This window comes from Ornithodoros turicata, chromosome 1, assembly GCF_037126465.1.
Source record: "Ornithodoros turicata isolate Travis chromosome 1, ASM3712646v1, whole genome shotgun sequence".
NCBI lineage: Eukaryota > Metazoa > Arthropoda > Arachnida > Ixodida > Argasidae > Ornithodoros > Ornithodoros turicata.
Window position 1 is genome coordinate 109378397 of NC_088201.1, and position 72089 is coordinate 109450485.

Here is a 72089-nt window from a genome sequence, read left to right on the forward strand (position 1 = left end):
GGGGTTTTTCCTGGGTTTTCCTCAGACGCTTTCAGACATATGTCGGCACAGTTCCCTTAGAAGTCGGCCCAGGACGCACATTCCCCCAGGGCGTCAGTCGTGACGTTGCACACCTCTGTGAGGCCGACAACGGCGAGCCCTTTCGCCATCATCACCACCACCACCACCACCACCACCACCATTCCAAGAAGAAAGAAAAGGAAGCACAGCACCTTGTTATGCCAACTAAGTAACACTTGTTTCATTTAGGGGGTTGGACCCTTCACAGGGGTGGCTTCTGTTGTTCGCCTGTCTTATTCGTCTTCCTCTGCCTTTTTCTCGTTTTTCTTTTGCGTGCATTTCAGGGAGGGTTCATGATGACTTTTGCGACATTCTGTCGTCATCACCTACTTCCATGTTTTGAGGGTCTTTTTGGAAGGGGGTTTTGACGCCTCCATCCCAAATCGACTGCACGCCATTTGCTTTAGAAAAAGCCGTGGCTGCTTCTTTTTGGCCAGTTGGACGGCTAACCTCCGTCGCAGCAGGAGACACCTCAGTGTTCCTAGCTTCCTGTTGGGGAGTGTGGGGTGGAGGCTCAATAACATGCGAGCAAGTTTGAGTCTCCACGGATTTCCTATGTGGTGCCACTCCCTTGCGCACCACTTCGGAGAAACTGCATTTCTTATGAAATTCGTACTGCTTTCTAGCATCTCTGTATGACATGTTTTGTTCTGTTTTGATTTTCGGTACTTCTTTCTCGTCTTTCCAACGCGGGCAAGATCTAGAGTATACGGGGTGATTGCCTTGGCAGTTAGCACATCGATATTCATTGCTGCAAGACTCTGCTGTGTGGTCCTTGCCAGAACACTTTGGGCATGTCAAGTGTCCGCGACAGGCAAGTGAGCTGTGCCCAAAATGCTGGCATTTGAAGCAACATGACGTCTCGGATTTGGAACGTACACCCTCGCATTACAGCTCAGGTAAGCTGCCATTATGTGAGAGGGATTGTGTGTAGTTTGAACGATAGAATAGTGTGTTTGGTGGCAATTTCCTTGCCGTCCCTCCTTATCATAATCCTTTTCGCACATACTACACCCTGTTCGCACAAACATTCTTCAATGTCAGACTCAATGAATCCGAAAACCTCGTCCTCTGAAATCACGACCTATCTTTATATTCTATGTGCGATGTGTCGTAACATTCACAGGAATATCCCCAATGTTCTTCAATGTTTGCAGTGCAGTGCTTCCTTGGTTACTTTGTACTTCAACCTGGATGTCCCCATTGTTCAGTTTTTTCGCGTTGTATGCTTTGCCAAAGACTTTTTCCAGCCCCTTCGTCACAGCGAAAGGAGAGATTTTTTTCCAGTGATTTTCCATCTTCGCTTAACTGGATGACTAGAAACTTGGGGAACCAGGGATCTGGAGTTAGATCTAGAAGATTTGGTTCAGTTCTTTCGGTGCGGCTCTTTTCGGGATTTTTCATATGCGGAAAAAGTATTATTCAGTACAGCAGGTGTGTCGCCCACCACCGAGCCCAACTGAGGGAGTGTGCCATGCACGCTAACACTTTCCTCTGCACTATACCCAGGTGCAGGTTTCAAGAGAAGGAAAAGACCACACAAGGGTGACCCTAGCCGCCAAAGAAGGCGAAAAGGCAATATGAGAAGAGAGGAGAGATGAAGGTGGGAGGTGGCGACTAGCTGAATAGTCCTGACCGGGCCAATCGGGACCACCCTTCTATGAGAAGCAGGGACCAAAGCGGTGTGTTGCTTCACCGGAGGGGCCCATAAGGGTCCAAAACAAACTCCGGATCTGTTCAACCGCCAGGGTCCCCCTTTCCCCAGAAATGGGAAAGCCACGCACAGCCAGACGTGGGGGTCTACGACTCTCACGGTGACCCAACCGCAGTGTGGGAGCGGGCTACTGCGACAGGCACGGCCTGTCGGGCGATATGGGCGCCAAGTTCCCGACGCCAGGTGAAATGTAAACGCCAGCACGCGTAAACCGATTTACTCTGGCTAGTTGAACTCCAAAGTTAACAAAGTAAACATAGCATTCTTCAGTCCATCACCTTATACCAGTGCAATAGGAACACTGCCATTTTTGCATTGCATCTGCGTGAATTTTACATATGAAAATTGTCGCTTAAGTAAGCGCACGTTGCACTTCGCCTTCGCCTGAGGTGACACATTGTGGAAAGAGCGACTCCCCCCCCCCCCCCCCTATTTTTCTAGCCCAGCTAATCGCAGTAGTTCAATTCATACGTGACTTTAGCACAATCTGCCGTAGTGAATGAAAAGGCTTTCTGAGTGTAAGTGAGTGGTGTCACATCCTTGTCTGGTGCACACTTCCTTTCTGAGTGACCCAGTTAAGTTCGAGCGCCACGAAACAGCGCCATCCAATCATATTATTATTCTAAACATACTGTTTCCGCTTTATCAGTATCAATCGGAACGGAAAGTAAAGAGCCTTTTTAGCTTTTGTAATAATCTCGGATCTCCCATGGAGTGTGCCCAATCGGGAAATTATTAAAGTGAACCCAGCAATCAGGATATTCGCGAAAGCCGAGAATTGTTGTTGGAAAATAAATAATTTCTCATGGGTTCAGAAGTGTTGACAAATAGATAAACCTCGGGCGAGCTGCAACCAGCTGCATGTCAATTTGTCGAGGCGGTTTGCCGGAATGCCAACAACGCACCTGAGTTAAAAAATACACACCTTTTAAACACGCGCCTACTCGAAAGCTGGACACACTATATCTAATATGAAGCAATCCTACGAGAGCGTTGCAAGAAACATGAAAGCAAACGAGCGCATCCGCCGTCTGCTAGCGCTGAACGTGTCTCGAAGCATTTGCACAGTTTCTCCGCCCGGGAAACGAGCAGCAGCACTCCTATAGGCGCTGCACACAGCCTATATTCACTGTCACATGGCCGTTAGTCGGGAAATGATCAGGGCACCGTCGGGGAACGATCTTATGTTCCCTTGCGCTGTACCTCCTGCTTTCCGACACGAATGGGAACCAGGTGGTCGCTATCACCCGTTCTGAAGCAGAAGCCCCGATTGTGTTCCCATTCTTTCCCTGACGGCCTGTCCTGCTGTGACTCTTTTTATTCTTTTTATCATATTTGCATGTCCCGTACTTTCCCTTGAACACCCTTCTACACTTTGTAGACGAAAAGCCAAATACAAATAGAGTACTGCGTCTTTGTTTGTCATCAACCATGCGTATGTTAAGCACACCCGTATGGGACCTATTTCAGAGCGTAAAACCGCCAGCGGGTAGAACGCAGCGGCGAAAAAGCGGTCAAACGCGGGCCAAACCGCGTGGATGAAGTGCACAGAGTGAAATTGAGAACTCGCCTAGAAAAGAGGAATCACGTGTTGCTGCCAGAAGCTGTCAAATGTGCGCTAACGCAAAGTATAATAAAACACATACCGTACACTCTCAGGAACGAAACGGATAAATTTACGCTTACGTCCAATCTTACCCTTACTAAGCGTAAAGTTCGACAAAATCGCAGACGCCGTATCCGTCAAGCTCTGTTTTATTCCTAGTACCCGTAAACGCACTCGCTGTAAGCGTAAAGGGCGGAGTTTTATGCGTAAATGGGACGGAGGACATGATTTACTCTTATATACTGACGCATACGATTTCGTCTTGACGGATAAACTGAGGCTCTGCGTTAGAGTATTAGCCAGGGCCACGAAGCTGTAGTAGAAATCTATTGTAGCTGAAAACTCACGTGACCTCCGGAGCTCGACCAATGACTGAGGACTAGCCACCCTATTTTTTTTTTCTTTTTTGATTATGTCGCGAATGACGTAAATGACGTGTCATCCGTTTCTCTCTTACTACTTTCCTCCTCTCTGCTCTGCTTCCCGTCTTCTTTTGTTGTTCCTTTTTTTCTTCCATGCACTGTTTTTTTGGTTCGCGTTTGTCGGAATCCAGTGGGAGCTACAGGAATACGACGGAGCCTAGGTTGTTTTTGTGACATGAAGTATTTTATTGTGCGACATACGGTTATACAAGCAAGACGTACACAGGATGATATTAATATTGCTCCAGAATTTGCTTGAAGAAGCCTGATAATGTCGGACTGTCTCTGGCAGGGACTGCTACTGGGAACTGGAGCTCAGTGGCTGCAAGATGAAAAAAGTTGGTATCAGATATACGGTTATGCATGTGAAAGTTGCAATGTAAATAGAAAGAATAAAGGTGCTATTGAACGCGAAAAATAAGAACGGTGGTAGGGTTGCGAGAAGCTCGCAGCCATGGGGTGTGATGGGCGACCTTAGTACAAAAAATACCTTTTATTGCGCTACTTCACAATGATATATTCAGACCGATTAGCCTGACAATCTTGGCTTTTGCTCTACGTACAGAACAGCTACTCAGTCAACGCGTCTGACGAAACTTGTCGAGCGAAATCACCAAGAATCAGACTTACAGTAGCGTCATACCTTTATGCAGTACGACGTGAACGGGTATTTAATCATAACATTTAGATGACATTGTTTCACGAAAAGAAATATAGTCTACCATCGTGTCTGCAAAGATACGCTGTCTGTCTCGGTCACCGCGTATTCCGGTAACTGTTAAGCAACTTATTCACAATACACGAAGTGAATGCGGTGTTGTACGGCAACAAGCGACGACAAATGACTTACCTCTCGGCAGTCGTTGACCAGGTATCGGGTACGAGGCGTTCGGACGCTCGAATAGTTTCTACACCAAGAAGCAGAGCACAAATGTTGCGCAGGCATCTTCCCTGGCAGCTGTGACTGTTCGAGGACACTCACATGATACAGCTTGCGTTGTTGAACAGGAAAAAACAGAATTCATAGTCCAACACAACCGCTACACAACACGAGCCGTCTGAAACGGACGCCGGCGACTCCGTGAACGCCGGTTCCAACCGGCACAGCCGCCGCGCTGTCGCCTGTTCGAGCGCTCGCGAACAAATTTGAAAACGGGCAATCATCGCTCAGAAAAACGAATTCATCCTCATGGGAACCAATCAGTAATCACTAGCCACCGGATGTCTCCATGACGTTCAATTTATGACGTTTTCTGACGTCCGATGACGTGAAACGCATGAAGCGCCTCACTTTATCCCGCAAAGGAACTGGCGAGTTTCGGGCCCTTGTATTAGCTCTTTACGCCTATATTGACGCATATTGTTTTTCAATTGTTATACGGCCCTGCCTTCTGAGAACACGTGCATGGTTCCGTGTGCAAAGCGTCTTTTCCTTCCCTTCGTTAACGGTCACTTTGGCTTCTGACGTCTCACGGTCTCACATCATGCACGGTCTAGCAAATGTAAGTTGTCACATTTTGCGCTGGGTGTCTGTAGTTTTTTAAATTTCATATTTAATTTGTGTCAAACTTATCACAGGAAGAGATGGCATCGAACGAGACAACGTCGCACGATATGTGGGCAAGGCACGCGGACGACGCTGCTTGAACAGTTGTGATTCTCCACGCTATCTCCGCGCTACAAATTCGTATGCGTACGCCCATTGTCCATCAGGTGAGACTCTCTTCGTTCTCGTTTTTCTCGGATGTGCGTTTCTCCCCGTTGAAGCATCTGTGTTAAAGGGACCGAAAAGTGAATATAAACCTATCGAAACTTTATGTTCAGCGAAAACCTTGAACCTTCAAGAGTTCGAATATCAAAGAACTCCGCTGAAGTCACTGTAGTTTTTCTGTAATCGAATTTTCCATAATTGCATGTCCAGGGACCTAGTAGGAAACCGTGCAGTCTGTCAACAATTGCATGACCCCGCGCCATCTTTCGAGGACGCATGTAATACGCGCACTTCCGGGCGCTAATCCGGCGAAAACGAAAATGGCAGTGGGCATTTGTGACCACTTTCTACGTCGAGAATGTCGAGCCTTTTGAAGATGAGTGTGCTGGAATTCCGCATTCGAGAACTGTCGCTCACACAGAACTGTTGTTCGTGCGTTAGCGTGCTGGAAAGTGTGTTCTTCGCAGCAGAAGATTCCTCGTCCAGAGATCAATCGGAGTCACATTCGTCCTCAGCAGTAGCTCACCGTGCCGTTAACATGGAGTGCTTTGTGAAATTTCCATGTATCAGGGAGAAGCACTTGTGTAAGCCGAAACAAGCGCTTTTTTTTTTCGTCGTGCAGGTGTTCATGTGTGAAATGCAAACCGACGGATACTATGGATGGCTACTACGGTTCTTGCTGCCGAGAGGTAGAGAATGCGTGTGAAAACAAGACAGACAATTGCATCTGAACTACTGAATATTTCGAAATACTGTGCCTTGACACCGAAGTACTGCAAGTGTCTTTTCTTTTACATACATCCGAGAAACCGAAGAGCATGGCAACATACACGGCAGCGCCGTGTGGTCTTTACGCGCTACTTGAACGGACAACTGGACGGAAAACCCTTATTTCTGCCGGAAATTCCGTTATACCACCTGTCGGACATTCACAAGAAGGATATGGGGTGCTCCGAGAAAATACAATAGAAAGTACTCCACTGGATCTCGATCTGCGTCAGGCATGCTATTAGGGATGCTTTCCCATCAGTGCGCTGACCTGTAGAAATGTTGTCAGCATATTTTCATTCCTTGTTTCCTGCAAGTTTTTCTCGTTGCTTTTTCTTTGCTGTCACAGCATATTATAATTACTAGTTTGTTCCTGGAGGGTTAAGTAACCTGTGGCCATAGATGTATTTGTAGGTTATCTCATGTCTCAATTGTATATGTGACGAGTAAGTAAGATAATTTACATCAGTGATCAATTCAGCTGAACTGTGTTCATAACCTTTTAGTATACTTCCTAGTGACTACGTTTCTAAATGTCAATTAATATTTGAACCAAGATTGGGATTTAACACTTAACTCTGTTTTGCTAAACGAAGTACTTGTAACTGATTCATTATCACGTCACCAACTAACATTTGTAACGGAGGACTTGAGGGCTGACTTCAAGTATTATTAACCCTTGATCTGGGTTCAAAGTTAACCATGCACCATTGTTGTGCATAGTACTCCAAAATGGCTAAATAATTTATTGCATAAGTTCTCTGTTACTGTAATTGAGATGTACTTTTGTAAAGTACTTTTGACAGCCCTGCAAATTGGCTTCAGTGTACACTACAAATGCATCGTAACATTTAATTGAAATATAATATAAGAGCAGAAGCAACATTTTGTCACAACTCAAACAATATCTTTCTTTTTTATTGTCCAGGAATTTAGGAAACAGAGTAGGACTTCCTGCCCTCTGATGTTTTGACGTACTTGATAGAGTTGTAAAACCTTCAACAAAATAAACAAGAGAAGTATAGACAGTTTTGTCTTTCCCGTTTGAATTTAACAAGCTAGTTATATTTTACCATTTGTTCACTTTTGTATTCTCTGTTGGTGAAAAGATTACAGGAACAATAATGCTGCAGATCGAACAATGACCTGTCATCTTGATGAACATCAGAACATTTCTTCAGGCATGCTAAGTGAGACAAAAGAAATGTACAATGAAGGTTGTACAAAAACACCAAATCTCTGTCGACTAAAACTTCTACATGTGGATGTTACCACATCGTGTAGTTTCCATCCAAAAGTAGGACTAGGCAAGGGTGTTTCGTAGGTTGTTGGCATGTTGATGTGCTATACCATTACAGCACATCGATATTGATAGAGGGGCAAACACAGTAGACAGCGCGATGGCTGCAAACTCAAGTGAAGATTTATTCAACAGAACAAGAAACCGAAAGCATGAGTATAGAGAAAGGCAGTGCCATGCAGTGTATGGTGAACAACATTAATCTCTGAGAAGGTAGGATCGGAAAAGCAATAAAGAGAAATGACAGTTGCGTCCTAGATAGGGGAACTCTGCAAATTTAGGACCAATATGATGTGTTAACCTTGCATGGCTCACTGCAGCTCTGACACACATTGAACAATTCCAGTTGTGGGACTTCAAAGACAACGAACGTTTGCTGTTTCACTGGGCATTCAAGTGTAGAGGATGCATCTCTAGAAAATTAATTAGCGTTCCTTAGTCATAAAGTCATAACTACATCTCAACAGGAAGTATTCTTGTACCCTTCAAACAAGCTAGTAGTTCTGATCGGTTTCTTCTCCCCTTGTTGACGTCATACTGATGTTCTGCACCTGTCCAAAGACTAAAAAAAATGTCACACTGCAACACGTGGACTTTGCCTACCTGCTTTCAGCTATTTCTGTCATGTCAACTTGAGTGCCTGGATCACACACACACACACGAAGCAGTCTTGCGCCACTTCAACACTGGAAGGCCCCTAAAATTAAATTTGTTGACGTTGACAATGTTGAGTACGGGACAAGTAGGTTAACATAAGTGAAGTGGAATACGTCGTCGCTATATTGTAATTTATACATGTGTGACGCCTGTACATACCTAAGACGTTGTGTTGAACTCGTCACCTCGGTGAAGCAAAATCACTGGGTACTGAGCATCAGTGTGCTTCGGACGTCTTCGCAATTCGCCTTCTACGGCATCTTCGTAGTCATCGGCAGCAAAACGAGAACAGCACAAACGACACGACTGCCACATCTAATCACCGAGTGTTTCGAACCACATTCGCTTTTGAGCACTCTCCTGTTGAATCTCGTGGTAGAAAACGCCCGCCGCCGATGGTGAACGAACATGATTTTTGCATCCCCGAACACCAAAACTACGAGAGAACCTACGAGTGTCGTCTTCTGTGTCCGTGTCTCTCGGTCTTCTTCATGGATCTATACCAGCTAGCCTGCACTCTTTCCCTTGTTACCAAAACTACACCAGGCATATGTAGGTCTCTCGAATAATTGACCACAACAACCACGAACATGTCATTCACTTCTCTTCGCGCGACCAACACGACCACCCACGACGTAAACAATAAACGCGATAACACAGACGGCCTTACAGATGGCGCGGCGGATCGTAGCTCGTAGCGGCGAAGTAGCTGAATGCTTTATTAACGTAAAAGCTATGGAAGTGAGCGTCATTTTTAAAATGGCGTTTAGCTGTAAGATAATATGCGTCAGCTTTGTTCTCTACAAAAATTAACTCTCACGTGGTAAGGGTTGACCAATCCCTGGGAGCCCTGGACCTGAAACCCAAGTTGCTCTTTTTCACCGTTCGCTGGCAGCACCGTCCATGTTCCGGCAATCTTCAAAATATTTATACGTAAAAATTATGCCGAATTGAGAAGTAATGCTTTCTGTATCTTATCAAACAACGATATTGTGCACGACAGTGGGCAAAAATATGGGGGTTATTTTTCACTTTTCGGTCTCTTTAACGATTCCTCAATCCGTTCTTGTAATAGGAGTTCGGAGGATTATTGCTGATTATACCGGAGCATGATGTGTTGACATGAAGCAAATCGATTTTCTGATGGTCACGATTTTCGATAACGTGGTGCAGGTGGTGGTTGTGGTGGTGCTGCAAAACACTTGTGGAACGCCACTTCTTAGACAGCTGAAATGAGTTACGCGTCTAACATTATTCAGTTAACTGTTATCTTAAAGGACTAGAGTGTTTCCAGTTGTAGTAAGTGGTTTTTGAAGTCCATGTTACGTTTATGACTATTTCATGTAAGCGGCCTCTGCGGGGATGGACTCAGGTCTGGCAAAGAGCACCTCATCGGCATGATTTATTTCGGCGTTACCATATTTACGAGATTATCTTTCCCATTTAAACGCTAGAAACAGTATCAGTTCCGCGATATACACTGCTGCACAGACACGTGCACCCATTTGAGAGTACCACAAATCACATCAATGACATGATAAAATGATATACAGGTCTAACAAAATTCAGTTGAATGGTACTTAAAGGATGAGAAAGATTTCAGAATGCTATGTTTGCCAGCCTGTGACCATTTCATGTGGGAGGTCTCTGGAGATGACCCAGGTCTGGCGAAGAAGAACTTATCTGCATCACGTATTATGACGCTAGCACATTTTCGAGATTAGCTTTCTCATTGAAATGCAATACCATATCTTTGGAATCTATTGTTGAACGAACATGCGTAGCCATTTGACAATATCAGCAAGCACATTATTTTGCGCTCATGACAATAAACTTCTATGTCCAGCATCCCAAGGAACAGGACGCGACACGCTCTTCGTAGCCATGCTGGACTGCAGAATACCACGCATGCACCCTCAGCTGCATTAGGTGGTGCTCCTAAAATTTCTACTGTGCGACACATTCTGGGAAGAAGTACACAAGACTCTTCTCTCTCACGCATGTACAACCAGTACAATCCACCTGTAAAGATGACTTGTAAGTTGTGACTGCTTCATGAGTAATCATGCCATGCTCGATAAATGCAATACACTGCATTACACTGCACTACACTGAACTATACAGGGTGTTCAAAATTAAGCTTTCACGAGTGCTACGCAATCACAGCGATAACAGGAAACCGGATGATAACTTTACGCTACTTGTGTAAGAAACAGGTGCTGCTAATTATGTAGCACCTGTTTCTTACTCAAGGAACAGAAAAATAGCAGCCAGTTTTCTTTTGTTCGCCTATTTATAAAGTGCTCGTGAAAGCTTAATTTTGAACACCCTGTATACTTCAGTTATTATACGGTGATTTCATGCCGGATCATGCACGGTGGTGAATTTTTTTTTCTTTCAAACATATATTAAAAGCTCGTCCTTAGGAGGCATATTGGCGCTGAAAGTAGCTGAAAATAATCGGTGGTTCTATTTTAATGAATTGTCATTCTGATGTGGACATTTCGACCATTGCGTTTCCTACGCAGTTTGACGCCACGTATCTTCATAACTATTTAACACTTTTTTTTTACATATTGTCTGGGGTGGGTAGCATTGCATTGTAAGTTGTGAAGATCCTAAGGTTTGCCTTAAGGAGGAGATAAAAAATCGCAAATTTGCCTCATTAGTAAAATATGCTGCGTTTTGGGAACCTCACAACTCGGCTCCCAGTTGAGATACCCGGATCTGATACCCGATATCTAAATGCCATAATTAACATTGATGTCAATTGTGAATTTATTTCGTATGCGGACGATCCAAGCGTGTTTTCCAGTGGCTCTGATAATGATGTAATAACCACTACTGCTAACGAGATGCTTTGCAACTTGGAAAAATGGGTTAATTTAAACTCTTCACGCATTAATAGTAGTAAAACTGAAGCACTCATATTTCGAACAAAAAACAGGAGCGTTAATCTAAATAAAGAGATAGTATATCTTAATAGTCCTGTTGATATTGCAAAATGCATCAAATGTTTGAGTGTCATCTTTAACGAACAGTTGCTATGGGATGAACACAGGTTGATACATGATACAGGCAGGTTGATACATGATCCTTCGATGCATCGAAACAGGAACGAGGACAAACACGAGAGACACGCTACGTTCGCATTGAATACGTTCAGAATAAACTGTGCAAAATAATAGTCATGACTGCTAGACATAGACACATGTTTCCTTTTCGAATTAAGCTACTTCTATACCGTTCACTTTTCATGTGTCACCTAAACTATTGCCATTTAGTCTGGGGTACAACAACTAAGAATAGTCATGATGAACGCTTGCGGACAAAATGAACGATGTTACGAGTAGGAATATATGGGATGCGCGGTGTCGAATTTCTGCATTTTCCGTAGATATCCCTCAGAAAAAGTCTATTGGGGGCGTTGCCCCAATTCACAATACGACATCCTCGCTATGCGAAGAAAGGGCATTTCGAGACGAACACAATGATGTAGATTACTTTCGGGTATCACAACTGGGGGACGAGTTGTGAGGTTCCCAAAACATACCATATTTTACAAATGAGGCAAATTTTCGATTTTTTATCTCCTCGAAGGCAAATCTTAGGATCTTCACAACTTAGGATTCAATGCTACCCACCCCAGACAATAAGTGAAAAAAAAAAAAGTGATAAGCTGAGTATGTCAAATAGTTTGAAGATGCGTGGCGTCAAGCAGCGTAGGAAGCTCACATCTGAATGATAAATCATTAAAAATACCCACCAATTATTTTCAACTACTTTCAGCACCAATATGCCTCCTAGGGCCAAGGCTTTAAAGGGACCGAAAAGTGAAAAATAACCCGCATACTTTTGCCCACTGTCGTGCACAACATCGTTGTTTGATAACACACAGAAAGCATTACTTCTCAATTCGGCATATTTTTTACGTATAAATATTTTGAAGATCGCCGGAACATGGACGGTGCTGCCAGCGAACGGCGAAAAAGAGCAACTTGGGTTTCGGGTCCAGGGCTCCCAGGGATTGGTCAACCCTTACCACGTGAGAGTTAATTTTGTAGAGAACAAAGTTGACGCACATTATCTTACAGCTAAACGCCATTTTAAAAATGACACTCACTTCCATAGCTTTTACGTTAATAAAGCATTCAGCTACTTCGCCGCTACGAGCTACGATCCGCCGCGCCATCTGCAAGGCCATCTGTGTTATCGCGTTTATTGTTTACGTCGTGGGTGGTCATGTTGGTCGCGCGAAGCAGAAACCAGAAAGTATAAGTGAATGACATGCTCGTGGCTGTTGTGTCAATTATTCGAGAGACCTACATATACCTGGTGTAGTTTTGGTGTTGGGGGATGCAAAAATCATGTTCGTTCACCGTGGGCGGCGGGCGTTTTCTACCACAAGATTCAACAGGAGAGTGCGCGAAAACGAATGTGGTTCGAAACACTCGGTTATTAGATGTAGCAGTCGTGTCGTGTATGCTGAGCTCATTTTGCTGCAGATGCCCAGTGATTTTGGTTCACCGAGGTGACGAGTTCAACACAACGTCTTAGGTACGTACAGGCGTCACACATGTATAAATTATAATATAGCGATGACGTGTTCCGTTTAACTTATATTATCCTACTTGTCCCGTACTCAACATTGTCAACATCAACAAATTTAAGTTTAGGGGCTTTCCAGTGTTGAAGTAGCGCAAGACTGCTTCGTGTGTGTGTGATCCAGGCACTCAAGTTGACATGACAGAAATAGCTGAAAGCAGGTATGCAAAGTCCACAGATGGAAGCACTAGATTTGTTACGTGTTGCAGACTTTGTGGCATTTTTTGGAGTCTTTGGACAGGTGCAGAACATTAGTATGACGTCAACAATAGGAGAATAAACCGATTAGTACTACTAGCTTGTTTGAAGGGTACAAGAATACTTCCTGTTGAGGTGTAGTTATGACTATATGACTAAGGAACGCTAATTAATTTTCTAGAGATGCATCCTCTACACTTGAATGCCCAATGAAACAGCGAACGTTCATTGTCTTTGAAGCCCCACTACGGAATTGTTCAATGTGTGTCAGAGCTGTAGTGAGCCATGCAAGGTTACCACATCATATTGGTCCTAAATTTGCAGAGTTCCCCTATCTCGGACGCAACTGTCACATCTTTTTATTACTCTTCCGATCCTACCTTCTCAGAGATTAGTGTGGTTCACCATACAGTGCATGGGCACTGCCTTTCTCTACTCATGCTTTCGGTTTCTTGTTCTGTTGAATAAATCTTCGCTTGAGTTTGCAGCCACTCTGTCTACTTTGTTTGCCCCTCATCGATATTGATGTGCTGCAACGGTATAGCACATCAACATGCCAACAACCTACCAACAACTACCAAAAAACCTTGCCTAGTCCTACTTTTGGATGGAAACTACACGATGTGGTAACATACACATATATAAAGTTTTAGTCGACGGAGATTTGCTGTTTTTGTACAACCTTCATTGTACATTTCTTTTGTCTCACTTAGCATGCCTGAAGAAATGTTCTCATCTTCATCAAGATGACAGGTCATTGTTTGATCTGCAGCACTATTGTTCCTGTAATCTTTTCACGAACAGAGAATACAAAAGTGAACAAATGGTAAAATATAACTGGCTTGTTAAATTCGAAAGCAAAAGACAAAACTGTTTATACGTCTCTTGTTTATTTTGTGTCAGGTTTTACAACTCTATCAAGTACGTCAAAACATCAGAAGTCATCAGAAACATCAGTAGGCAGGAAGTCCTACTATGTTTCCTAAATCCATGGACAATAAAAAATACAGATATAGTTTGAGTTGAGACAAAACGTTGCTTCTGCTCTTATATTATATTTCAATCAAATGTTACGATGCATTTGTAGTGTACACTGAAGCCAGTTTCAATTTGCAGGGATGTCAAAAGTACTTTACAAAAGTACGAGTACATCTCAATTACAGTAACAGAGATCTTGTGCAATAAATTATTTAGCCATTTTGGAGTACTATGCACACCAATGGTGCATGGTTAACTTTGAACCCAGATCAAGGGTTAATAATAATTGAAGTCAGCCCTCAAGTCCTTCTATACCAACGTTAGTTGGTGACGTGGTAATGAATCAGTTACAAGTACTCCGTTTAGCAAAACAGAGTTAATTAAGTGCTAAATCCCAAGCTTGGTTCAAATATTAATTGACATTTGGAAACGTGGTCACTAAGAAGTATACTAAAAGGTTATGAACACAGTTCAGCTGAATGACACTGATGAAAATTATCTTACTTACTCCTCACATAAACAATTGAGACATGAGAATAACCTACAAATACATCTATACCAACAAGTTACTTAACCCTCCAGGAACAAACTAGGAATTATAATATGGTGTGACAGCAAAGAAAAAGCAATGAGAAAAACTTGCAGCAAGCACGAAATGAAAATATGCTGACATCAACATTTCTACAAGTCTGCGCACTGATAGGAAAGCATCCCTAATTGCATGCATGACGCAGATCGAGATCCAGTGAAGTACTTTCAATTGTATTTTCTCGGAGCACCCCATATGACCATATCCTTCTTGTGAATGGAAGACAGGTGGTATAACGGAATTTCCTGCAGAAATAAGGGTTTTCCGTCCAGTTTGCCGTTCAAGTAGCGCGTAGAGACAACACGGCGCTGCAGTGTCTGTTGCCATGCTCTTCGGTTTCTCGAATGTATCTAAAAGACACTTGCAGTACTTCGATGTCAAGGCACAGTATTTCGAGATGTTCGTTAGTTCTGATGCAATTGTCTGTCTGCCTTCCACACGCATTCTCTACCTCTCGGCAGCAAAAGCCGTAGTATCCGTCCGTAGTATCTGTCGGTTTGCATTTCACACATGAACACCTGCACGACGAAAAAACAGCGCTTGTTTCGGCGCTTACACAAGTGCTTGTCCCTGATACATGGAAATTTCACAAACAGTCCACGTTCACGGCACGGTGAGCTACTGCTGAAGACGAATGTGACTCCAACTAATCTCTGGACGAGGAATCTTCTGCTGCGAAGAACACACTTTCCACAACGCTAACGCACGAACAACAGTTCTACGTGAGCGACAGTTCTCGAATGCGGAATTCCAGCGCACTCATGTTCAAGAGGCTCAACATTCTCGACGTAGAAGGTGGTCACAAATGCCCACTGCCATTTTCGTTTTCGCCGGATTAGCTCCCGGAAATGCGCGTATTACATGCGTCCTCGACAGATGGCGCGGGGTGATGCAATTGTTGACAGAGTGCTCGGTTTCCTACTAGGTCCCTGGACATGCAATTATGGAAAATTCGCTTACAGAAAAACTACAGCGATTACAGCGGAGTTCTTTGATATTCGAACTTTTGAAGGTTCAAGCGTTTCGCTGAACATAAAGTTTCGATATGGTTATATTCACTTTTCGGTCATTTTAATAGGTGTTTGAAACAAAAAAATTGAAGAGGTCGACCGGACCACCCTGCCTGATCCGGCGTGGAATCACCCTATATATAATTAGTTTATGACCTGTCTGCTATGGATTTCTTTTTGTATATGTCTGATACTCTGTTTACCTCGATGCCTCATCCTGTGATATAACGCTCACTAAATGTTTTTTTTTTCATTATAAACGTAATTTAATTCAATTACTAGCTCATATAGCTAGTCTACAATTTATATTTTGTTGTGTTGAAGTGTTGTGAAGATGCACAAATGTCATTTCATAATTCTCTAAAATATTGCAGGTGTTGTAAACTGTTGGTTTATGGCTAGTATGCTGTTCCCATTTTTTTAATGTTTGGTCACGTGCACCTTATGCCACATCATTTTCAGGCAGTAGGTGCAATATTCTATAAACACATGCATGTATCTATTATTCTGGGCTCTTTCCTGCAATAAAGTGGAATTATTTGGCGAATTTTTGTTGCATTACGGTTTAGATGCGTGCTACTAACGCTGTGGGAAATACTTCCATGTATTCAGATGTTCTGATTTAAATGAGATAGCGGCGTACGCGGGCTATAGTGAGACGATGAACCCGGTTCAAGTGATGCACTCGTGCTTCTTATTTTTCTTTTGACATTCGCTAGAACTCTTGTATATTGCTTGCCTTGCGCAAGAACGTGCCTCTTATATCTGTTATTCACGTGATGGATGCGTTAGTCTGTGTCATACGATTTTGCAGTGCAGTAGGCCTAGCTATTGTGGCGCACTGTCAATTGCCAAGTCTTTTGGATGAGCAACAAGCTATGCCTATACCATGGATAGCTTTTAAGCGGTAGCATATAAAAGTGAACGGGCTTCCGTCCATATACATGCTTCCTGCACCTATGTGGTACTGCTGACGAGTCTCGGATGATACGAGCTGTTTTTTCATGCCCTGTGAGGTTCATATCATCGAGATCCTGTTGTCGCAGCTGTTCTTTTTTCCTATGAAACAATTTCGCATGGTATGCCGTCTTTGCACAGAGAATTGCACGCCAGAATGCCGCACAGTACGCATCATATCTGGGAACCTTAGGCGCCGCGTGATGTCAGCGTCCCTTGGGCAGGCAATAGCTGCAATGCAAAATTGACAGGCAATCCGATTTTCCGTCTACTGCTCTGGAAACTTCTTTCTGATGCTTTTGGCAATCGGGAACCCCATACCCTTTCCCAGAACAGCCGCCGGAAAACCGCATTGCGGATCATTTCAGAATTGCAGCCGTTGCCTGTACAAGGACCGTCAGGTCACGTGACGTCTACGGTGCTCAGGTTTGACGCATACTATGTGGTATTTTTAGGTGCAGTAAGCGGTATCACAAGGGTAGCCAAACAGCGCATATAGAATAACCGGCATCGAACTCCGCTTAAAATATGGGTAAAAAATTTGACGATTTTTGACCCTTACTATCCGGTTTCTTTGTGAGAGTGTATAAAGGCGAGGGCCTTCACTCTACTTCTGTTATTATTTTTCATACTTTTAAAGCTTGATACGCCTTTTTCGGGACGTCTGCCTTCCCAACCGCACGGGACGTGGGTGCAGCGTCAAAACCAACACGCCGTTTCCCATGTGGTGCGGAACCGGAAACTCCTACCATGCTGTTGCTCGCTCGGCTGCTGCTGTCATCATGAGATATCAAGAGGCTTCTAACGCGCTCGAGCACTCTCTACAAACCGCTTCTCCGTGCAAAATTTTCCTCTCAGCGTACTATGGGGCGCTTTTCAACGTGAAATACGCCCTCCCCTCCCATGAGGTTCCAGCTTTAAGCTGTTGGGTAACACGCACGGGTACTTTTACCAACTTGCTTTATTTCGGACTTACGTGTAAAAGATGCCCATTGCCGCGGATGCATGCGGATGTCCGCAGAGTACTTGCGGTTTCGGATAAAGTATGTATCATTGGGTTGATGGACTAATGGGAGCTAAAGAAAAGGCTTGTGTTTGCATCCCACAGCTATATATAGCTGTGGGATGCAAACACAAGCCCTGAGAGTTCACGCCAGAGATGCTGCCAATTACAGCATGCTAGCACGAGCTGCATATTTCTGTTGACTAATGCCAGCAGTTGGCGAAAAGTCAGTTAAGTGAAGTAAATTGGGCGTTGTAAAGCTTGTGTTGCGTTCGTACTTCCATGTTTGATTTCTTTATCTATACTACTACGCTATGATTGCGTTATGCGGATCATGAACACGATGTATAAAGTATGTATCATTGCGTTATGGAGATCGGGTGCGGATCAGTTGTGGATATCCACGCGGGGGATCTGTAGCCTTTCTGATGCGGATGAACGAAGCCACAGCATCGAACCAGCACCCGCTATTTTGTTCGCACTGCGCATTGATATTATGTTGATGCTGTCCTCAGTCGGGTACCATCTAGCAACTTTCTCCACCGCAAAAGTGAAGAGGACAAAAGAGTAAAGGACGTGTTCCTGCATTTTTTTTTATTTGCAGTGCGCTAGTGCTTTTTTTAAACACACATCGTTACCGAAACTTCTAGCAAGAAAAAAGAAGAGAGAAAAAGAAAGAAAATAATCAGGCGGCCTTTTGGAGCAGTTTCGGAGGTTTTGGGCGTAGAATTTTCTTTAGTGTCTATTAATTGAATGAAATGCGTTAATTTGTTTTGTTAGTTTAATTATTAATTGAAGTTAATGACGCACTCCGTTTAAGTCATCCTACCCCAAACCGCTCCCCAAAAACGTTACATGGAATTTTCGAGTGTCAGCCACACAAAAATAAGATGAGGTCAAATTCGATCGCGTCTCTCCAATGTTCATCTGCGCAGTCTTACCCTGACATATCATCTGTACCTTATGTCACAGTCTGTTTACGAGTCATACGAATCGGATGCGGTCATGAAAGTCAGCCAGCGCTCCGGATGCCGATCGCAAGGCAAAGGCCTTCCCACAAGTTCTGCTTTCATAATGGACAGCAAATCCCCTGCGCCGACCCTGAAAGCACGTGAACGCCTTCCCAGAAAAAAAAAAAAGAAGAAAAAGCATGTTGAAGGCCCATGCAAGTGGTATTTAGTATGGCTCGAAACCCTGTTTCATATGTAACGCTCTGCGCCAAAAAACTCCCAATCATGATCATCATCATCTGTAACGCTGTCCACCAGGAGTCACCATGCAAAATATTTTCGCTCTGCGGTGTACGGTATTGTCACTGCGCAATAAAATACAAAAGACAGTCGGAGAAAGCAGTCGCGGACGAGAGACACGTAGAGATGTTTGCCGTGCTTCTTTTCTGTATTTTTTCCTTCTCGGCTCACGCGCCACTGATACGTGCTTGAGCTGTGCCGTTTGACGTCACTGGTCACGTGCCGCAGCCCATGATACGTCAGGACGTCTTCTCGTTCGCCGACGCGCTCTTTGCACGTGGAGAGGATTTTTTTTTAAAGGTGTGCGCCTTGCATATAACACGTGCTCTCTAACACGGAGCCTATAAAACAGCTCTGTAAAACAAAGCCTTGTGCGTGCTCTGTAGGTCACCTGCGCTCATCGTTCTTTCGCAGACGCTCATTTTATTCGTTGCGGAGGACGCCGCAGCGAAAAAAAAAAAAAAAAGATTGGGGTGTCGTCCCGGCTCCTTTAAGTTTGTCCCCGAACGCAGTACCGGAAGACCGATTCTATAGGGAAGCTAAATGAAAGGCCACAGAGAGAAGTTACGAATCTGAACATAAGCAGAGAAACAAAAAACAAACAAAAATATTTATAGTATTCACGTGAAAATAGTGAGATAAATTATTTGAAATAAAGTACGACCACATATTGAGAAACTGAGTAAGATACTGAGATGGCCAATAAAACGATTTAAAATACAAAATCTACAGTACGGCACTCAAGGTACGTAGAAGCATTCGTTTAGCAGGCGCGTTATTGCAACGAAACTGTGCACACGCCATCCCTCTGGAGCACGTAGGTAGCACTCGAGTTCGATGGTGTGTACTTAGCGTGTGTAGCATATCCCCCATCCGGGGAAAATACGGAACAGCCGGCGGACCTTCGATAGTCGTTCCCGGCGATATTCCCCTGGGGCCTCATTATTCCCACTTAGCTTCTTTCCCTGTTCCAAAGACAATCACGTTCACTCGTTTCCTGTGCACAATGAGCTCCGCATCGCAACGGCTTTACTACCGGAGTGTTGGTACAGAAATGCTATATTTTCCCCTTGGGGATTCCTGCAATGCAGTAGGAAGTCATGAGACACTAAAGAGCTTTAGGTAACCGTAAGCACGCTCCGTGTTCTTTTCCTCTTGCGGGTTTTCTTAAGGTGGTGGCAGAAAGAGAGTAAGGTAATTGGAGTAGACTTACACGTAAGGAGGTCTATTTGTGTGGCGATACGCTGCACGTGCCGCAGAGTAAGACAGCGGATAATTACGACCACCTGGGGTTCGTTTGACGTGCGCCGGAAATCTCCGACACACGGTGCTGAAAGCAATGTTTACCTCCCCCCCCCCCCATTGCTACCGTCCTCGGCCGGGTTCGAACCCACGATTTTAGCCCAGCAAGCCAATGCGTTACCGACTGAGCTATAGCGAAGCCGAGAGGCGCAGTCTTAGGTGAAACACGTTGATTCGCGCGCTCGGACACCATATCATGGATGGCAGCGTCATTTGAAAAAAAGCTTCTATAGTAGAAAAAAAGCTTATATTTTGGATTTACAGACATTGTGGCCGACGATATTTTGGCACAATTCAAAGGAATTTTCACGCAGAACCTAACGTAGAAGATATAAGTCGTCGCTGGCCGTGAATTTCTTGCTGGATGTGTCGCTCATTCTCGGAACTTGTGGCCTCTCGTTCTTAACAGCCTCCATTACACCGGAGAAGGAGTCGGGGAAAAATACATCATCTCAAGACTCAACTTTCTGGGCTCTGAGTGACAGGTGGGGTAGCAGAGTCATTCCGAGCGAGAGCGGGAGGGCACGGGCGCTCTCAGCGGGGGTGCCTGAGGACCGGGGGCTGTGGAAGCTTATAAGGATGGGTAATAAAGCGAGAAGATAACATGGACTGCCAGGTACACAAAACACAAGCGTAAAAAAAACGGGAAAGCTGTACCTAAGAGGGATGTGAGTTGGAAGACGACAATTCACGTTACGAGCGAACGCTCTTCATCAGCAACCCCCTCGCGGGACGGTACCATGTTGAACATCCTGAACACTGGTGTTCTGCTCCCTTCCTCCTACTTTTTTTTCTGATGGAGAGTCTTCTGATGAAATGTCAACTGTCGTCTTCCCACACTCTTAAAAATGAACTTCAGCACATAGCTCGATCCCAGCCAACCATCATCTCGAATGATATCGCTATCTGCAGGATTTTGTTGAAAACGGAAAGTGTACGGCTTTTTTGTGACACTTATTCTGTTCATAACTCTCGCAAAAAGGCGTACGGCTCCCGTTTCAAACATATCAGGGGCGAGTACATTGTCATTCGGGATGATGGTTGGCTAGCAGCGTGCTATGCGGTGAAGCTATGGTTTTACAGTGCACTCGCTTCCCAATTACGTACACCAGTCGCGGGTTTTTACTCCAGTAAAGCGAGAGCCCCGAAGTATTTTTCCCGAGGGCCGAGGGAGAATTCTCACTGCACAGTTTCAAATGGAATTTTTCACCATTCGTTTCATATTTCACAACTCATTTTTCATTATTTCACTTTTTTCTGTTTGAATTTTTTCTTTGAAGCGCAGGGTATCTATATAACGGAATAAACTACGGTCATCTGTGCGTAGCTTAATATGAATGAGCAAAGTAGCAAGAGGCAAGCCAGCTGGTGGTTACGTGAAGCGGAAAACATCTACTTCAATTGAAGAGAAAACAAACAAGCGACCGAGGACGCGTCAAAGTGTACAAGGAGACTCAAAGCCTCCGTGTCCATTTATGTAGCTTCCATGCCTTTTCTTTTCTCTGTGGCTAGTGTGTAACCACGGGTGTAATTTTTACCTCCACACTTACTTGGACACTGCAGGGAAATCCATACTGCATTATAAAGTGTCGCGTATTTTTTGCTTGTTGCACAGGTACCGCACATATATGACAAGGCGACTTGTCGTGCTACATTACGTATGAGTAGTAAATTTTGCGGACTACATAATTCGCGAATACGAATGGACGCACTTATGGAAAATATTTCGCGGGACGTTAATTTCGCGACAAAATAGCGTGCGGGAAAAGTTATGCGTGTGGGAGTCACCTGCAGGATAAGGCCACCCTCCCATCAATGTTCTTTCTGTTTACATAGCCTACAGTGATCAAGCACTTGCACACACGTTGCGAACATGACATCAGGGGGCTTAATCACTTCCATCGTTCGCGAGCCAACGAGGGGCGGAGCTCTCGTGAACACGAACACGTGACACGTTTCACGTGACGCGTGACGCGCTTTTTTCGTAAACGGGACAAAGGCGTAATCTCTTGCTCGCGTAACGGTGTCGTCTGCCTAACGAATGTGTTCACGTGCTCACAGGCTTCATCGCCTACATGCCTCATGATCTAACGAGGCGTGAGGCACTCGGGAGCTCGAGCACGTGGTGTATGACGCGCTCTTTTCGTTAAAGTGACAGGGGCGTAATCTCTCGGTCCAGTTACGATCAAAGTTGATCGTTTGCCTAACTAGTGGGTCTACCCACTCGTTAGAATGTGAAACATCTTCATTTGGAGATTTGCAGAAACGGAATTTCTACAGAAACGAACATGTATTGCTCCAACACTGTGTACAAAATGACATGCTCCCCCTTTCATCATATTTACACCAGTGGTTACATGAGGACAGCGAGATATTCTCGAGAAGATGCAGATGAAGACGAGAAAGTAGACGAAGTGACAACGACAAGCCATAGACAAACCATAGACAAACCATGCGAGCTATCCAAACAAAATTAAACAACCTCATTGGTCGACAAGATTACAGCCTCGTTGGCAGTTGTAGTTCGTATCTCCCGTGGCTCAGTGGTTAGCGTGCTAGCAATGTCACGTAGAGACTGGGAGGTACCCGGGATCGAATCCCGGTGCCGGCTGTGCTGTCTGGGGTTTTTCCTGGGTTTTCCTCAGACGCTTTCAGACATATGTCGGCACAGTTCCCCTAGAAGTCGGCCCAGGACGCACATTTCCCCAGGGCGTCAGTCGTGACGTTGCCCACATACGTGAGGCCGACAAAGGCAAGCCCTATCACCACCACCACCTGTAGTTCGTTCAGGGCGGTGGCATCACAACACGTAACGGCTCGTTACGAGCACAATAGCCTCAACGAAGAAGCTAAACGAGGAGCAGGGATTGTGCCACAGCAGGGCGTCGATAAGTTTCTTCGTTTCGTTATTCGTAACGACACGCTGACGTTGAAGCTGCCGAAGAAAGATGGCGGAGTGATTCTTCGGTTGGGCGATCACACAAGCAGCTAACTGCGCCCGATGGACGTGATGGCGTCAGGATGCCTTTCAACTGGACGAGACAAATTCTGTAAAGTTCTTCCGTCCGCCAAGAAATGCTTTCCGCACTGTTTGTGAGGGCTTGTGACCGTGTGCTTCACTCCGTCCTGTACTTCACTCCGTCTTCACTCCGTCTTGATAGCTACGGGTGTTGTGATGAACAACAAAGGCGAAATGGATGCATATAGTAGTGTTCGAAGTGTTTTCTTTAATAGTACATTGCGGACATAGTGTTGGTGTAGCAATGAAAGGAAGAGCAAAAGATTATGTGGATTTTCTGATGTCGATTGTCTTGAATAGTTTCATAACATTCTCTTGCTTCGCGCTGCTAACATGGAATTAAAACAGTTCACTGACGTTCTGTTCAAGCTCACTAGAAAACTGTTGCACTGCGAATTTATTTTATTTTGTGCGTGAGGATGCCTTTCAACTGGACCAGATAGATTTTGTAAAGTTGTTCCGTCCGGGAAGAAATGCTGTTCGCACTGTTTATGAAGCCTGACTGTAATGCTGCGCGTTGTACTTCCATGCTTGAAGAAAAAGTTACATAAAGTTAATGAAATAAGTGTACACGTTGAGGAGAACTGGCAGCCTCCTCCTCTTTCTTCTTTTGATACTTCTGATACCACTACGTCTTTCCTTTCTGGTCTCGGACTCCCACGTGAACTAGAACTGAGCACACACTAGTTCTCATATCATACTTAAGACCATTCTCACCCGACACCATCGTCAGGGTAGGAAAATGATTTACAATTTTTTGCGTATAGTTCGACGATTATCCTTACAGTGATGTACATGTTTGTTAGTTATTTTCACACGACTAGCGAGCCATATATTGAGACGGGAAGAAAAAGAAGATGACGAACGGGCCTGGGAACGAACATTGGAACGCAATGAACATGTATGAGAGCACGAGAATGCGAGCTATCGGAACAAATGAAACAGTCCTATTGGTCAGAGAAGATGCAGCCTCGCTGCCAGCCTGCTCTTCGCTCAGGGCGGTAACATCACAACACGTGAGCGCTCGCAACGTGCAAAATAACCACAAAGAAGAAGCTTCACGAGGAGCACAGATTGCGACCACGTAAAGCGTCGATAAAGTTGCTCGTTTCGTTAGCCTGAACGACTCGTTCAGCTGTCTCGTGCCGTTAAGTTGAACGTGTGAAACGATTAAGCCCCCAGGCTCGAAAGCGTATAAAAGACACTGCTGGAATGTCCCATCAATCAAGGAGGCTATCTTGATCGTTTCAGTTAATCACACAGATCGCACAACAGACGATAAAAAAAGCGATGGTCGATGCGGATGAAGTTATTATAAACGCAGCCACTATCGACGTCCGAACAAAGCACAACGTTCACCTGCGTGAGGATACGTACTGCTGCCTTTCAAATAACATGGGAAACGCTCTCTATGTACACTTTTTAGCGACCATATCAACCACATCTCGCAGAGCTTGTCATTAACAAAAACAGAGGCAGGCATAACCGCCGATTACCGACACCATGATCCGTAACCACCTGCAGCAGCACCAGCGCCGCCTGAACTTTTCTTCCGCTAACAACCTCATAATCGAAAAACAAACGGGAGCCTTCCTCTTCGCAGTTCTGTCGGCTGCTACTTCTCCCTACCCTCAACCATCTCATGACGATGTCAGTAGTGCGCATGCGTTGTGGTCAACCGTTTGGTCAACCGCTCTTCATAGCCGGAGAAATTACGTGATCGATTTAAACCCGACGTAACTAAACCAATGGTTCAAGTCGGCTGGTGAATACGGACTGAAATGTGTTGTCGTGACACACGTCAGCTCGGGATACATCGCCATAACATCCTCCGAGATAACGGGAAGTGGGTCCCTAACCGGAGAATCTACGTCACCTTCTGCATCCACCCTGTCGTCCCAGGCAGAGTGTGGGCAGAGTGTGTGTGTGGTTACGGTACGCCAGTTCAACTGTTGTCCAGTCCTATACCTTGCGACAAGCCCCACCATAGCTTTGTACGAAGACTGGGATATCTCATCGGGGAATTTTCGGTTGGAACGAAAGGCATATGAAACAAGCCACTGCTGTTACACATGGACGAGACACATGAATCTTTATATCTCCGCTGGACACTGTGACAGTGCATGACCGCGGTATTCAAACACTTGCACGAGCTCCACAAAAGCTTGTCTTTGACTCCTGCAGGAGGGGATTATAAAAGGAGGACAAATAGGTTGTCACAAATAGCTCTCTTTGCTGATATTACGATTCACTTTCCCGACGGTTTACCTAGAACGACAAGTTAAAGCACGGCAAAGATTTCGGGTAGATATCAGATTTTACCCGAACTCTTGAAAACTTGTTCGGGGGGAAGGGGTTCAGATTGGGTTTAACACGGAAACGAAGAACCCTATAATGAGGTAGATAGTCTCGTTACTCGTCTTCTGGCCAGACCGCGAGCCCTCTTTTATTCGTTCTTTTTTTTTTTTTTTTTAGTCGCATCGTCTGTCATAGAAGTTTCCTCAACTCTGTTTCATTGGTTTGCTGGTCGAGTCACTCTGTGTGAACCGTTCGTAGAACTTTTTGCACGTTGCCTCCAGGAAGGCATGTTCCCAAATCGGTGACCTGGAGATGGACACTGATTCGCAGTTTGTGGGACTGTTTTGAGCAGGTTCCTCAACGCAAAGTGCATTGCAGCAGTGAAGAACTTCTACATTTGTCGGACTTTTTCCTGCACTTGTCGCTGCAAATTCATTGACATTCCATGGATGACTAAGGGGACAATCGATGAATCTGTGAGACTGGAATCTGCCATCTGTAACAGTCTTCTCTTTTCGAACAAGTACTCCAGGGGGCTTCCTGATTTGTACTTGAAGCGGATAGCACGATCCCATCTGTCTACGGCGTTTTTTTTTAAATGAGTCAAAGGAGCTCTTTTTCCATAACTCCCAGGCATCTGTAGCATGGTCCGAGATCCTTAGTTCATACCACGGTTTGGCCAGCTTTTCGGCGGCAGCAGCGGCAACTTGTGTATCACGAAATCTGATGTATGTTTCCACGTTTTAACAGATACTGCTTTCCCACATTTTTGGACGGAGAGAAGAACGGGTTCACTCGCGTACACCATCACACAGTTATCTGCCCTTCACTGATTGGACGGCTGGCTCTGGCATCATCGGATGAACGTCTCAAATACAAGCGTCTTCCACTACAACGGCATTTCGGCTGCAGCAGCGGCAACTTGTGTATCACGAAATCTGATGTATGTTTCCACATTTTAACAGGTTGGTAGCGAAGCTCCTGTACTGTACTTCCTTGTATTATTTTGGCTGCTGCTGCCAGAAAAGCCCCATCACTGTTTTGTGCCAGTGTTCCAGTGTGCCATTTTAATCATGTCGGCAAAAGAAATTTCGAAAATGTTGGAGGAATTCAAGAAAGAAATGAAACAGGACCTTAGAGAAATGAAGGAATCTGTTCTTCGTGATGTGAGGAAAGACATAAGAGAGATGACATAAGAGACATAAGATGACATAAGACATAAGAGAGAGACATAAGAGAGTCGCTCGAATTTTTCAGTGCAAAATACGACGAGCTAAATGTAAAAATCAACTCTCTCGAAAAGGAAAACTCTGAATGGAGATCAAGCTACTACCAACTTGAACGAGACCACGAAGCCTTGAAAAACGCACTTGCGACAAACAAGGATCAAATAGTGCAACTGGAGCAGTACTCCAGAAACCATAATGTTGAAATCAAGGGCATTCCCAAGATAGAAAATGAGACCACAATAGACCTGGTAATGAAGATTGCTGAAGTAACGGGGGTCGATGTCAATCGATCAGACATCGAAGCCGCTTGTCATCGCTTGTACCGCTTGTCATCGCGTGCCCACGTTTCGGAGTGGTCCAGAAAACATTGTCGTAAAGTTTCAAAGACGAGCCAAAAGAGATTTATTTCTGTTGAAATCCAAAACTGCTCGCATAACTTGCTCAAATATTGGCCTTCAAGACGGTGATAATGTTTACGTTACTGAACATCTGTGTCCAACGTTGAAACGTCTTCTTCGTAAAACAATTATGAAAAAGAAGGAACGAAAATCGTTATCTGCATGGAGCCACAATGGAAAAATTTTCGTTTGTAAAAGCGAAAGTGCTCAACCTGTTCAAATAAAAAAATGAGGACAAACTCGGCAACACTTAAGGTGTCGCAATCCGCATGTGTCATCGCCCCCCTTATCTTTCCTTAAAGGTCAGCTCTGGAGGAAACTCACTGCCACAGGTTACAACAAAAACTAGCAGGCACAAAGATTGATGCCTACTGAATGTACTTCCAAAATAGTTTGGCCCAATACCCTGTATTTACTGCGAAATTTGTTTTTTGGTTTGCCGTTAGATCGTCTGCTTGAACAGCTGACGTGACGCTCAGCTTTCGCTTTGGCTCTTCTTGGCTTGTTTACTGACCCGCAGTTTCGCGATCGCCAGCAATCATCACTCGTCAGGCAGAAAGCGAAATCGAGAGTCGCTTGTACGTACGGGCACCATTCTCTGCCTCTTAATTTGATCATCTTTGTACTCCGGTTAGTCAGTACACACAACCTCGTCTAAGTTGTCACTTTGTGAGAGATACAGCGTGACTGAATTGTGAGAATGCCGTGCTTCTCGCAGTACGAGCAGGTACGCTACTAACAAAGATGTTTCGTGCCAAGTTCCCAGTTGATTTTTTGCGTGATTGAGTGGTACGAAACCAGTGGTTGAGTGCTCTGACCTTATCAAGGCAACTGCCGTGTGTGCTCGAAGCATTTTGCATCAGAATGTTACGAGGTCGTTCACCTGACGGCCGATTTGGACTGTAATAGTCGCTGAAAAGGGATCCGGCACCTGCCTCGTCCAACGACAACAAAGAGGATAGCACCAAAGGACCGAAGTGGCGGGTAAGTGTCCGCACGAACTTGCACTATGGCTTGCACACAATGTGAACATGTGAACGACAAATATGGGGCTGCTAAGCACTATAGTCCGCGGTTGTATGTAAAACTACGCGGTTTCTCAGAGAAGCTGGTTGAGAAATTACATGAGTTTGGAGAAGTCTCAGCTTGGGCACAGGGAAGACAAAACAGTCACAGCAGCTGAAATCAGCAACAACTTAGGAGTTCCTGTTTTGAGACACTCTGTGTCTGTCTGGACTTCTGTGTGATCACACTCAGCCTTTTCCCAACCATGGAACTACCCCATATCCTGCATACATGGTAGCATATTGTTGTTCCTCTTTAAAAGCCAAGCTGTGTCTGTGAGTGCTGTGTATTCAAGTTGTAATGTAAAGTTATTACGTGCCAAAAATTACATTGTGCCCTTCAATACTAATGAAGTTGACTCCAGCAAAAGAGTACCTTGACCAGCAAGGGATGACGGTCAGCATGCTCATCACAGATTGGCCGAAATAGGTGAAGTCATGAGAAACACTCATCTATCTGTGAATCATCGTTTTGACACATGGCACGTTGCAAGAGGGCCACATTTGCTTTGTAGCACACCGTCATAACACATGTGTATGCTGTCCATTGGTTGACAACATACAGCTGGGGGCAAGCTATGCTGTTAACATTGTTGGTCACATTTTGTAGCTTAAATATGCAGATGCTTTTTGCACATTTCCTAACAATATTAGTCTTAACAGGTATAATTATAATTTCTGCTTCTCCTTGCTCAGGCCCCACGAAAAGGTACATACAGCAGCGCTGGTGAACCAACGTCTGGTGCTACAATAATGGTGCCACAGTATCGTGAACATGCACATGGACAAGCAATGATAATGGAAACCTGGTTCCGGTAAAATGGCTCGTGATACTCTGGCATATCATGAATATTTGGATCATAACGTTGCTTCACATATTCATGAGCATCAAGGTCACCATGCAAGTGATCCAGTGGGCCAGGCTGCGACATCAACATGCAGTCGTCTAATCCACTGATCTTCTGTGTACAGGTTTTATCGCTGCTTGCTGCGCAAGATGCGCTAGCGTTTTTTCCGAAACTCGGGGCCGTACCTGTTCCACTGATAAACCAGACAGTGCCGTGCCACGTGTGGACTGAACCAGCTCTTTTACGCACGTGTTTTTCACAACCCATGTGGTCTTCTACGTCACCGTCAACAGCGCCAGTGCATCAGTTTAAACGGCTGTCTTTCGAAGCATCAGCCAGTGGGCCAGGCTGCGACATCAACATGCAGTCGTCTAATCCACTGATCTTCTGTGTACAGGTTTGTAAACGCCGCCTTGACTATTGTTATAGATCCATTTTTGGTGTTGCTGCCTAGCCCCAGAGTGTTGATCGCTCTTTACTGTGAGATTGTTGACACTACGATGCTTGTACTACTTCAGTCAGGGGATGGCGAACTTAACCCAGGCCCTTTCACTGATGAACAAATTAGTTCCCTGATGTCCTCACTTCAGCGCCTTGAAGCTGGTCAGTGTACTATGTTAAAAGATATGAAAGACATTAAGGCCGATCTGAGGGCAACCGAGAACGAAGTTGCTGCATTATCATGTAGAGTTGAGTCAATAGAAACCAAGATTGCTTCATTCGGAAATCTTCACGAGTCAATGAACAATGTAAAGAAAACAACAGAAATCGTATCTGCCGGCGGATCTTCTTAACCGACAAATTGACGCCTTCCAGAACAGAATGCGACGCACCAACTTGGTTTTCCACGGGATCCAAGATGATCAAAATGAATCCTGGGCGCAGTCTGAGACAAACATCATCAACGTCTGTGAGCAAAACCTCGGGAAAACCGTCCGATAATTTAACCGACCGATCATTGCCAAATTCACATCTTTCAAAAATAAAGAAGAAATTCTTAGTCAAGGTCATTTGTTCAAGAATAGTCAGTATTCCGTGAGTGGCGACTATTCGCTCAAAGTCCGAACTCCCCGTCAGCATCTTATCCAATATGCCAAAGCGCAAGGGAAACCATATAAGATTAGTTTCGACAAGCTGCTAATAGAGTGAAAGATGTTCTAGTACGACGCCGATCTTGGGACTGTTGCTGCACGTTCTAACAGATAGCCGGGCGTGCCTAACATTCCCACGGCCAAACCTTCTCCCCCCTCCATCCTGTACACTAATATTCATAGCATTCTTGGCAAGAGGGATCACCTTGAATATCTGGTCTTATCCACTTGTTCCGATATTGTTGTTCTCACCGAAACATGGTTGAAGTCCGACGTAAATAACTCCGAGATAATGCCGTCTTTGACTCATGTCACTTACTATCGTAAAGACAGAGGTGGGAGAAGGGGTGGGGGAGCGCTCATGGCCGTAAGAAAAATTTTTCTTCATATCTGATACCAGTCTTGTCTGATCTTGAGATTGTCTGGGTGTGTGTACAGTGCGGGCCCACAAATGTACTGTTGGGAGTATGTTACCGCCCGCCGTATGATGTCAACAGATTTTGTAAGTGAACTGTCTCTTCCCAAGCAGCACAATGTACTGAAAGTCGAGTGCAATAGGGGTGGGCGGTATGTGTCTTATCAATGTTTTGAGTTTCAGGAGTCTGTTCAAGGCCTTCCACCTACCCGTCCACCCCTATTGCACTCGACTTTCAGTACATTTTGCTGCTTGGGTTGTTATATCTGATATTGCTATATGCGCTTTCCTAAACACAAACTCGTGCTTCTTGGAGATTTTAACATTACTGGTGTCGACTAGAATATACCTTGTGTCATGCCCGGTTGTTCCACCCTTGCTAGAGATTTTGACAATTTGTGTTTGGATTTTCATCTTCACCAAATCATATCGCACGGCGTCGGGAAAGTGGCGTTCCCATCACCCGACGGGTGAAACCTGTCGCAATAGCCCGCTCTCACCCTTGGCTGGGTCACCGTGAGAGTTGAGACCCCTGCGTAGAACTGTGCGCGGCATTCCCGTGTCGGAGGAAAAGGGAGACCTGGTGGTTGAGTCAACGCTGAGGTTGTGTGGACCCCTTGGGGCCCCTCAGGGAAGACAACACACCCCTTTGGCCCCAGCCTCTCCTAGACGGGCGGCCCTGGAGGGTCCGTCCAGGGTCATCCAGTTCAGTTGCCACCCCGTTTTTTCCAGCCTATTCTCCCCCTTTTTTTTCCCCTCTCATCTACTTCCTCTACTCTTTTTCTTTATTCTCCTGGTGGTGGCAAGGACCAACCTAGGGGCAGTGTCTTCCATCCTTGAGACTTCACTCCACTTGGGTTCTCGCCTAAGTACTGACGTGTCGAACACGTCCCCTTGGTTGGACTCGATGGTTGGTGGTACAACGCGCGTTCTGAATATTTCTTTACACTCTTATGGGTACTCAAAATCAAAACAAAAGACATGATCGGCCCCCGAAAGGGAGCCGTACCGAGGAGATAGTGAAAATCGACTTAAAACACATAGAACGCTCCCTGACAGAGCTGCCCTTCCCGAGGTATCTAATTGTTCATTCAACAAACGACGAAAAACCCTTGAGCAAAATATCGCCATTCCTGATTGCAAAGTCCATTGACGCTGCATTAGGAAAATCGTACCCAGCAAAAAAGCTGATGTCGGGTGATTTGCAAGTAAAAATCGAAACAAAGAGACAGAGTGATGTGCTACTAGCTATGAAAGACATTGCCGGAGCGCCAGTATGTGTTACGCCCCACCGTCAGTTGAACACTGTAAAGGGCGTAATCTCAGAAGATGACCTCCTGACCAGTTCTGAAAGCGAAATCGTGGAAGGTCTGTCAACACAAGGAGTGGTTGCTGCGCAGCGAAAAAAAATTCGCAGGGATGGCAATGAAATCTTGACCAAACATATCATATTGTCTTTTTGTCTTCATACTCTACCAACGACTATAAATGCAGGATACATAGAATGTCGAGTTAGGCCATATATTCCAAACCCTCGTCGGTGTTTTAAATGTCAACGGTTCGGACATGGCTCGCAAACTTGCCGAGGTGAGGCTACATGCCTGAAATGCGCGGGAAAGGGACCACTCTTATGAAACTTGCAATAACGCAGTAAAGTGCATGAACTGTTCAGGGGACCACCTTGTATACTCGCGATCGAAGCGAAGCAGATCATTAAGCTGAAAACAGTCCAGAACATATCATACAAAGCCGCAAAGGCTCAGTTCGACTTCGGGAGAACAGGTACTTACTCGGAGGCAGTGCTCAGGGGGATGGCACTGCCCTCGACGTCCGTTGGAAATCAGACCTCGATGGGGTCTGCGTCCCAGCCTACCATCTCCCAAAACACAAGACGCGTTGCACGGACACCAAAGCTGGTGGCCGTTGCGTGCCAAACAGATTTCGGTAGTCTCGGGGGACTATCTCCGATAACTTTAGACGTTCCCTCTTCTGACGGTGGTAGCACAGTCACAGAGGGAATAAACCAGCAACCTATGGAGCTGTCGGATGCCGATGAGCGAGAGTCGCTTAAAGTGGCACGAGACGTGTCTAGCGTACCTCTCCGATCCGACGCTCCAAAAGGCAAGGGCTCTAAAGGCAGAGGAAAAACAGGTGAACCCTCCATGTAGTTAAAAGGAGTGGCGACCTTTTGTTGTAAAATTATACATTCAATTATGGTCATCTCATTTACACAATGGAATTGTCGAGGCATGCGGAGTAATCTGGAGGATATATATAAAATAACTGAAAAGAATAGTACCGTTGCTATGTGTCTTCAGGAAACCTTTCTTAGTGGGCAGAGTAAAAACCCTTTCAAGTATTTTAACCTTTTTTCAAAAACGAGGATGAATTCAATGCGACCAGCAGGAGGGTTTGCAATACTGACAAAAAAGGTTTTGCCAGCTGTGGAAATTCCTTTGGTGACAGATTTTGAAGCAGTAGCGGTGCAGATATGCGTGGACAGAGTTCTGACCCTCTGTTTATTATACATACCTCCAAACTTTGCCCTCGAACCTGAGGATTTGGAGCGCCTTGTGTCGCAGCTGCCACGTCCTTTTATAATACTGGGTGATCTCAATGCAAATAATCCTCTTTGGGGCAGCGACCGAGCTGATACGCGTGGCAAGATTATTGAGAGCATGAGGCATAACCACTCCCTATGTGTCCTAAACTCTGGAACACCCACATAGTATAACGTAACACACCGTAGTTCTTCTTGTCTAGATGTGTCGCTGTGCTCAGCGTCAGTGTACCAATATCTCGAGTGGTCAGTGGAGGATTATCCATATGGAAGTGACCATTTTCCAACCAACCTGAAATATATGTCTACCAATAGCTCACTCCCCAGACGACCACGACGATGGAAACTGTCCCAAGCAGATTGGGCAGCATTTCAGGATGCATGCAAACTAGAACCACTATCGTCCAACGACGTGGCAATCGACAAAGTAAACCAAAATATAGTAGCATCAATACTAAATGCTGCTGAGAAAAAACATTCCAAAGACGTCGACATTCTTGTCCAAGCGACCCAAACCATGGTGGACAGATGAATGCAAGATGTCATTTAGAGCGCAGACGAAAGCTTGGGGAAAATTCCGTAGATGTCCCACGCAAGACAATGTAATAGATTTTAAGCGGGAGCGTGCGGCAGCAAGACGGATTCAACGACAGGCAAAAACGAGATCTTGGCGCGAATTTCTCACGTCCGTTAACTGTAAGACATCTTCCAAAGTGGTATGGGACAGACTAAATAAAATACAGGGTGACTATCGAGGCTTCACGATACCCCTGATACATGTCAATGGGGTCCCCTGTAAAAGTCTTCAAGAACAGGCGAACGCCTTAGGAGAACATTTCGAGCACGTATCCAGCTCGGCACACTACAGCCCTAACTTTGTAAAATACAAAAATACTGAAGAACGGAAAAAAATTACTACTACATTTTCTGGTTATGAACCATACAATACAGACTACACCTGGGAAGAACTTCAGCAAGCTTTGCGTGCAGCTAAAGAAAACGGCACCAGGACCAGACTTAATACATACTGAAATGATAAAACATCTCTCAGCTGAATCACAGAGATCACTATTAAACTTCTTTAATCGGGTGTGGAGAGAGGGAGAGCTCCCAGCAGGATGGAAGGAAGCTATCATTGTTCCTATTCTTAAACCAGGGAAAGAACCGTCATCACCTAGTAGTTACAGACCAATTGCGCTGACCAGCTGTATCGCGAAGATCATGGAGCGAATGGTTAATAACCGTTTAACATACATACTAGAAAGCAAAGGTGTTCTCGACAAATATCAGTGTGGCTTTCGGAAATGCCGTTCTACAACAGACCACTTAATCCGCTTGGAAACGCAAATTCGCGAGGCGTTTTTACAGAAACAATACTGCATCTCTGTATTCTTTGACTTGAAAAGAGCTTATGACACTGTCTGGAAATATGGCATAATATGGGATCTCGAGCGGAATGGATTTCGTAGCCGCATAATCAAGTTCATACAAAGCTTTTTGCGGGATCGGGTATTTCGAGTCCGATTAGGAGATGTTTACTCTCGTCACTTTATCCAAGAGAACGGAGTTCCGCAAGGGTGTATCCTTAGTGTCACCCTTTTCATAATGAATCTATATCTGAGGTCATTCCCCACAGCATTCCGTATTCATTATACGTGGATGATATCCAACTATCATATAGCTCGGTCAATCTTCGAATGGCACAGAGAGAATTACAAGTCGCAATAAATAAACTTTGTGGTTGGGCGGACCAAAACGGTTTTCACTTTTCTACTGAAAAAAACACATGTGTCGTTTTCTCCCGAAAACGCGGGCTCTTTTCAAACCTCGAACTTTAGCTGAATGGGCATGACCTACCAGTTCGAAAGGAACACAAATTTCTTGGGTTGATTTTTGATCAAAAGCTCACGTTTATTCCACATATTAAACACCTCAAACAGAAATGCAGCAAGGCCCTCAATCTCATGAAAGTATTATCTCATAAGTCATGGAGAGCCGACAGAGAAACTCTCATAAGAATATACGAGTGTACTGTACGATCCACTCTTGACTACGCAGCTGCTGTTTATGGGTCAGCTAGCACTAGTGCGTTGAAAATTCTCGATCCCATACAAAACGAGTCACTGCGCCTGGCAACAGGAGCATACCGCACTTCGCCAGTGGAAAGCCTGTATGTGGAGACAGGCATTTGCAGCCTAAGCAAAAGAAGGCTATTTCTCTCCTTCACATACGCAGCAAAAATAAAGTGCCAAACGAATAACCCTGCGTACAGCTGTATTACAGAGGCCAGGCACAAACAACTCTTTGAAAACAAAGCCAGTGCAGTCCCACCAATAAGCATGCGTCTAGAACAGGAAGCCCACAGATTGAACTTCAGTGATTTTCAGAATCCGCTATTCAGTGTAGTGGATAGTTCCCCACCGTGGGAGAAGAAAAAGGTTCAGTGTAATCTCATGCTGAGAAAGTTCGACAAGAAGGTGATTAACCCACTGATAATAAAACAAGAATTTCTGCAGATCAAAGAGAGGTTTGACAAACATGAGGAGTTCTATACTGACGGCACAAAATGCATGTGTGGAGTTGCATGTGCTTTTGTTGGAAATACAATTAGGAAACGGCAGAAATTAAATATGCATTCTAGTATCCTTACTGCGGAGTTATACGCAATAAAAATGGTTGTTGATCACATTCAGGAGCATGGAATCCAAAACTCAGTTATATACTCAGACTCATTGAGCTCACTCCTGGCTGTAGCATCTGATGAACAAAAAAACAATTATCTAGCGCGACACATCCAAAACGCGATATCCGCGCTTTCAACGACCGGACATACTGTCCAACTCATGTGGATCCCAAGCCATAGTGGGATAGAAGGAAATGAACTTGCAGATCGTGAAGGCTGCACGAGCACTGCATAGTGAACCAACTGAACGGAGGATTTTGTTGCATGACTTCCGAACAGTAGTACGTAGGGTTATACATTCCGATTGGCAACCTAGATGGAATGAACAGAGCGGAAACAAGCTCCATATGATAAAGCCTGAGCTCATAAACAGAAATTGCGGCATAAGCGCGGACCGCAGAGAAACAGTGGTCCACTGTAGACTGCGCATTGGTCATACGCACCTCACCCATGCACACTTGCTTATGGGAGAAGACCCACCCATTTGTGAGTTCTGCGGAGAGGTCGTCACAGTTCTTCACCTTCTATCATAGCTGGGTGAACTCACTCATGAGGGCCCTCATGAGTGCCCCTCACCCTCACCTCACGCCTTTGAGGTGAGGGTGAGTGAGGGCAAGCCCGCGATCAGGCAATCCGTGAGTGCACTCATGAGGTTCTTACCCTCATGAGGTCTCCTGTGAGTGCACTCATGAGGTTTTGCCCCTCATGAGACCTCCTGTGAGTGCACTCATGAGGTCTGAGGGGCGCCAGGTCTGTGTGAGTGAAGTCACTGGTGAGGCCTGAGGGGTGTGGGGTCAGTATGAGTGCATTCAGAAATTAGGTTAAATGACGCTTACGAGACGTGGGCAAATTATGAAGGCACTAGTGATATGGTTCCAGCGATCCAGCTACCGGCAGAGTGCACTTTAAAGGTCTGGTGTTCCCGTTTTTAGCAATTTCGTCTACGTCGCGCTGGGAACACAGCCAAGCGCCCTGAACTGACGGATTAATTGGTGATATGGTTCCAGCGACCTAACTACACGCAGTGTGCACTTTGAAGGGCTGATGTGCCCGTTTTTAGCAATTTCGTCTACGTCGCGCTGGCAACACAGCAAAGCGTCCTGAGCTAACGGATTAGTTGGTGATATGGTTCCATCGACCCACCTACACGCAGTGTGCACTTTAAAGGGCTGGTGTGCCCGTTTTTAGCAGTTTCGTATATGTCGCGCTGAGAACAGAGCAAAGCGTCTTGGCTGACTGATTACTTGGCGACATGGTTCCAGCGACCCACCTACCGGCAGGGTTCACTTTAAAGGGCTGGTGTGCCCGTTTTTAGCAATTTCGTCTACGTCGCTCTGGGAACACAGCGACGCGTCCTGAGCTGACTAATTATTTGGTGATACGGTTCCAGCTACTCGACTACACGCAGGGTGCACTTTAAAGGGCTGGTGTGCACGTTTTTCCCAATTTCGTCTATGTCGCGCTGGGAACACAGCAAAGCCTCCTGAGCTGATTGATTACTTGGTGATATGGTTCCATCGACCCACCTACACGCAGTGTGCACTTTAAAGGGCTGGTGTGCCCGTTTTTAGCAGTTTCGTATATGTCGCGCTGGGAAAGAGCAAAGCGTCTTGGCTGCCTGATTACTTGGTGACATGGTTCCAGCGATCCAACTACCTGCAGGGTACACTTTAAAGGGCTGATGTGCACGTTTTTAGCAATTTCGCTGGAACCATATCGCTAAGTAATCAGTCAGCTCAGGACGCTTTGCTGTGTTCCCAGCGCGACATTAGCTAAATTTGTAAAAACGTGCACACCAGCCCTTTAAAGTGCACCCTGCCTGTAGTTGGGTCGCTGGAACCATATCGCTAAGTAATCAGTCAGCTCAGGACGCTTTGCTGTGTTCCCAGCGCAACATAGACGAAATTGGTAAAAACGTGCACACCAGCCGTTTAAAGTGCACCCTCCCGGTAGTTGGGTCGCTGGAACCATATCGCCAAGTAATCAGTCAGCTCAGGACGTTTTGCTGTGTTTCCAGCGCAACATAGACGAAATTTGTAAAAACGTGCACACCAGCCCTTTAAAGTGCACCCTGCCTGTAGTTGGGTCGCTGGAACCATATCGCCAAGTAATCAGTCAGCTCAGGACGCTGTGCTGTGTTCCCAGCGCGACAGAGACTAAATTTGTAAAAACGTGCACACCAGCCCTTTAAAGTGCACCCTGCCTGTAGTTGGGTCGCTGGAACCATATCGCCAAGTAATCAGTCAGCTCAGGACGCTTTGCTGTGTTCCCAGCGCGACATAGACTAAATTTGTAAAAACGTGCACACCAGCCCTTTAAAGTGCACCCTGCCTGTAGTTGGGTCGCTGGAACCATATCGCTAAGTAATCAGTCAGCTCAGGACGCTTTGCTGTGTTCCCAGCGCAACATAGACGAAATTGGTAAAAACGTGCACACCAGCCGTTTAAAGTGCACCCTCCCGGTAGTTGGGTCGCTGGAACCATATCGCCAAGTAATCAGTCAGCTCAGGACGTTTTGCTGTGTTTCCAGCGCGACACAGACTGAATTACTAAAAACGTGCACACCAGCCCTTTCAAGTGCACCCTGCCTGTAGTTGGGTCGCTGGAACCATATCGCCAAGTAATCAGTCAGCTCAGGACGCTGTGCTGTGTTCCCAGCGCGACAGAGACTAAATTTGTAAAAACGTGCACACCAGCCCTTTAAAGTGCACCCTGCCTGTAGTTGGGTCGCTGGAACCATATCGCCAAGTAATCAGTCAGCTCAGGACGCTTTGCTGTGTTCCCAGCGCGACATAGACTAAATTTGTAAAAACGTGCACACCAGCCCTTTAAAGTGCACCCTGCCTGTAGTTGGGTCGCTGGAACCCTATCGCCAAGTAATCAGTCAGCTCAGGACGCTTTGCTGTGTTCCCAGCGCGACGTAGACGAAATTGCTAAATACGTGCACACCAGCCCTTTAAAGTGTACACAGCCAGTGGTTGTGTCGCTGGAACGACATCATGCGTCATTTGACCTCATTTCTGAATGCCCTCATACTGACCTCACATACCTCAGGCCTCACCAGTGACTTCACTCACAGAGACCTGGCGCCCCTCAGACCTCATGAGTGCACTCACAGGAGACATTATGAGGGTAAGACCCTCAGGGCTTGCGTTTGTGAGTGCCGTGAGGGTGAGGGCGAGTGAGGGCCTGTGCTCGTGAGGGCGGTGAGGGTGAGGGCGATTGAGGTCATGTGTCTGTGAGGGCCGTGAGGGTGAGGGTGAGTGAGGGCCTGTGCTCGTGAGGGTGGTGAGGGTGAGGGCGATTGAGGGCATGTGCCCGTGAGGGCCGTGAGGGTGAGGGCGAGTGAGGTTTCACCAAAATGCCCACCTATGCCTTCTATTGGTATGTCCTGCGTATCAGCAGCTTAGACGAAGACACTTCAAAAACTTGTACGATTTGTGCATTCCGCTCCACTTGAGGTTACTTGTGGGAGATGAACCACTGGTCGCTTTTAATGCGGTGTTGGCTTTTTTGAAAGACATTAAGCTCCTGCAGTTTATTTCGCAACATAGGTTGCTGGAGCAGGGCTGTAAACCCTCGCACGAGTGTGCCCCGAAGTCCAGAAGGACAGAGGAATATAGGTGACTCCCTCGCCGGGGGCACCCTCGGAATCCCTCTGGTTAGGGTTCGGTGAGCCCCTCGCCAGATGTTCCTCCGAAGTTTCACAATGAAACAGAGGAATATTGGTGACTCCCTCGACATGTTATATTCATACACACCCATATACTTTATTAAACCACAGATCATCTTCTATGTACATTACACATCACCCCATACTAACTTTGCTGCGACCTGCCCACACGTTTGGCACCATTCGGCCGGTAGCGAGCTGGGTTGTCCTTACCCAGTGTCACAATGATGTGGGCTCTGGAGCATGATGAGAACATACACAGTCTCAGATCTGACAATGGGCATAGGAAATTCATAGTCTCTGATAATGCAAATACCTGACTGAACTGGACCTAATGTAGAGTAACTCAACAAAATTATCCGGCGCAGCATGATCTTTGATATCCTTGCGCCAGTAAACTCAAATCAAATCAAAAACCAAATCATATCGTCCCCAACCAGGGTCACAGACAGCACTGCACATATTTTAGATTTGGTGTTGTCCCCAGTACCAGATATTGTTAGTTCCGTTACATGCATGACCGGTATCAGCGACCACAATGTCATTCACTTTAATAGACGTTCTGAAACACTGAAGTGTCGTACCACCAAGAAGGTGATTCGATTATACGACTGTGCCAACTTCACTTCCATAAACGATGCTCTTTCTTCATCTCTTCAGCCAATTTCTTCTAAGCCAGCCATTTCGCTCTGTCGAAGAGAATTGGCTCTTCTATAAGTCACTGTGGTCCAGCCTCGTTGAGAGGTACGTGCCGTCTATGTCGATTATAAGTTCTTCCTGCGCCTCATGGTACAACAACTCCATCAAAACATTACTGAATAAGAAAAAAGAGTTGTTCAGAAGAGCGAAAACTAGGAATTCCGCCGTGTTGTGGGAAAGGTATATTTCATGTGCCGAGCCCTACAAGCACGCAGTCAGAGATGCGAAACGCAAGTTCTTTTCCTGCAACCTTCCGAAGCTCCTTGTTCAGAATCCCCCAAAATTTTGGTCCACTACAAATCCAGCCAGAGCTAACAATAATGGGACATTACTTCACGAGGGAAGGGGCCCTGTCCCGCCTAACCAGTGCGCAAAATTGCTTGGCTATACTTTCGCGCAGGCCTTTTCAACAGAAAGTCCGTCTGACATACTAAGCTGTCCACCTTTGTCTTGTCCCCCAATGGAGCCGATCCTCATATCTGAAAGCGGTGTCCTAAAGCTAATCGATTAGATTCGCATTTCTTCGTCATGTGGTTTCGACGGCATCAACAGTACAATTTTAAAGGGCACTAGGATCATATCTAATCATATCTTCCTATCTAACTGCTATCTTCCGGCAGTCGTTATCTTCTGCTGTCGTCCCGGAAAACTGGCGGGTGGGTAAAGTCATCCCTATCTACAAGAAAGGTGACAAGCACGACGCTAACAATGATCGTCCAATATCACTAACGAGTGTCCCATCTAAAATTCTAGAACATATAATACATTCAAACATAATGTCCTTTCTCGAGTCTAATGGCCTCATTTCGCCCTGTCAACATGGCTTCCGCAAACATTTTTCCTGCGAAACCCAACTCGCCTGGCTCATTCACGATATTCATACTAATCTGGACAACAGACTTCAGACAGACGTCATATTCCTTGATTTCTCTCGTGCCTTCGACCAGGTTCCTCATGGCCGACTAATGACCTAGCTGCTGAGCTTTAATATTGATTCCACGACGTCATCGCACGTCTTGGATTTCTGCATTCCTGAGTTCGCGTTCGTAGTTTGTTTTCGCCAATAACGCAGCCTCATATGCCCACCCAGTCTCTTCCGGTGTACCGCAAGGTACCGTGATAGGACCTCTCCTGTTTCTCCTGTTCATTAATGACCTGCCTTTGTCCATACAGTGAAACATAGGTCTCTTTGCCGATGACTGTGTCCTTTATCGCTGCATCTCCTCTCCCGACGACCATCTTATCCTTCAAGATGACCTCACCCTCATCGATCAGTGGTGCAGTAAGTGGCTAATGTCACTCAATATTGATAAATGTTGCCACGTCCCATTTTGTAGGAAAACTCCAAAATTCAGCCACTCTTACTCCCTTAATGGTTCTGTAATTTCGTCCGCTACATCATATAAGTGTCTGGGTGTTAATTTGCAAAACGATCTTTCTTGGAACATCCATGTAAGCTCAATCGTTAACAAAGCTAACCGCACCTTAGGATATTTGAAAGGGCATCTCTCGTCTGCTCCCCCTAATATTAAACACCTGGCTTACATCACATTAGTCCGGCCTCAGCTGGAGTATGCCTCTGCAGTATGGTATCCATCTCCTGCTTACCTTGTGCGCGACCTCGAAGCCGTTCAAAACCGCGCAACCAGGTTCATCACTAGTATCTACTCACCTGGCCGAACTGCACGTCCGTAGGAGGGAGGAGGAATTATCTTTTTCCTCACTTCCTGTAACCCACTCCTCCCATGTAACGCCCGTATGGGACTTTTGGGAGCTCAATAAATTGATTGATTGATGTGCACATCAAGACATTGGGAAGCAGCTTTGGCCCACGAAGGTGATTTACAGTATTTCAAGCTAGCAGCGATTACTAAGCAATTGTCATGCATTCCTCATTTACAGGAACTGGAACATTCGAAGTGTTGTAAGAGATACTGGGTGTACTTCCCCTTCTGAAAGACATCCCGCCATTGTGTGCACTAAAAGTTGCCTGGTCTCTGTGCTGTTACTCGGTCATGTATCTAAGATATCACAACACGACTTTCACCTTATCTGTGTGCCACATATTTTATCTACACATGAGGAATGTGTGTGACAAAACTACAGAAACAGAGAATTGCATTGCTTCTTTACTGCACAAGCCTAATAATGCTAATAATGCTAATTTTCATGTCTGTATGTCCAGGAGCTCACTGGCACTCTGCTCGATCTCTGTGTACGGTGGCTGTTCACGAGTCCCCGAACAGAAGGAAGAGACTACACAAGGGGGCTCACCACAAGAATTACAGTGAATGAGTCACTACAACGCTGACAACTCTGAAACTCTGCAAGGCATTAAATGCAAGTGGACAACAGAAGGGCTTCGGTGAACATGTACAAGCAGTCTCATACCTAGGATTTTTAGTTTTTGGCATTCCATTCGCCATTACTCGGTGGCTTCTGTAGAAGCGTAGGGGATGGGAAAACAAACACAAGATTTCCGCGCACACAGTAAGTGGTACTCCAGGTTCCTTAGCCATTTTTACTACATGAAGTGTCAGGGAAAAATTTAATGTGTTGGGACGCTTCCATAGATGTGGTTTGTTACATCATGGGTGCATCATGCATTGCGCTCCATAATGCTGATCAATCTTTTTTTTTTATGTGTCATACTTCGCGAGATAAAAGCTCTCTAACAGATGCCTGACTAAATCGCGGATGTCAGAGACATCAGAGATACAGCCAATTCCACTGATAGCCCTAAGGTCTGTGACATCAGAGCTGCTTGAGTTTTGCTGTTCAAGGTGCTCATTTTCTACACACCCACCTTGGTTTGTAAAACACACATTGGTACAAAGAAGCTTTTATGTTTATGTGGGATCATGGTGTTGAAACCCCTTTCACTGATTTGTGGGGAATGACCTCATTTTGTACATAAGACTCGCCACAGAACACCTCAACTGCACCTGTATTCTGTCCATCTTGCAGTGTGCTTGTTTACCTGTTGCGAGGGATTATGGGGGGGGGGGGATTCGGGTAGTTTTGTGACCTCTGTGTATTCAATAAAATTATGGTGTATTCAATGTTACGTGTAAAATGACAGTATCTGTGGAATGTGTGGAGATGTGCATTGATTCAAGAAGTTCCTGAACCCAGGCTCCTGAAACCAGCATGCAGATCCAGATGTAATACTGGTGTAGATGACGTATGGAAGCAACTCATCATTTTCATTTCTTTTTTTTTTTTAGTGGTTCATTAATGTGATTGCTCATGGCTGCACTGGACTAGTAAACCAGCCGAAATACGGTGCGAAGATATCCCTGATAATTACACTTGCACGGTGTCCTTGTACTGTGCAGTGTATTTTTTTTTCCTTTTTCCTTTTCTTCCTTTCTTTTTGTGCTACTCTTCAGCTCTCATAAGCCACATATGCCCTCATGTAAGTATATTACTTGTTCTTGTATCTGGTGCGTGCTTTCTCGACAGTGTAAAAATACGTGCAAATACGTTGCCAATACGTTCATCGCGAATCTGCACTAAGGTTGCCATTCATGCCTAATTCTTACGTACGTACCTGCAGTGTGTATACGATAACATGGCGTTGCCACACAACTCATTCACCCGATTATAGTGCCAAGAAGTGCGATTACTGTTCCTGTAACGTCAAACGCCGGGTATTCGAGAGAGTGAAAGATATGCGCAAGTGGTGCAGCAGTGGTGAGCCGTAACGATAAGAGCGTGAAGTCTTCAATTAAGCAATGAATTGACCTACTTTGTCAAAGATACCTACAATGAGAATAAAAATATATTTCGTATGTAGGCGTAGCACAGTTCGGTTGACGATATACGTGACGTTCATTGTGTTCTTAGCCAGTTTGCCGCTGGCCGGAACGCGACAGCATAATTGCACGAATCCTAACTTCACAAGTGGTATCAACAGCGTGTTTTGGCATTGGCAGATTATCCCACAAATAAAAAACGATGCGATCAAGAAGACTACGTCGATTGACCAGACGCTCCCTGCCACCATCGCCTGTCTACATTCCCGTATGCTCCGTAGAGAGGGAGGGAAGTCTTGAAGAACACTGATATCACTTGCGTCGTCGGTATAGACCGCGTGAACAGCTGCCGTCATAAAAATGGCGGCCCCCATGTCTGTTTCGAAATGGTTAATTTAAGTTTATTTAAAATATGGGGCTGTTTTGTGGAAATGAAGGGTGGTTTCAGACACAGTTCGATATGGGCTTCCAGAATATTGTTACAGTTTCAAGAAGTCAAGATACCTCCGGAGCTCACCTTTAAGATGTATACGACATCCTTTGCGTTTTCGTTTTATCTTAATACAGCCTTCAGACATCGGTTGTATTGTAACATATACGGAGCATGACGAACACGTTTATAGAGTCGGGGCTTCCTAATCAACTATGTGCTCAAGTGGAAATTTCACGTGGCATGTTGTCGTTTTTCCACTTAAACGTGAGATCAATAAGGAATAAATGTGACAACCTAGATATCCTATTAAATGTAACGTGTCATGAATTTGATGTCATTATGTTGTGTGAAACATGGTGCAAACACGAAAATGAAGGCTTCTGTATTTCTGAAAATAATACATTATATTTAAACAGAATGAATAAACATGGCGGTGGCATTTGTTTGCTAACAAAACTTGCTGGGTATGAAGTAGCCTCCGAGTTCACTATTGTGACAGATGACTATGAAGTTCTTTTGTTGCCCCCCCCCCCCAATGGTGAATGCATGTTCTCCACTCGTCCACCTAGTGGAACCATATAAAATTTCATGACCTTCATTGAGGCCTACACGCCTACACCTGGAGTACTATTTACAGTCAGAATGATGCGGATATTGTCTGTAATGTATTTTTTGAAGCGGTGAAGAAATGTTATGATAGGTGTTTTCCACTGAGAACTCTTACTCCCACTAAAAGAACTCGAAAGCCTTGGGTAACTTCGCGTCTTGTACGGATGATAAATAAAAGAAATGAACTTTACAATACGTTTTTCAGGTCAAGGGACTTAGACTATAGAAATCAAGTTACACAAGATCTAAAAGCGGCTAAGCTACGCTATACTATACGCTAGATGCCGCTGGAAAGCGGCCACAAGAAGTCTGGAGATCAATTAGTGATGTAATTAGACACAACACGCACGCGGCCACGAAAGAACTTTTCGTCGATGGGACTGTTCTAACAGGCGATGCTCTCGCAAAGAAATTCAAGTATTTCGTGTCGGCCGGTGCTCAAACGCAATCCGCGGCTATGCCAAATATGAATATTGTAAGAAACCCATATTCTATCTTTTTGGTGTCGACTGATAGATGTGAAAGTACATTTTTAGGTCTAAAAAGCAACAAAAGCAATGACGTCTATAGCATGAACATAAAACCAATCAAGTTTGTTATTGGCGTCCTTGCCTGGTTCTGGAAAACGTTTTCAATTGATCAGTATCACAAGGAAAGTTTCCAGAGCAGATGAAACACTCAAAAGTGTCTATTATCTTTAAAGGAGACGACATAAACAGTCTCGCAAATTACAGACCTATATCGGTATTACCCGTGTTTTCGAAGGGCCTCGAAAAGATAGTAGAAACGCGCCTGAGTAGTTTTTTATCTAAACATAACAATCTTACCGATGCTCAGCACGGTTTCCGTAAAGGTAGATCTACGGAAACTGCGCTACTTCGGATGAAATAATCTATAATTCGTAATTTGGAAAATAAGCTCCTTGCACTTGTCGTATATATAGACCTTTCAAAAGCTTTCGACTCCTTATGTCCCAATAATTTATTATGTAACCTTGATTATTATGGGTTTGGAGGTGTTTGTCTTTCCTTTCTCACATCATATCTGGTAAACAGGTATCAGGTTGTACAAATTGATGACAACTTATCTAGTCCCATTGAATTGTCCTTGTGTACCACAAGGTAGCATATTGTGCCCTTTATTGTTCAGTATTTTTATAAATGATGTAACAAAGATTAGTCAAATACCAACATATGTCATATATGCCTGTTGGACTGAACTTTTGTGCGTCGAGCGCAAATCGTGTTGCTCTCACTTTCGGTGTCGAGTGGACAAAATAAAATGATCCTGGCAGCGCTTGGCAAGGGAAGGTGAAGTTACCTTGCGCGCGTGCGCGGCACTTCTACAGGACGAACGACGAAGATAGGTGGTTGTCTCTTGATCTCCTCGGGGTTTAACTGAAACCGTCGCGCATCACCCACTGTGCCGTCAAGACCTCTCTAAAGGTCAACAAAGGGCCCAGAAGGTCTCTAGTTGCCCAGAAGGTTTCAAGCCGCAAACTGCATCGAATGCTACTAAGGCAAGTCGCGAGGAGAAGCAGTCAAGATTTCGCAAGGAACACCCGGAACATTGAATCACCTGGAGAAGCTCGAGGGTAACAGCTACCCGACTTGGCGCTTCAAAGTCATGGTTCTTCCAAAGGGCCTTTGGCCTGCTCTTGAAAGTGACCATCCCGTTGACGCGACCGAACGACAGCAATGGGACAAGAACGACTTGGAGGCAACCAACATAATTGTGCAGACATTGTCCAGCGCCCAAACGAGCTATGTGATCAACCAGACGTCTGCAAAGGACATCTGGAAGTCAACAGGGGGCGCAAGTCAACAGGGGGCGCATATTGGAAAAGAGGATCGTGTTGAAACGAGAGCTGTACGGTATCCACTGGTCGAAAGAATAGAGCGCAGCGCAGTACATGCACCGAGTCGAATCCATATGCGAACAGCTTCGCGCCTTAGGCGAACACTTGGACGATGCAGAAGTGTCCGCTATTGCAATCCAAGGTCTACCCCCGTCGTATTACGGAGTGGCTAGAGGGTTTGATATTTGCGCCTTGGCAGATGTCACCCTCAAAAAGGTTAAACACGCCAAATTCCAAGAAGAACGGCATCAGAAGAAACAACCTGCCGAAGCTGAAGCTACATTTAGAGCGGGGAACGAACCCAAAACATTGCCAAGGCACGAGCAACCAGCGAAGGATTCGAGGGCTTTAGAATGCTACAACTGCGGGAAGCCCGGTGATTTCGCTCGAAACTGCAGGTCCCGTCGCAAGGATCGCCGCGGAAAGCCCTCACACTAGCAATATCGCAGCGATGGTATTGGCTCAAACCACGGTTCAAAGCAAGGAGCGAGAATAGTGATGTCGTCGAGACAGCATGGAGATAGCTACTCGCAAGAACGCTCTTTGCTCTTGGAGCAACCCAAGATGATAATTCCTCTCAGGATTGGACTATAGACTCAGGCGCCACAAGCCACATGACTGGTTGCTTGGAAGTTCTCACCAATTTTACAGACGAGAGCTACAAACAGGTGACCTTAGCCGATGGGAAAACGATTGAGGCTGCAGGCTCAGGCACGGTCACTTTTCGACTGCAGGCTCAGGCACGGTCACTTTTCGACTGCAGGACAACGTTGTAAGCAACAAGCTTACAGCCAAAGATGTACTGTACGAGCACGGAATCGCCGACAATCTGATTTCAGTGTCGAAGCTCACCGACCACGGAATGACGGTCGTGTTCAACGGGGACAGTTGTAATGTGTTCCAGGATGAATCTTTTGTTTTCTGTGGTGTAAAGATCGACGGCATCTACAAAATGCATGCAGAAGTCGTATCAGCTCATGAGCGAGCTGACCAAGCCAGGGCACCCGGCGCATCTGAACTCTGGCACCGTCGCATGGGCCATCTGAATATGGACACACTCGTCCAGATGTCGACTGCCAAAATCATCGCCGGACTTCCGCCTCTAGCAGGCCCACACAAAGTCTGCACGAACTGCCTCACAGGGAAGCACACCCGGGACCCTTCCACAGCACGAAAAGGCTCCAAAGGCAAAGGCACGAAAAGGAAATGCTACGGAAGAGGTATTGGCCTTGCTCCACGTGGACCTATGCGGCCCTTTTCCAGTGAATTCTATCGGTGGAAGCAAGTATTGTACACGACTAAGCGTCTACTTCTTAAAGTATAAGAATGACGCAGCCGCCGCGTTAGAAGACTACATCCGTGCAGCGGAAACACAAACAGCCCACCGTGTTAGGAGGATTCGAACAGATAATGGTGGCGAGTTCATTAACACTCGCTTGTACCAATTCCTCCGAGGAAAAGGAATTTTGCACGAAAAGACTGTCCCATACTCGCCGGCTCAAAATGGGGTTGCGGAACATGCGAACCGCACACTTGTAGAGACGGCCACAACACTCCTGCATGAAGCTCAGCTTCCTTCGGTCGTTTGGGCAGATGCCGTAAACACTGCTGCCTATGTTAGAAATCGTTGCAGCAAACGCATCCTTAAAGGTCAGCTATGCCGATATCCTAAATAGTCGAAACGGTTGTGATATTCTGAAAGCCCACATCCAGCTCCCCCAAAATGAACCTTCATTCTCTCAGTTCGGTACAGTACCATGTAAAAAAAATAGATAATTCATTCCGAAACACACATGGGCGCAGCCATTTTTATGACGTAGATGCACCCGAACGGGCATTGTGACATGTACGCGCCTTCGAACTTGTCAGTGGATTACAGCTACGGCTTCTCGCGGCTTCACGTATCTGATCTTGAAGATGGCGGACAGCCGGGTTCCACCGTTCCGCGATAACTAAACAGTGCAGCAGCTGGGAACTCATTCGCGAACCAACCTCTGTGCGATGTTGTGACTGGTATACGTCATTTCTGTTTTGTGAGCACGTACAATTTGTATCAAGTCGCGTCTGCGTTAGCCCCTTTACAGCACTTGCCCATTGTAGAGACTGACGTTTCGACAGCCGTGTTAGCAAGAAAATGCCGACAACGTTTTATTCCTGCAGGAAAAAATTGTGCTATGTATTTGAGAAACCGCATACTGCTATGGGACAAGTTTTACATACGATTTATCAATGTGCAACAGCGTCGACGATGGTATGTAACGACGAGAGACGTAAAACGAAATACAAATCACATTTTAAACTTTTTGTGGGATTCTGTGCATTTTACAGAAGCTTTCTTTGAATCACACACTCCCATGTCATGCTGCGTTGTGTGGCACGCTACAGACTACTGCATTTTATGTCTAACATCTGGATATTGTTTGTAATGAGCACCGTCACACAAAAACATGCACACGAAAGCTCCAGTAGCCATGTGGTTGCACACTATGCAGACGCAAAAGAAGTACCAGAGCACATATTGCCACTTAGAAATGGTGTTTTTAGAAATGTGGTGTCTGAAGAGTTAGGGCATAGCATAGAATTCTAGAAATCAGGTGCACCTTATCCTTCTGTAGAGTGCTCTTTCAATTCACAACTCAGCCCATGGGGTGTAAAAGTGTTATTAGTAATTATGTGACTTGTCGTCCTGCCAGCCTCGGAATTAATTCCGTGCTCAGGAATTATTGTACAAATCACTTTGTGTGTAGGACATGATAAGCAATATGTAAGTTGCAACCTTGTCTGCAGCATTCTCGATGGCCTCTTACCTTCACAGTCAGAGACATGTTACCAAACCATTTGCAAAGGGCACTCTTACAGGGGCCGTGTAACTTGAGTTTTTAATTTATCAAATTTATAAAAATATAAGTATACAATATGTAATATGAAATTTATATAAAATAAAAAATAACATTTTTAAAAAGAATGTATAAAAATAAATAAAGAGGCTTCATGGAAGCAACCGTTAGCATACCCATTGCGCATGAAGCACAATTATATATATGCTTGGACATCATATAATTAATCTTCTGAACCATATGTGTGGCTGCATACGAAATATTTTATGCGCATTCTCTACCTTCCTATTCCTACATGTGCACACGAATAACAGTGAATATATGTGAAGTGGCAAAAAGCAACGCTAGACTCTACCATAATTGTGCCCCTTTAACTTTTCCACATTTATGTCTGGTGAACAGGGAATATCTCACTAGAAAAGAAGACATTTGTGCATTGTTTCGCAAGCAAATAAATATATTTATTTACATTTTCCATCAATCAACAATGTTGTGACCTGGTGCAAATATTAATGTCAACAAGGGAAGTACTTACAAATTATTCCTATGTGCTCAAATGCAGATATGACAATTCTGTTTTTGTACCTCAGCACAGTAGTTTCAAAATTAACAAACTGCACAGCATCAGCAATCTTAAAGTATATCAAGAGGGGAATCAAATAAAGCTCCAATAATAGACTGTGCAAACAAAGCTCCAAAAAACAAAGTACTTCAAGAAATCTAAATAATCGGTTGCTGTTGTGATATGTACTACTATGCACAGTTCATGAATGGAACATGTTACCTCATTGCATTGCCTCCATGTGAGCACTAGAACAGGCAGCTTTTTAGGTCGCTCTTTTCGTGTTTTTCTATTGTCTTTTTTTGTTTTCTGTTTTGCAATAGAAAGCATGGCCATAGTGAAACACAAGCAGCCAAGGACAGGATGAGGCATCTACAATGCGAGTGCTAGCTCTAAACTGATATATTTATTAGCAGACTCTGGAATATACACATACAACCATGTATATGCTGCTAAGCAAATGACAATTTAACCCATAGAATAACAGACAAGAAAAAAGGGTTATATATCTTCCCCTCTCCTCATTCTCTTTCACAGGCAGCCCTATTATCATTCTGAGTGTGTCCGTGCGTTCCCTTTGAGATAACGTATCTCGTACAGAAGCAAATCCAACAGCGGACTGCTTACACATGCAACTGTCTTGGATTTCTCTAACCACTTGTTATTTAACCGCTGCCTTGAGCTGTGTGTTCTGGAAATTTAGGCAGCAGTCCCTGCAATGTGTTGCCATGTTTCTCGAGGGCATCAAAAGTCTGTCCTTGGCTGCCTGTGTTTCACTATGGCTCTCAGATACAAACTACCCCATTTCAACACAGTAGAAAACGCAGATTTGTAAATAGCATCCGTTGATTGCACTGTACATACCCCCCATATAAAGGATCATAGTGGATACTACATCTTGTGCGATAATGTCAGGAACACAAAAAAGCTACATTTGAAACCACTCTTACGTCGTAGTACTAGTATTTGTGTGAAGCTACGCAATTTCTGTCCTGCAAATAATTTAAACCATATGTTTCATCTGCCAGCGTGATGATCCCCTGAAAAGCAATTCACACTTGGCGGGAACTACCAGTTCTGAAACCTATCCCTCACATATGTAGCCATCAGGGAGGGAACCCAAGGGCTTCAGTGGAAAAGACAAACACACACGGGCTATGTTCTCACTGTGTATCAGCTGCTCTGGTTACTAAGAAGAACATGTTCCAAATTAATATAACATGGCTTGACATGATACGCCGGCGAAAGCTAACCAATAAAATTAGTAGTTAAATGTACAATACGTAAACACTTGTCATAACATGACAGTTTCCTTCCTGCATTCATGCGCTACCATTCAACCCACATAAACTGTGTACTGAATTTTTTTATAGCATTACACGTCGTTTGACAGAACTTCAACAAGATTTTATAGCACACAATGATAATAGTAGAGTGAACATAATGTGCAGAAAAAATGGCTAAGAAGCAAGCGACCAGGTGAAGATGATGCATATGTAAAACCCAAAGGGACACAGGGGGAACACAAAGGGACGTGTTTGTGTCTGTCCCTTCGTGTTCCCTAGCCTAGGGGTTTTACATCATGCATAATGTGCAGCTTCCCATTCACGCTTAATGGCCGTAGCAGTAATGCATGAAGGCCACTGCTAAGTTGTGTTGAGAAACACCACTTTATGTTTGCCATGTCTAAATGAAACGTACCTGACCTGATCCAAATTAACCGTTCTGAGTCTGGAACACACAAAGAGAAAAGCGCAACACACGTCACAACATTAACAGATAAGCAAATGAGCTGTGGCGAGCTCCACCTTGGGACAAAGTCAACAAGTAATTCACCAAAAGTCAATGAGCGCCTGAAATGTAACATCTCTGACTGGTAGCAGGACGGTCCACGTTCAATTCCTGGTGCTAGCACTGACCGGCTTTTTCACGAATTATTTGTTGAAGTTTCGATGTGCTTGAGAACCATTCGTCAACCATTGTATCCTCATGAGGTGATGAGGGTTTGTCATCCCAAAGAGACTCCCTTTCTGGCGTGTGTCCTTATGGATGCTCATCACAGCAGAAAAAAAAAAGAAAAGCATTTAATGACACGAAATGGATAGTCGTATTTACTGTATAATGATTGTGCACAACAGAAAGAAGACTTTCGCACAGAAGGTTGTACTTCTTGAGGTCTAACATCAAATTACAAAATTCCAGAATATATGACACGTTGTAATGTAGAGAATAAGTAGAGTTATTGAGTTGTCGAGTTGAGTTGAGGGGGGAGTTGTACCCCCTTTTTATTTTATTATATATGATTGTATAATTACTTTTAGGTCTGTACGAACCCTCGCTCTCTACATTACAACATGTTTTATATATTCTGGGATTTTGTAACTTCATGTTAGACATTAACAAGAGCAGCCTTGTGCACGAAAGTCTCGTCTCATTAAAATTTAGATGCTCTCAACAGTCATCTTTCTGTTGTGAATCTCTATCGCAGCATACCTGCACATTGCTGTTCTACGTACTGTGACTTTGCAGTAAGAGTATGGACTTCGGGTAAAACACTACACAGCACTGCTCAGGTATTTTTGCCTATCGAACAGTATGTATGTATGCAGTATGCACACAGTATTTGTGCACCGGACCCAAAAAAAAATGTAGTGAATGTGGCATTGCCCACGGTAATGCACCAAGTTCAACACAATTATTGTAGAATCCAGGTATTTTAGCTTGCATGTCAAGCCAGTACCACATCCAGTGTGAAGTTGTGACAAATAAATAGTTTCCATTTTTCTTAGCGCTCAGAACACAGACAGTGAATTAATAAGAGTAGACAATGTTAACATGAATTCTGGGCTATTCTTCAATTAAAGATTCACAGATAGTAAAGGCACCTTTCTCAATGGACGTTGATGACACTGAAAATTCTAAAACGTTATCACAGGCGACACCAGCTTCTGTGTGTCAAAGGATTGTATGTCCAACAGTAATCCAGCTAACAGTAACAAAAAATGTGCAAAAATAAATTAACTGAGCTAATGTAACGTACCTTCTATATCAGACAGTGAAGCTTGTAACACCCCATCCACAGGGACCAGTGTCCAGATAGCAAAAGTGCTTGAACTGGGAGATAGCAGCTAATCGGAATGGCGACCTCTGTTTTCCACCCTGAAAGCACAGGTTGTAAGTTTGAGGGCAGATTTAAAAGTGGTGTCAAGATGTCTGTATGCGAGTGCACATGAAAAGTTGAACATAGGTGAATACTCGAATTATAACATCACATTGTCATACCTGTTGGTGGAGGTAGACTGCAACTAATGTCTCAGGAATTTCTTCATGCACCAGATGCAAGCCAGATCATGCTTCATTTCCGCCTTCAGCGTGCACCTGTGATAATTCAGAAGTTAGATTATCAATACTATTGTGTTGTTAATCGTGGTTATATCAGAGTAAGCGCAGTAGGACAGATGCACAATCGGTTCATTAAGCTTGCTATTTTTTATATCTGAACCTCGACTTACCATTTTTGCTCTCGTTTTTTGCCTTGATCCTCCGTGGCACGTTCAAAATGTTGTGCGTCGGGCACCTCAGATTTTCATCAGACGATTTCGTGCCGAGATTCCAAATTGCCTCTGGAGTCGCGCGTAACCTATGATAACATTCGTGGGCGAAATCCTTGCAGTGGAAATTAGCAGGCACCACTGTCAGCCAAGAGCTTCGCACTGCTTGGTCTTTTGGCAGCTTATAATAGGTAACACTTGAATGCTCCGATTTTTTTTTCTTTTTTTTTGCTCCACCAGGGCGTAGCAAGCCGACATAGGTCTGTCTGACCTCTCCTTGCGTGGACGCCACCTCCTGTTTATTAAACTTATATATACCCCCCCCCCCCCCCTCCGATGAATTGTTCTAACAGCACCGTCGCATCTTCGACAACTTCGCCGTGGCGTATCACGTATCATATCGCTTCAGCCCATAAAAGGCAAGGTCAGAACAAGGAAGTGCACTTTCCAAACGACGCCGTGACAAAAAAAAATATTCACATGCTTTGTTTCCGGCTTAGCAACAACATAACAGCTGTTCGCTTATGTACGATGCACAGAGGACGAAACGAAAGAAGCCAAGCGGCCAAGCCAAGAGGTCATGCCAAGCCAAAGACAGATAAACCGAGAGCAGTAACGTCGGTGCGCCCGTGCGCAGGGTTTGCCGACGGTCTGACGGCCGGGCATGGGAACTAAAAAAACTGTTTTCTAAAAAACTACGAACAGTTGGAGCAAGATATTTCGCACACATATTCAGTGTTCGGTAATGAACACACAGCGCGAATATCGCCCAGTTCTGCGGCACCTCAAAATCGGCATATCTGACCTTTAACGGAAATGTCCCAGAAGAGGCTTATACAGGCAGATATCAATCTGTACGGTATTTCAAGGTTTTCGGATGCCTCGCATACGCATGGATACCTGAAAAGCAACGAACAAAACTGGCCAGGAAAATCAGACCAGCCATTTTCGTGGGTTACTGACACGATAAACAGGCCTACCGTCTCTACGATCCAACAAAAGGTGAATTTTTCGCAAGCAGAGACGTCAAGTTCATTGAAGAGCAGCGCGGGTCAACCCTCCTGGATGCAGGCTCGTACATAACTCAACAGTTAGACGACCTTCGTTATGACTCCCAGCGCCTCAGCGCAATGCCAGAGCAGCAAGAAACTGTTGACGTCCCAATCATCGGAGAAGCTGCCAGTGCCCAGCACGTTGACACAAGCCAAGATGCCGCGGAGATCGAAGAGAGCGTTGATAGTCATGATGACCATACTTCAGAGGGAGATGGAGAGGATCAGACTATACTGACACCGAGGAGGCTTCCCCAAGCCCCCGTTACGATGATCTGCCCGGATAAGTAGACCACCTAATCGTCTACAAGTTGACCCAAGAAAGGTCACTTACTGTGAAATGGTGACGGAGGAGCAACCCGACCCACAATCCTATGACGAAGCCATGCGCTCACCACAAAAGGAACAGTGGATTGAAGCCATGGAACAGGAACGTTCTTCTCTCCATCACATGAACAACTGGACACTCGTAACAAGAAAACCGGACATGAAAGACGTCAAGTCAAAATGGGTATTTCGCATCAAGAGGGACGCATTAGGTCAGATAGACAAGTACAAGGCACGTCTTGTTGCCGTGGGAGCTTTGCAAAGAGAAGGCGTGGACTACTTTGGAACTTTTTCTCCGGTAGTTAAGCTCACGAGTCTACGAACACTTCACGCTATCGGATGGGAGGCAGATATGGTAATGCGACAACTAGACGTCAAAACAGCATACCTACGTGGAACGCTTGAAGAAACGGTTTACATGGAACCGCCTTTGGGATACCCTGCGTCAGACAGCAAAGTTTGTCTCCTGAAAAAGGCACTCTACGGATTGAAGTAGTCGGGAAGAACATGGTACCTGAGGCTTGACGGTGTCCTGAGGGTACAGGGCTACAGAAGACTCGAAGCCGACAGATGTGTCTACGTACTATCCAAAGGACGACGTGAAAGAGTGATTCTTAGTGTGTATCTCGATGACATGCTCATGATGGCTACCTCCCAGACTCTCCTACAGACCTCGATTAGGAACCTAGCCAGAGAAGTGGAACTGAAGGACCTGGGAGCGCCCACTTACATCTTAGGGATTCAAGTACAGCACGATCAAGAGCGGAGGACGCTGAACATTAGCCAGACAAAGTACTTCGACGAGATTTTACAACGTTTTAATATGGAAGACTGTAAGGCCCGTCAAAACGCCAATGGATGCATGTCCGAAGAATGAAAACGCAGAACCTCAAGTTGTCGAGAGTAGCCCCAATGTTCCGTTCCAGACTCTCGTAGGCAGCTTGATGTACTTGGTTCAAGGTACCCGATCGGACATTGCATTTTGCCACCAGCTACTTGAGCCAGTTTAATTCAAACCACACGCAAAATCACTGGCGAATGGCCAAACGAATACTTCGTTGCCTAAAGGGAACCCGTGACGTAGGAATAACTTACGCTGCATGTCAGGAGCCAATTTCAAGGTACACAGACGCGAGCTTCAACGACCTAGCCTAGTGACAACAACGAGCCTAGTGACACCCCTGGCTTCCCGCCAACGGACAACCGACATTCTTCCCCCCTCTATGCTGAGCAGAGTTGATCCAACGCTCGCTTTCCACATGCCACGAAACACCTCTCGTCAAGATGCTGCATTAATCCACCGAATGCGCCTCGATGTGGCCTTTACAGCTCAGTGGCGTTACCGCTTGAGACAAGTTGACTGTCCCACCTGCTGCCACTGTGGTGCTCTTGAGGATCTGGAGCATATTCTTCTTCATTGCCCTCACTACGAAGCTTCCCGAACCACACTCTCCGAGTCTCTTCGTCAGCTGGACTCTCGCCCTTTCTCCCTATCGAAATTGCTTGGTCCCTGGTCCAATTCAGCCCAGCAACGCTCTGCGCTCAAAGCTCTTCTGACATTTCGGGACACCATCGGACTTCGATCGTTATTGTGAAGGGGCTCGTTATTTTATTCCCCCCATTCCAACCAGCAATGGGGTAGAGTATCGCCTGTGGCGATGAAACTCCCCACTCTCCAAGGTCACAAATAAAGTTGTTGTTGTTCAACGAAAACGGCACAGGAAGATCCAGAAACGCTTATGTCTATACCTTGTCACAGGGAGCGGTCAGCTGGCGGTCCACAAGGCAACAGCTCGTCGCTCTGTCAACTTGCGAGGCTGAATACATCGCTCTTGTGGAGGCCCTCAAGGAAGGCAAATGGTTCAAAACCTTCATGGCGGAACTTGGACTCAACAGTTACGGAATAGACGTATTAGAAGTTCGATGTGACAACCAATCAGCGATAAAAATAGCTGAGAATTCGATGTTTCACCAACGGACTAAACACTTCGAACTTAAGTACCTGTTCGCGAGGAATGAAGTCGAAACAGGTTATTTGAAATTGTCGTTTCTGCGCACCGAAGACATGATAGCTGACGCCTTGACAAAACCAGTGCCACACGCAAAGAATGCCGTGTGTGCCAAAGGCTTCGGCTTCAGAGACTTTTATCGATGTGTGTTTTTCATCTTCCAGATTTGCTTGACGCGCGCGGGGGGGGGGGGGGGGGTATGTTGGACTGGACCTTTGTGCGTCGAGCACAAATCTTGTTACTTTCACTTTGGGTTTCGAGTGGACAAAATAAAATGATCCTGGCAGCGAACGACGAAGATGGGTGGTTGACTCTTGATCTCCTCGGGGTGGACGCGGATGAGATAATCTCCGACGCAAACACAGTGTTCAGAGAGCTAGCCATTTGGAGCTATGCAAATAAACTAAAAATCAGTTGTAACATAACTAAGGCAATTCTATTTCGTAGCAGAAATAAAAACATTAATACAAACTCATGCCTTACACTAAATGGTACCCCCATTGATATTGTTCACGCATTGAAGGTTCTAGGTGTTTATTGTACCGAGAACATGACATGAGAAGCCCACATTAACCATCTTGCATCACGCTTTTCAAAGATCGTTGGTGTAATGGTACGGCGTCATGTTTTTCATCCTAGCAATGTTAAAAACAAATTTCCTTCTGTCTATTCCATTCTCAGCTTAATTATTGCCTTTCGGTTTGGGGAACAACAACTAAATGTAATTTCGAAAACTTTTATTGTTAAAAAAAGTCATTCGTCACATAACGAATACGCCGTACTTACAGACAACCCGTGGCCTGTTTGAAGCTCTTGGTATAATTAAGATACACAATATGGATATACTACTGTCTGCGTACAGGTTTGGTGATATAACTTATAGGGAATTTGTACAGACAACGTTAGTGCTAGAATTGCGTAATTCTTCCATATGCCTCCGTGGAACCGATGGAATATTCCGTTTTGCCGCACAAATTACGGCAAAAAAGCCCTTTCCTTTAGTCTCCCGGAGCTCCTAGGTATTCCGTATGTGGGAACATTATAATCGGACATGGTAAAAAGGAGCTTCGTACATTCTTTTTAACCAGTGATTTGTACTGGTATTATCATCTACCAGAGTATTCTAATTTGCATGTATAATCTTTGTAGCATACTTCATTAAGTGACATCCCAGTTATTGCTTTAGACATTTGTTAAACTTTTTCCACTGTTTGTCTCCGTTGTCAGAAGTGCTGCTTCCGAACCGTGGTCAGCGGAGCCTTGTCAAGTTTGCCAGCTGGCAGCTTTTTGCTCCTTTGCCCAACCATGTATATGGTAAACTGAATAAATAGAAAAATTGAAAAAATCTTACCAAGGTACAGTCTAACGTTTTTGACTTGATCATCGCTTGACCATTGCTTTTCCCGCATGCGTATTCGTATAAAAATTGATCCATTCTTGAGGACTAGTATAAGTTCCATCAGAAACCTCGGGTTTCGCCAGTGCGAACCGAGGTTGTGCTGACATGGACTCCGTTACAACTCGAATGAATTCCTGTTGTTGCCTTGATTGCTGCTGTTGTAGAGATATGAGCTGCACCACCATTTCCTGGACACCCAGAGGTGATGGTGAAACATTTTCATGAAAGGTGGAAGTCACTAAAAATGTTAGCCAGCTGTAGGACTCGAACCCACATCTTCTGGATTACCGGTCCAGGGCTTTGTATGTATTTGTCCTTTCTATGTGTTCCAGCCTCAGAACTTCAATTGTCTCATGTTCAAGCATTTTCATCCTGAGGGCCATTTGCGGACAGCTTAGTCGAAATGCGGGCCTGGAACTCAGAGATCTTCATGTAGATATTTACCGTCCTTTTCTCTAGGAGCTCCACTTCCGTCATTTTAGACTTTTCTAAAATAAAGCTGGTCTATCTGGCGTACTAGCTGTCTCCGGTAGAGTAACAGGATCTTTCTCATCGACTTGGTACTACTCCAAAATCATGCCATTCGATACAGCGGGTCTTATGGAGAATTCGACCCACACACCTCCGTGAATCATGTCGACAGCGCCAAAAATGTAGTGTTTTCGTCAGAGAATGACAGGACACACAAGATCGGCACTGTGTGGTATGCAGCAAAATCGGTACTGCAGCTCAGCGCACTGGTGTGCGAGTGGTTGTGGTGACGTACGGCCGGCTCTGAGGCACATTTCCAACCACCCGGATATTGTGGATACATAGCCATGCAGTTCTTAAAGGAGCATTAAAAGGCATCTAACATGGCCAAAAACTGCTGTCATCTCGTAAAGCAGTATGTGATAAGCATTCCCACAAAAAAAATTTCCAATTTTTCCAGCGCAGTTAATTTGCAAAATCACTGCCGCGGTGACAGGTCGGAGCGTTAATTCCAACTGCAGACCACACCCACTCTAGTGTGACGTTTGTGGTAGAGAGCCCCCTCATTCGTTGGAAGGAAAAACCATCTGCTACGAGCATTGCGAGGTGTTTCTTGCTGACTTCTATTCGATTCATGATTTCACGTTTTCTGAAAAACAAAGCATATATGCATCCCGACAAAATAAGATTGCGATCACAAGAGTAATATCCGTGGATTCTGTGCAATCTCAAAACTCACAGTACCAGAAAGCAAGCAATGACGGCGCTATTGTGGCGCCACCTATTAGCCACTGAACCAACTGCGCGGTGAAAACGGTCAGACAGGCTGCACACTGTCGGGAAGCGCTGGGGTATCGCTGTACACACAGTTAGATTCGTGCTGCACCACTCGTTCTTCACGTGGTGTCAGCGGTCCCAAAAAATCGAGCTCGTGCCGTTGACTAGGTTGAAATCCTCCGTTTCGGACATCACGCCGCCAGAGAACGCTTGGCGTCTCCGAAGCGGTAGCAGGCGCTACGGCCTGCGCGGTTTTGCTTACCTCATACGTCATATGATCCCAGGTCCAATAAGGAGTGTCCCTACCTCTCACGTCACATACTGACGCGCGTTGCGGTGCTCATCACGTGTCTATCGTGAAGGCGAAGGAGGGTGTTTCGCGCACGGGGGATTTGGGGGCAATTGCAGGCGTCCCAATTTCGCTACGGTTGCACTAATTGTTGGAAAACTGTTTACGGGCGCCTAGCATTCCATACCGACCAAAAACTGAAACAAAGTTGTGAGCCTCTAGAGTGCTCCTTTAATGTCTCTGATGACTCTCTCCGCTAGTCCGTTAGCTGCCGGGTGGTATGGAGTCGTATTTCGCAATGTGAAGCCTTTTTATCCGTCCATGCTTTGAGTTTCCTGCTCCTGAACGCACGCCCGTTTTCCGAAGTGATTACCTTAGTATCCCCGAGTATGTCTCGTTCCAGAAGTCTAACTACGGAATTTGAGTCTTCCTTTCCGGGCCGCGCAGGAACCATCTTGGTGTACTGATAGATTGCGAGCAGAGACGCTTGTGTGCGTGTAACTCCTTCTTTCTTCTTGTTCTTAATTTCTGCAAGGTCCACATGCACCTCGTTGAACGGCACTTCAAAATGTTCAGGAAATATCATTACATGTGTTTGCTACCGATATTTCGTCAGGTTGACATATGCGGCACGATGTTACGTAGTTCCGTGTGAAGTTCCTCATATTGTCCCGGTAGAACCGTTTCGCAATATTGTGGTACGTGTGTCAGAATCCGTCGTGTCCGACGGATGCAGGGCACCATGGTATAATTCTAGAACCTTGTACGTTAGCGTGTCAGAAACGTGAAACTTGCACATACCTTTCATGAATGTCAGCTGTTCGGAGCCTTCCTAAAGTTTGATGGCGTTAACTCGTTCCTTTGCTCCATATCCCTCGTTACTTGTGATGTTTATGGCCAAACGTCACAAGGCGTCTGCGTCTGAGAGATCGGAAGCACTACGGTGGGACACCTTGCAGTCGAAGTGCTGTATTTCGGCGATCCACCGTGTTATTCTTCCCTTCGGTTCTCATGAGTTGAGGATGTGGCACAGCGCCTCCGTGAAGAGCTCAAACCTCTGGCCTTCCAGAAAAGGGCGAAAATATTCTACAGCTAGTACAACTGCCAAAGCTTCCTTCTCTGTCGTCGTGTAGTTTATATATGCTTGTTAGAATGTGTGGGAATGGTACCCTACTACACACAACTGACGGCCCCTGGGGTTCTTTGATCGCCTCTGGTACAACACAGCTGCTGTGCCATAATGTGATACATGGCGTGATAAATGTGATATGATGACGTGGCGTAATCGTTCATTAACGCTTGGAAGTGTCCTGCCAACCCCCTCCCCCCCCCCCCAAAAAAAAAAAGAAAAACTCGCAGTGAATATACGACGTAAGGCTTCCGTAAGCGAGATATGACCGACTCGACCGAGCGACCGACTCTTGTATAGTGCTTTTGTTCTGGCCATCCAGTGTTCCCCCCGCCCAAGGAACACCACTTTCTCTTTGAAGGATGAGCTCTTCTTCCAGTTGCCTTTTACTCCGGCCTTACTTAACGCAGTGAGTACCTCAGCCAGATGTTGTCTATGCTTCTCGAGAGTACACAATAATGCCATCAATATATACCTCACCAAACCTCCCTTTATACGGCCTGAGGATGTCCTCCATGATCCTTTGAAACTATGCACCCGAGTCCTTCCATCCGAACGGAAACCGGTTATACTCATAATGCTGTGTACTCTTTGTATTTTTCCACAAGCGGGATTTGCCAGTAACATTTGGTTAACTCTATGCAAGAGAACATTCGGCATCCTTCGGGTTCGTTGATTACATCGTCGATGCGTGGTATCGCCTACGGGAAGAAGTCGGTATGTAGGTTAACCATGTGGCAGTCTGTGCGTAGTCTCAAACGTACCATCTTCATTCGGCGCGATGGTTATTGGTGACACAAGCGTTGACGTTGATGGCCTGATCACCTTTGCCCTCAAGCATCCACTGCAAGTCCTTCTGGAGCCAGGTTTTCTTCTCCCTAGAGAGTGGGTAAAGCTTTCTGCGTACGTGTGTAATGTCAACCAAGTGAAATGGTACGGCGTAGCCCGTTAGACCTAGGGGACATGCCGCGACACACGTCAGCTCGGGATACATTGCCATCAGATCCTTCGAGTGAGCTAGATATGCAGATGGGAGAGGTCACGTGCTCACAGGAACCATCAGGAATGCTCGGTGGATCCATGCTGGATCCAGTGTATACTTTAGGTGGATCCAGCCTGGAAACATGCTTGAGCCAGGGTGAAAACACGATGATTCAAGCCAGAAAAAGTGCGCTGCGGCACCAGCTCCACAATGAACGCAAGCGGAAGAAGGCTTGTGTAGCTGCGTGTATCCAGCTGGAATTTCGTGTCTCGATATAGGGGTTGCTTCCAGAAGGGTGAATGTTGCCTTCTGCCGGAACCTACGTAATATGGCAGAAGGCTACATCAGATCACGTTGAAGCAGCTGATACAAGATAAATTGCTGCACAAAGAAGCACAGAAAGTTGAAATATGCTAGCAAACTAACAAGTGACAATGAGCAATAAATTCTAGGATCTATTTTAGCTATGTGAGACAAACTGGGTGCAAACGAAGACACTGTCTAATGCAAACTTCTCTAAGAGCAACAAAGGAAGATGTAAGAAAGTACAAGCACCCCTATGATTCATTAATTTATAATGCGCACTAGCACCTCATACTGCACGTAACAGGTATGATACCCAGTGATGACCAGTAGTTAACTACATGTAGTTAAACTACTAGTTAAACTACCTGATTGTAGTTAAAAACTAGTTATCAACTACCTGCAGAAATGTAGTGGCAACTACTAGTTAAACTACTATTTCGAGTAGTTAACTACAGTAGTTAGGTTACTGCAGACGCCAACTACTTCCGATTTTGCCGCAAGCTTTACGGCACGATTGTGCTTCCGACTTTTACCTTGAGCTACGTGTTTGATAAGAACGGAGGTGCAGAGCAATATTGCGCCGTGCATGTGTACTAAATCTTCTTTTAATGCTTGTCTAGTGAAGCCTCATTTGTTGTGAAATAATTCTATAACTTAGTTTATTACGTGACGCAGAAATAATCCCACCGCAAGCTTTGTATTTAACGATCGTAGCGGCCTGCATAATACCTTGGTTACCGTCCTGGTGTGCACATAACCGCATAGGATGGCTACGTGATCGATCATCGTGGCTAAGCGAAAATATTTTACGGTCCACAGTGGCGCAGTCGGCACCCACCAAAATACTTGTGCGTGGTGCATTGATCTGTGACAAAGGAGTCTGAGTGTAAATCTCGTACATGGTCCGTCGCATGTTGTACGTACCTTTATAGCCGAAGCATTCCCTTCATAGAAAATATTTCCGCAACGAGCTCTTTTGTCAGCGCATAATATACAAGGGACAGGCAGTGGATTTTACGACAGTATGTGAATTAAGCGACATAGGCACAAGAGTATATTTTAAATATCGTTATTACTGCTTGTGATTCATATTTAGGTGTCCAACAACACTACAAGGGATTGGTGTTGATGGACAACGTTAAGTAGTTATAGATGTAGTTAAAACACATTGCAGTAGTTCAAGAAGTAGTTTTAACTACTCCCCTGAAAAGTAGTTGAACTACTAGTTAAACTACTCAATCGCAAAGTAGTTAGTAGTTATAGTTAAACTACTGTAGAAGTAGTTAGTGGCCATCACTGATGATACCAGATACATGCTACGCATATACAGTTTACATCCGGTAACAATGCCTACACTGGGAGAAAATAATGTGATACCACCAAAAATGAAGCAAAGTTCGGTGATTGATGCATGCTCGAAATCACAAATGTCACATTCGCTTTTTTTTTCTCATTTTTCCGACAAAGCAAGTCCATCCAGTGCAAGGTGGACGATGACACGTCATATAGGCAGCTCATATAACTATAGATAAATATCGGGTTCACTACTGCACACCTTGCTTCAGATTTGCACTCTTAGAAATGAAATTCACCACGTAGCAGGCTCCTAGTCAACCATCATCCCGAATGACAACGTTCTTGCCCTAGATTTGTTGAAAACGTTAACATTATGCACGGCACAGAATAGGCTCCACCTCCCGTTTTCAACAAATCAAGGGCGAGAACGTTGTCATTCGGGATGATGGTTGTCTAGGAGCGTGCTATGTGTTGAGGTTATTTCTAAGAGTGTGAGACTGGAGGGTATTCACAACCGTACTCGCGCCACTTACCCTTGCCTTGTCTATCCCATCCTATCGAGGAGGAGGAGGAGGAGGAGTGTCGTTGGGAGGAACCAGAGAGGTCTGCCTGCCTTATTAGGTGGCATGTTTCTCGGGAAGGGAAATGTGGTGGAGAGGAGGAGAGGAAAGGGTGAAGAGGATAGCTGCGTCCATGGGACGACTTCAGGGGAACTGTGCCGGCATACGCCTATTACACATCTGAGGGAAACCCAGGAAAAACCCCAGACGGCACAGCCGGCCCGCGGATTCGAACCGCGGGCCTCCCAGTCTCCAAGCGCACGCGTTACCGCTGCGCCACCGGAGCTGGTATCCCATCCTATCCTATGCTATCCTACCTTCATTCCGAATCATGCCGTTCCGTCTCCCGATTCGTTGAAAACAGGAGCAGGAGCCTGTCTTAGCCAAGCATAATGCATCCAAGCTACGCTCCTCCTCCCATTTTGAACAAATCAGGAGCGATAATTATATCATTCTGAATGGTGGTTAGCTAAAGCATATTCTATGATGAAGTTCTGTTTGAGTGCAGTACAATGCGGGCATGATGTAATCAATCACATATCAAAGTCACAAACCCTTCAAGAAAAACTTGCTCTTCCATACAAACCGTTAATAACTTGTTAGGCTGTTTTCATTACCGGCCGAGAGGTCACCTCCACTTTGAAATAGACCTCTCCCTGTTTACAAACAAATGACGTCAGATGGTACAACAGCGCCGCCAACTTGGTAGACTGGGACTACTTAGGCAAAAACATCAATAAACCACAAGAAAAACACGTTTAAATATAGCGCTTCATATTTTAAGATTTTTATGTAATTCCTTACATATTATTAGTTGTATGGCCTTGTTTTGCTCCATTCTACGAGTAGCCCTGTCCTCTCGGTAGCAGTTTCTAAAGATAGCTATCGCGTTCTTACGTCTCCGGAAGCCTGGAGGGCACGAGTTTCTTTCGGAGTGCACGTGGTGTCTGTGTACGAAGCAAGCGCGAACTAAGTATAACGAACCACATTCTGCACACAGACTGCATTGACTTTAAGGCGTTGGAATCCATGGGTGGAACCTTCTTTTCTTCCCGCGGTGGACTGGGAACGCGAATGAGGGAACCAAAGCGACTAAAAAGGTGACCCCATTTGTGTGTACCATTAATACAAAGAAGCTACCCTTGACCTTCGTGAAGGAATACAGCTTTGTGAAACGGCTGTGTTTCCCGCCCGCGCTGTTTTCGTTTCCCTATGTCTGCCAACGTCATGATTACGTCACGGTGACGTGTCTTCGGTAGGGGTCTATTGACACTAGGACACACGTTGACTACGATCAGACAGTGGACGTGCGCATCACAGTTCAACGTTGCGCAGCCGTTACAACAATTCGCCCTTCTACTTCGCGAGACAGCTATGCTCATAAACGACGACACATTGGTCGATCGATGGATTAATCTTCTCACTTCCGCATTCTCTAATGGTTGCGGTGCACAACGAGCGTAAGCATGAAACCGAACGGAAGTATATATGTACTCTTAAAACAGAACTTCACCACAACTCAACTTCATAACAAACCAGAGGAAAGAGTGATGTTATTGGGGACGATGATTTGCTAAGCGCGCTGCTATGCGGTGCTGCCCTGTGAGGTGGCCAACAACTGCGATCCAATACACTGCGACAAGAGAGAACTGACGTTCTGAGGCTGGAACAACATAGAAAAGACAAATACATACAAGGAGGCCTCAGAACATCAGTTCTCTCTTGTTCAACAGTTGCCGCTTGCATCGATCCTGTCGTATGAATGTGTGTATGAGTGAACAAAAATGTAAGAGTGAACGGAGAATGAATGAGAGAGGGTGGCTGGTTTGTCCCTTCAGATGGACGCGCCCTTGGCAGTCGCTGGGGAGGTGTGCTAGCTTAGCTCAATTGGTAGAGCCCTGGACCGGTAATTCAGAAGATGTGGGTGCGAGTCCTACAGCTGCCTAACCTTTTCAGTGACTTTCATCTTTCATCACTGCTACAGTTTGCCTCTGCGCAGGGGAGAGGGCAAAGCTTGAAGAAACCACGCGACGAGGTGTCTGTCCGCTCACAAGATAGCAGTCACGGGCATTCGTATACCAGCATGGTTCTGGTGAACACAAGGTGCACAGAAGAGATGACGTGCACCCCGTAGCCTTGAGGCGTTTGCTGTCATTCCCTTATTTGCGAGAAGGACCAATGAGGTCGCTCCAGGGACAATAGGGTAAAATGGGAGACTGTGAAGAAACACAGACAGCTGACGTACTTGCATAGCGTCTATCGACATTACCCCTCCCCTTCTCTGTTTCAAGAGTTTAGGAAGCCAACCAGACTCACATCCGGGTATGGCAGGCAGTCCCAGTAGTTATTTTAGAAGCGAAGCGACTACGAAACAAATAGTTATCCAACCGAAGGGAATACAAGCGAACCGTTATACCGGGTGTTTGCATGAAAATTTCCCTAATTCCTGGTTCATTCTTCCCTCCCTCCCCTGTCCCCCCACACCTTCCTTCTATCCTTCCTTCGTGTGCCCACGTCTGTACGCCGCTCGCAGCCATAGTTGCTTCCCGTCTCTAACACGAAATAACACATTAACTCTTCGAAAATTGTGCTGGGATTTGCGATGGATATAGTTGAGCATAGTAGATATGGTATATGGTTCAAACAACCAGGTCCAGTCTTAATGAGCTTTCAAAATTTAGTTCCGTAATCAAGAGAAATGTGCCCTTGTTTTAAATGAGAAAGTTGTAGAGCAAAGCCCTAACGTGCCTAATCCGCAAAAGCAAATTGTAAACCGTAGCGGGCTTGCATGGTCCATTATGAGAGGAAGAATCGTGCACCCTGCAAATATGCACCCTGTGAAGTTTCGTCGTATGCTGCAATTCTGTCCCCCTCCTCCCCCCTCCCACCGCTGTGTTGACTTCAACTCGAAGCACTCGATGCCACGGAAGTTCCGAGGAGAGAGCAAAGTCAATTTGGGAAATTAATTTTGGACGCTCATGAAGGCATGGGCCGCCTCGGACAAACATTCCACATCGCGTCCCTTCGCGGATGCTAGCGTTGCTAGCATGCGGGTATTGCCCGCACAGTCCGCGTCTCGATGAGGAGAGATGAAGTGGTTGAACGCTTTCCTCCCCCTTCCGGAAAGAGATCCTAAGAACGCTCGTACTCGCTGCTGTTGTCCGATGTGTAACGTACCCCCGCCACGTAATGCACTGACATCACCACTTTACAACTGTACCCTTAAACCTGACAACAAGTAAACCTGCAGAGGAGCGTAAAGAGAATGTCATCGACGAAATGCGGACGAGACAGCGCCTCTAACAACTGTGATATGGAATGAAATGAAACGATATGGAATCAAACGCGTCACACGCTGCTACCAAACGACCAGTGTAACACGCACAGAGTCTAGAACGTGTAAGCTTTTGCATTACAACTGCCGTGCATTACAGCGTGTGCATGTGCATTGTGTGCGTGTGCACTAAGCGCGTGCATTACAACTGCCAGTGGAACTCGCACCAAGTTTATTTGCCACGCGCGCACTAATCTGATATTTCCCCTTCTACTCCTACTGCCTTCACAACGACAGCAACAACTACTACTACATATTCCATTTAATAAGACCCTTAAAGACCCGAGGGCATCACAGAAGGGCTGCACAGATAACAAAAACGCATACGTAAATGCATTTGATGAAGTATAAAAGAAATTCATACTGATACTCATAAGCAAATACGTATAATTAATGAAACCGTGAAAGGAACTCAACACATAGATAAATCAGCGATCCAGAAGGGATCCTTGGGAGGATAGCTGCGTCCATGGGCCGACTTCAGGGGAACTGTGCCGGCATACGCCTATTACACATCTGAGGGAAACCCAGGAAAAACCCCAGACGGCACAGCCGGCCCGCGGATTCGAACCGCGGACCTCCCAGTCTCCAAGCGCACGCGTTACCGCTGCGCCACCGGAGCTGGTAGCCCGGAGGGAAGAAAGGTTCCGTACGGGCTTCTACGGCCGGAGTGAATGGCTGCTTTGTTAGAGTGTGGAGGGGATTATGTGAACGTACTGATCTAGGCTACAGACCGGTTACAGAAAAATGGAAGGTTCACGAACACGTGGAAGAAACGGGACAACAGGCAAGAATTGGCAATCATAGCGAAAGATAAGGGTGTTAGTGGTTACGTGGGAAAAATTCCGGAATGAGCAAAGGTTTTTTTTTTATGTTTGTAATACAAAGTTGTGGCACGCAATAAAGCAAGTAGAAAGCAGTGGCCATGCAGAGCATAACAGATGATAATGGAGGTAGAAGGGAAAAGCATATTTTATTTGTGAAGTGTTTCTAGGGTGCCTTGTTATTTGTTGATACCGGATGGATGAAGAGCGTTGAACTTGTATATGAGATAAGACTCCCTATCACGTCTGTCACGTGTGGATCTAAACCCGGTTTCTAGAATATATAGTTTAATGTTGTCAAAATTGTGACCAGGAACGTTAATGTGTTCGGCGACTGCTTTGGGGAGTTTGTTGGACGTGTCGGTTCTGTGTCCGGTAAGGCGGTTGTTCATTTGTTGGCCGGTTTCACCAATGTATTGCATAGAGCAGTCGCCGCATTCAATGCAGTCATGGACATTGGAGCTTGTACATGTGAATTCGTGGTTAACGGGGTGGGTGTAATTGCTCGCAGTGCTTTTGATGGAGTTAGCGTGTTGAACGTGCTTGCATGTTTTGCAGCGCGGGAGGTTGCAGAGTCGTGTTCCCGTGTACGGGGTGCTCGTTGTGCTGATTTTGGCATTGACCAAGGAGTCTGCCAGGTTTTTTGCGCGTCGGTTTGGTAACCTGTATGGGATTTGTGAATATGTTGCTAAGTCGGTCAGTGCTTTGCGTCGGTCGCTGCTGCGTCGTCCACTGCTAAGTCGGTCACTGCTGAATACCACGCTGAAGCACATCTCGCTCGGGACGGCATCCACCCAAACCACGCAGGCGTACGAGCTATGGCACACAACATCAAACACCTAATGGTCCATAGATGCCGTCCTGCACTGACAAACGCTCAAACACAACATCCTGAGCCAGTTTACACTTTAAGTGCCAGCACGGCAAACACGCCAGAACACACGATGGCATCAAAGGGGACCACAACGACCACTGCACCCACGCATACACACGCGGCAAACGACAACACTCCAAACACAATCCGCACACACACAAAGTTCACGCAAACTGTGACACGGAAAACCACAAGCACGCAAACACAGACAGATGACATCGAGGAACACAGCGAGTCTCCACAGCCACTGATCCCACAGCCACCGACCCCACAGACACGACGCACGCGCACATCACTCAGAAAACACCGTTGACTATCTAATCACCAGCCTACCATGCAGTCAACGCACTTTCTACGAATGCGAAACCTCATGGAGAAACGTAGCCGATACCTACATCATCTACGGATCTACACCCACCACCTGGCTCACAACACAGTACCTAAAGGCCTCACCCCTAAAACAGTTCCTGCATTACGAAAACTGACACCTGAACTAGAGCTAGAGTGGGCATCAGCCCTTAACAACACAGCCCGTACGTTTCTAGAAATATTAAAGAAACAGTGCCACGCGCAACTCGCTACGATCCAGGACCATATGAACAATATCAGTCTCACCGACGCGGAGGCAAACACTCTCGAACTACACATTCAACAACTCAACCGCGAGCTAGCTAAGAAGGAACACTCAAAACTCGGAAAACCTAATTCCAACAACGACACGGATACCAGACCCACTAACACGACACACGCAGCAGTCGAACAAATCATTTCCAGCACCACAACTCTCCGCAACATCGCTGAGCCACCCCGAGAAACCGCTGACGCAAGCACCGTAATAGATATATCACGCTCACTAACCAGCGACGAACTACAAGTCCTCTCTAGGGGGTTAACATTCTGCCCTACACTCAATTCTGTTAACGAATACGAAATCCACAAAGACATATCAGACTTTGCGAGACGGCTACGCCTTAGAGAATTCTTCGCTCATACAACACAAGAAAAAAACAACGACCTCCGACTACCATCAACCTGGACACTAAATCACGGCCGAGAACCCGCATTAGACCTGTACATTAAACAAGTAAGCAACGACATTCTTCGCGGTATTTCCCAAAGTTCACGTGGTCACAACCTCACTAAAACACAGCGTAACATCATCAAAGCGCTAGCTGACAGAGATGATATCATTATCAAGCCCGCAGATAAGGGTGGGAGTATCGTCATCTGGCCCACAGATAAATATATTTCTGAAGCTCATAGGCAACTCAACAATACGCAACACTACCTCAAAGTGGACCATGACCCAACAAAGGAGTACACGGCGCTTATAACCCATACCATACAGGACCTCCACGAAAGAAAGCTCATCACACGTGATGACCTCAGATATCTCACCCCATCAAACACAGGCGCAGGTCGTTTCTATTTACTGCCCAAAATCCACAAGGTACACGCCAACGAGCTCTATACGGCTGACATCCCCGGCCGGTCAATTGTATCTAATAACAACACACCAACAGAAAGACTCTCGAAATTCCTGGACTATTATTTAAACCATATTCCGACAACACTGCCATCGCATGGACAAGACACACCCCACCTCCTCAGAATAATCAGAGATATAAACAACACTCGTACATTTGGTAGGGACACAATACTAGCCACGCTGGATGTGACATCACTGTATACTAACATCCCACACAACGACGGAATCACAGCCCTCTGCAATGCCCTTTCTACAACAAACACCAGAAAAGACACGGAAACCATACTCGCTCTAATGGACTTGGTCCTTAAACTGAACCACTTCGAGTTCAATGGCGAATACTGCCTACAAGTACACGGTACAAGTATGGGCACACCTGTTGCACCCACATACGCAAATATCTTCATGGGGTTCTTAGAAAACAAAGTTATCAGCGCCCTCTCATTAAAACCCACGGTGTACCTTCGATACATCGATGATATACTGATAATATGGGAACACGGGGAACATGAATTTCAAAGGTCTACTGAACACCGCGCATAGCAACATAAAGTTCACATCACAACAGTCAACTCACTTAATTAACTTCCTCGACACCACAATATCACTAGACAACGGCAACCTCATCACAACCCTGTACAAAAAGCCACCTGACAAACAACAATACCTTCACTTCAAGAGTCACCACCCGCGTCACTGTAAAGTTGGAATTCCTAATGGGCAGAGTGTAAGACTACGCCGAATTTGTTCAAACGACACAGATAACGCTGAGAAGCTTGACGAACTCAGAGTACACTTGCCAAAGGGACTATACAGACTCCCTCCTAACCGAATTCCGTCGCAAGGCACTCACACTATATCGAGACGAGGTTCTGGAAAAACCGAAAAAACCCTGACGCGTGCCAAATAAGCTTCATCACAAGATATTCCAACGCACTTCCAAACATCAAAGCCATTCTACAGAAGCACGAGCCCCTCCTCCAAAGCAGTGACCGACTTAGCAATGTATTCACAAATCCCATACAGGTCACCATACCGACGCGCAAAAAACCTGGCAGACTCCTTGGTCAATGCCAAAATCAGCAAAACGAGCACCCCGTACACGGGAACACGACCCTGCAACCTCCCGCGCTGCAAAACATGCAAGCACGTTCAACATGCTAACTGCATCAAAAGCACTGCGAGCAATTACACCCACCCCGTTAACCACACATTCACATGCACAAGCTCCAATGTCATATACTGCATTGAATGCGG

The 72089-nt window shown here is 45.4% G+C and overlaps 1 long non-coding RNA gene across 1 annotated transcript; it reads left to right on the top strand.

The window, feature by feature from the left end:
* The first annotated feature begins 10087 nt into the window (after nt 1-10087).
* On the top strand, nt 10088-42897 carry LOC135367689 (uncharacterized). Its single transcript, XR_010414506.1, has 3 exons — nt 10088-10275; nt 41280-41388; nt 42292-42897. It is a non-coding gene; the product is annotated as an uncharacterized LOC135367689 (long non-coding RNA).
* Nucleotides 42898-72089: the final 29192 nt, after the last annotated feature.